This window comes from Sciurus carolinensis, chromosome 5 (assembly GCF_902686445.1).
Source record: "Sciurus carolinensis chromosome 5, mSciCar1.2, whole genome shotgun sequence".
Lineage (NCBI taxonomy): Eukaryota > Metazoa > Chordata > Mammalia > Rodentia > Sciuridae > Sciurus > Sciurus carolinensis.
In genome coordinates, this window is record NC_062217.1 from 34,975,624 (window position 1) to 35,047,712 (window position 72,089).

Here is a 72,089-nt window from a genome sequence, read left to right on the forward strand (position 1 = left end):
TACCCCAGTTTGCTACGGATTTGAAAGCGTGAGGCCCAGGCTGGGTCTGTACTATCAGTGCACAGAGGCCATCTTGTTTCTTTCTAGCCTCTGCTTTGCCACCACGTCATCGTCACTTTGGACAAAGCTCTCATGGCAAATGCAACAGAAAAGCGTCCTGTTTCCATCATTTCTCAGGACTAGGCCGTGCCAATCTTCCCCGGAATGGGAGGCCCCTTTGCCTTTGAATCGCATGCCCCTCCACAGCCGTGCAGCAAAGGCTCTAGTTGAGTTCATTTCTAAATACATTTCCCCTTAATATTGACCAAATATCATTTATGCTGACCCTGCCAGTCACGGAGGCATAAGGTTCAAAACAACAAAAACAATAATTGTTCCCTAGGGGCAGCTGGAAAGAGCCTCAAGGGACCTTGCTACATACATCGCCTTGGAAGATGACTAAGCAACTGTTTTTCTTCTTCCTGCAAAATGTTCCAAATGTCTTGGCCTAGAAAGCAGGAGAGGTTTCAACCAGTAATGAGCATCAACAAGCTGGGTCAGTACAGGGGTCTGGGGAAATAACACCCAAGCCCCTTTTCAAGTTGCCTCCTTCCTGGTCCATAAAATATGCACTATTAAGCTTCAGATGATGAAGTTTTATGGATTTTTCCTCCTTCATCATGGGGGAGTGAGAATGATGGAATTGCTGGAAGGTGTTTCTGATGGAGATTTTTCTGTTCCTACACTCGTCCATTCCTACGCTAGTGAAAGTTCTGAGGTGAGGAGTTTCCCCCACCCCTCCAATGTTTGTAAACACTGTGTAGTTTCTATTGTCCTGGCGGTCATATCTGTTGAACTTTTAATAACACTAAGAATTGCTCATATTTACTGAGCTGTTTTTCTAGTCCATATACTGTTTCAAGTTCTTTAAGTGCCATCTTTCACTGAATCCTTACAACAATCACAGGACAGCAGGTGCTGAGGATTGAACCCAGGACCTCACACATGCTAAGACAAATGTGCCACAACAGAGTGACATCCCCAGCCCTTTCTTATTTTGAGACGGGATCTCATTAAGTTGTTCAGGCTGGCCTCAAATTTGCAATCCTCCTGCCCCAGTCTCCCCAGTGGCTAGAATTACAGGCACACACCACTATGTCTGCAGACTGCTGTTTTTAAGTGCCCAGGTTCTATTCTCTCTTCACACATTAGGACATTGTCCCTAAGTATAGATATTTGCTTTTTCTTAAATGGTCATCTTATGCAAAACCCTTGCTTGCAACAGCCCTTTTATCCCTGAATCTTTCTCCTTTCCTAAACGTCTGGTTTCAGGAATACTCTTTGGTCAGGTGTGATTCACAATGATCTCTTGCTAAAATGCACAGAAATGTTCCAGGACATTTGCTGCTTCCTTAGAAAACTCCCTTTTCTTTAAATGAAGTCCTCTGATTTCATTAACTCGACACATCATCCACTGTATCTTATTCCTTCTCATTTTTTTTTCGAGGTTTTATATATACTTTATATATATATATACACACACACACTTCATACATTATAGTTAATGTATAAATGATACTTGACAGTTATGAGTGGCAAATATGCTCTCCAAGTTCTTATCGTCTCATTTTTTTAATGATACCTGATATGTATCAGGTGAAGTTTCAACAGGTGAATATGTGAAGTTTCAACATATTCAATGTTCCATATACTATGCTTCAAAATCCTCTCCTTCCTAAAGTTTTAATGACCTTAAGATCTAAATATCAGCCAGGCACAGTGGCATACACTCAGAAGGCTGAGGCAGGAGGATCACAAGTTTGAGGCCATCCTGGACAACTTAGCAAGAACTAGCTCAAAAAAGAATCAGAAAGGTTGAGGATGTAGCTCAGTGGTAGAGCACCCGTGGGTTCAGTCTCCAGTACCAAGGGGGGATGGGGGTTCTAGATATCTACAGCAGGTCCCTCCTCCATTCAGTGTCTTCAGACATGTTTTGCTCTTCATCTTTTGGCTGGGGACATAAAATTTAAAATAAGCTTATAAAACTCTGTTGGGATTTGGACTGAAATTGCAATGAAATCCAAGGTTGAGAGATTTGATATCCTTAGTTATTACCAGTAACCATGATCACTATGTATTCTCTACTTAAGAAGGTTTTCTTCAATGACACTCAGTTAAAATTAATTCTCCTTTAAGTTATTATTCATCTCGTGTTGGATTTATTTGTAGGTAACATGTCGCAATTGTCTTTAAAAAATTAGTTTTCTGCTGTTGCTTGTTTGATAATACAAACTGATCTTTGAATATAATGTATCTGTAAATCTCACTAAACTTTATTTTTTGTCACTTCTGCCTATCGTCATCTCTATATTTTATTTTTATACCTACCTAATGAGGATGTCTTGTTCAATGGTGGATTGCACTTTCTTTGATTTCTGATTTTATGCTATTTCCAATGTTTCATAAGTAAGAATAATGTATGCTATAAATACATCATGTAGTTTTCCTTTAACTATCTGATAGTTTCCTTCTTTTCCAAGTTTGCCAAGTTTTTTAAAAAACTACTATGGTGGTTGTAGTTTATTACATGCTTTTTATGCCTATGTTTAAGTATTTTTCTTCAGTTGTTAAAGTGGTAAACTGCACTTTCCTCACGTTGACTCTTGCACTTGTGATACAAATCCAACTTGACAATGATATGTCATTTTAAATTCTTGCCTACATATATACAGGCAAGAATATATATATATATATACACATACATATATATATATATATACATATAAACTATTCTCTTGAGTAAATTTGACTTTCATTACTTCTCATACCATTCTTCTCTGAGTTTTGGTATGCTTAAGAATGTGTTTTCTCTTTCAATGCTCTTAGAAGAGTCTGTATATCCTTGAAAGGTATTTAATTCTCAGTTCAAGATAACCAGCAGAAAAATTCTGATCCTGTTGCTTCCTTTGCACTTAAAGAAAAGTGCAAAGTGATACTTGTGATCACTAGTATATGGGAAGTTCAGCTAACATCTTCCTGTGTGCTTATTTCTTCCACTTATCTGGGCCTTTGTTCTCTGTTGCTTTTTTTTTTTTTTTTTTCCCTTATTTCAATTTTCCTCTACCAACTAGGTATAAACACCATTGATTTTTAGCTATTACAATAAAATTTTATTAGAAGTACTTAAATTTTTAAAAGTCATAATGCACCATCTGAATACAAGGACCTTGGGGACACTTTAATTTTGATTACCCTTATAAATTTACTGGCTAATCTTGTTTAATATTTAATCTCTTAACTAAATTAGACATTGCTTAGCAATATGGTGTCACCTTTAAAAATAAATCTGGAGTACAGTCTTTTCTAAAATTGACACCAATTATATTTTATGAATACATAGACCAAACTTATCTGGCTAACCAAGTATTAAAGATTAAAATTAAGTTTAATTAATTATATGAATTAACTTTTTTAAATTCTTTGTGGACAACAGGACTTTACATTAAAAGAAGGGAAAAACACCTGCTGCTTCCTTTACAGAATGCCAGTCTTACAATTTTCATTTTTGGTTTTATACAATAACCATCCAGTCTATTACCTCTAATCCAATCTCCATGTTGCAGCCTAAGTGAGTTTCCTAAAGGAACTTTTAATAAATTTTCAAAATGCTGAATGTAGTACAAATTCCCAGTTCCTTTGTATGATTTGTAAGGGGTTCTGTGATCACATCTCCCTTGCTTTTTTTTTTTTAAGTTGCAGATGGACACAATACCTTTATTTATTTTTATGTGTTGCTGAGGATTGAACCCAGTGCCTCACACATGCTAGGCAAGCGCTTTACCACTGAGTCTCAATTCCAGCCCTTCTCCCTTGCTTTTAACTGTGAACTGTACACTGTGTTTCCTCACATGCTAGGCTATATACTCCAGTCCCTAGTATTTACTGTGAGTGTCCCAAAATGTTTTCTTCACTTTTGTATAAACCTTTGAGTGCCAAGTATGGACAAGATGTCAGAAATACATCTAAGAGATGAACAGGATACATAGTTGCTCTGCTTAGGGGCTCACAGGTTAACAGAAATACACCTTGCAGTAAGTAGCAGCATACTACAAAGATCACTCGTTCAATGACTAATTTCTGAATGAAAGGTCAACATATATAAGCAATACAATATCTTAGAAAGTTTTATGAATGTAGACTTAAAAAATGTCAACTTCTGGCAACTGGTATCATTAACTATAGGAAAAATTCTGTGTTCAAAGACAATTCAAAGTATTTATCTGTTGGTAATAACTTTTTCATAAGATATTTAAAGGGTTGGGCAATCAGTAGTGTAAGTATGGTTTCAAATAAATTCAGACAAAAACCATTCAATATATTAGCTCAGCACATACTAAAAAAACCCCAAAACTCTTATCCAAGCATTTAATAAAACGCTTATAAAATATTCATCATATCCATAAAGTTTATTTTAAAAAATTGTTAAAAACTAACCATACAGGAATATTTAATATACTTAAAAAGTTTGCTCCCCATGTTGAAGGAAAATACATTTGCAACATCTTCCAGACACCATCTTTATAAAAGTAAAACTTCTAGATGCTGAAATGTACTACAGTAGATTCTATAGTTTACAATTTTAATCACAGGATTGGAATTCATTCTTCTACACCCCCCGCCCGCAATGTGGCAGTTGTTATTCTTAAATTAATGACATTCAATCATGTTATACTACCACAGGTCCTTAAATAGAGTACACACTGCATTACTAACAGAGCAAGTCTTCTCTATTTGCTGTCACATAATTATTTCATGTATAAGCATTTGACTTTAAGTACAAATAGAAATACTACATCCCATGATTGTAAACATTCACCAAGAGCTTCCAGAGTACAATGAGTAATAGAGGTGGCCCAAGAGTCGGTCAAGTGTTCCTCACTCATTTGGATACTGCTGAGAATAGGAAAAATGTTTTGAAGGCAAATATTATCATAAGCCTTCCTTACTTATATTTCCGTAAGAAAGTAGTTCTGGATATATATTTTTAGTCGAAAACCTGAAAGTCATTCTAAAGACTACATTAAGCACCATTTTCACTTACCTGAAATATATTGAGTTAAATTCAGCAGTATGTATGATCATTAATATCAGAAATAAAAAATAACAGTGGGTCTCAAGTTCCCTTTTGTGTATACATATGGAGTATCGAGTTCCAACTGATGCTAATAGGAACCACTCATGCATACCAAGGGTAGTAAGTCCCCCAGGGCCACATGCAACCCATAAGTCTGAGGCACAACTATTACTTCTGTCCATGGATGCTATACAAGCAGATTTAAGGCTGTATTCGGCTATAAGGAGGTCGGTCTCCTGCTTAATATTCTTTCTATGTAGATCACATACATGATTCAAAATTTTGTAGAATGGGAGATGAAAAGTCCCCAAATACTTTTTAAATACTATTCTCCATACAATTTATTGTCAGCATATTTACATAAAGGAGTGGGGAGTATTCATACTTAAAACCATTTTAAAAAATGCAACCAGAATTTTCAAATTCTTGCCATGACTTCCCTTGGATTATCCTCATTTTCATATTCTGACTTTTGGCCAACTTCACATTTGTCAGATTGTTCACTGCAGTTCTTAAGAAAATCTCATGTTGCTCCCAAGAATAATAAAAATTTAAAAATATTCACTGCCACCCACTTTGGGACAGGCTTGGCTGCAAAGAAAATGGAGTTCCTGGTGTTGAAGGATAACTAGGAAACCCATCAGGCTGAGCTGGATAGCTTTCCAGAGCTGAAGCTGAATGGACCTGGAAGAGAGAAGAACACACAGTTTAGCACAGGGCCAAGTTCTGTTAAGCTCGACTTGCTTTCACCTGTGCCACACTTTAGCTTTTCAGAATAGGAACAACAAATTTGGGGCAAGAGAACATTTGCTCAGTTTTTTAAAGAAATATTTAAACTTCTTCAGGTGGAGGAAAGACATAGAAATGTCATTGAAATAAAAAATATCCTTGCAAAGAAAGATGAACAGGTTTTCTACAATTTGTTTTAAAAGCCTATTATAATTTTGACAGAAGATAAATTTAATTTTCAGGAATAAAGAACACATTTTATTAAGTAAAATCTCCACACAGATATTTAAAAAAAAAATCTGTGAGTGGGAACAACAACTCACGCAGATGGACTTTATCCTACCCTTTTGGTACCCTTCTGAAGGAAGACAATAATTTGCAACTCTGGGGATAACTAAACATTAAAACTCCAGGCATTCTGATAAGAGCCACTGGTTGCCAATATTGGAAAGGATATCACAACATTAACACTACAGGTTACTGTTACAGAGGTGACCATTTCATTCATGCCAGACATTGCCTGCCTACCTGCTGTAACAATGCTGACTGTGCCGCTGCTGCGTTATGTTGTAATTCTTGCAAGGATGACTGTGAAGGATTCTGGGAAAACCCAGGGATACCTGGGAGGGACAGGAGGCCTGGAAAGACAGAGCTGCCTGCAGCTTGAAGTCCAGATGATAAACTAAAACAATTGATAGAAAAACAGGTCAAACTGCACAAAAGATAGCAAAACTCTCTTTATATTTGTCAACTAGTATCTTAAGGTATGAAAAACAAAACAAAAACAGAATTTATTCTTCTGTTGGAAGGAACCACAAAAGTCATCCACTCACTAATATAAAACTTATACTGTGTTATTCTGAATTCATCAGTCTGTTTTATACATAATACTTCCTATTTTAAAATCAAGTTAAATTACCAAATATAAATCTTACAATTTTGCTAATAAGTATTAATATTTATATATTTATCTAAACTAACATTTGAAGAGCCTTAAAACATTTTTTGAGCACTGACATCTTGGCTCAGAAAGACATAATTCAGCACCACTGAACGACTGCATTGTGACTTTCATTTGAGTAACATAAGACAATGGATTACATGTTAGGTGAAGAACGATTCAATCCTATTTGCAAACTATTCACATACCCGGCTTGTGCAACAAGAGCAGAGTTGAAATTAGAACTAAATGCTGAAGCGAATCCCGGGAGGACAGGAGCCGGTGATGGGGCCGTAGCCACAACAGGCAGTTGTGTGACAGCTGTGACTGTGGAGGGCGCCTGCAGCCCCGGGAACGAAGGGAGAGCAGGGGTAACACTTGGGGTGTTGGAGACAGAAAAGCCAGGATAGGAGGGATTTGAGGGGGGCAGAGGTCCCTGGGTAACTGAAAAAAGTGAGGGGACAGCAGTGGATAAGTTGAGGGGGAAAGGTGCTGCCGAGACTGGAGCTGAGGCAGAGAGCCCTGAGAGAACAGCTGCTGTGGAGCTAGGAGGAGGCATGGCTGCGGAGGTGGCGGTGGCAGATGAGGAGGCTATTAAGGACCCTGGAAGAGACACTGATGGATTAAGAGACGGGTTGCCAGGTAAAGGAAAACTATTGGTCAGAGAAGTGAAAGGAGGAAGAGCAGTGAACACTGGAGCGATAGGCGTGGAGGAAGCGTGAGGCGGAAGGGAAATGGAAGAGAGGGGATTGGAGCCGTTCAGGGGAGTGCTCAAGCTGGAGAGACCTGATAGTGCAGGGTTAAGGCAAGTAGACAAACTGATGGGCACGGATGTCGAAGTGTACGCACGACCCAATGTCCCTGACAAACCTAAAGTGCCATGAGAGGGAGTCACGGAATGAGAAGGGCCTTTGAAGGCCGAGGGAGTAGGACTTGTGGGCTCGGTTTTGATCATAACGGGAATCGTTGTTACGGCTGGGGTAGGTGAAATATGCAGGTCTGAGGTACCTGGGTGGGGGCCGTGCAAAAGGGAGGCTGAGGAGCCACAGCTAACGGGCACTGATGTCGAAGAGGAAGTAGCAGTAGCCAAAGGGGACTGCACAGGCAGCGTAGGGGGAGTGGAAGTTGTGTTAGGGACAGGAGACGGCAGGCCTGGGAACATGGCCAGCCCAGGAGTGGAAGATCCCTGTGGGGTGGGGATGGCTGCGGGGGCATAGCACTTGCTAGGCGCTGAAGCAGGAGAATCAGAGTTTCGCTTAGTAAGAGAGGACAACGAAGCCAACCCACTCGTGACAGCAGATGACAAAGCAGAGGAGTTGATTAAATTGGTGTCATTTGATGTCAGAAAGCCTTTTAGAGCAGACAGAAGAGGATTATTTACACCGAGTGGACCAGCAGCACTGGGGGCAGAACCACCCGCAATTACAGGAGTTGAGTTGGATACACCTTGGGAGGCTGGTGTTAAGGGCAAAGGGAGACCTGCAAAAACCGATGACAGTGAAGCAGAATTCGGATTGTTGGCAGAAGCAGCAGTAGAGTTGGCAGAAAAGGAGAGGCTAGTGAAAGGAGCAGAAGTAGAAGCAAATGATTCACTGGAAGCGAGAGTAGCCCGAGGTGTGGGTGTGGCCTGAGGGGCTGGGGTTGGAGTAGCAGAAGGACCTGGCAGTGGCACTAGGCCAGAAAAAACAGAAGGAACAGGAGCAGATGTTGTACTGTGGATGGAAGTAATGGGTGCAGCAGGCAATGAAAGGGTCCTGATAACTGTTGGGTTTGGCGTTGATGGCTGAGGAGTATGAATGGCTGAGGAGACCTGCCCTGGGAATACAGGAAGGACAGTATTCGGCAAGTTCATTCCAGAAACGGTGGCAGCTACTGATGCTGATACTGTCTTGACTGGAGATGCAGTAGGAACAGGAGTTGCAGCAGGTGTTGAAGGATTAGAACCATGAGGAGAAAAGAGTTGACTTGCTGGGGTAGAAAATGCTGTGTGAGGAAGAGAAAGGGGCAAGAATTATTTGTTTTGAAATGCCCAATGTGAATTCAAAAGAAAAGCATAACGATTTTTGTCACAAATATATGACAGCTATAATCAGCTCTTGTAATATCTAAATTGCTAGATTCCATTATCCTGATCTTCAATCTGGAGCCTCAGACAGATCCAAGTGTCTTCCAGACGCTGCCCAGAACAGCCATCAAGTCACAGTGAGGAAGACTTGAGAAGCTCGGAAACTTTCATATGTTTCCACTTTTTTAAAATTAAAAAAAAATCATTTAATTGTGATTAGTGTTAGTACATTGACTTTATATCTTTCAAACCTTTTACCTAGAGTAATAATCACAAACCAGTTCTCCAGAGCTTTTGGGATATCACTTCCCTTTCAGGGATATACAAGGTCTTCCAGGATTCATGCCCCTCTCTCTCAGTACTATTGCCACCCACAGAGTTGAAATTAATATACATGTTATTAATATGTACAGTCCACCACTTGCTGCATCTGCTTATGCTGACCAATACTATATTCATTGTACTCATATTGTTTTAACTGTAAACAGGGAATGTTCCCTCTGCAGTGATAATCAGCTGAAAGCATTTTTATGGACTAAAACAGACATTTAAACACCTATGCATATGTAAAACTTTTGATATGAGAAGCTGACGTGGTCAATGAAATAATGCCATATGTTAATCATGGGGATAGGACATCCAAGGAAAAACAGGTAAACAAATATACATGATTATTTGTACTAAGTAATGGTCAAAGAATGCACTGGGCTGAAGAATTATTGCAGTTGTTTCACTAAAGAAATCTGGGAGGAAAAATTCACAAACTATAATACGTAAATGTATAAAACTGCAAACTCAAAAGGCCAAGTCTATACCATAGTCATGGCTGCTTTTTTGAGACAGCTTTGAGATTGAACCCATGGTAAGCACACACTCTACAATTGAACTACATCCCAGTCCCACCATATTCTTGTTGTAAGTAGTAATTTAATTTCAAGAAAGCAAGACTACCATTTTAGAGTACCTACGAAAATGGACTTATTCTTGTTTTATAAGAACTAGACACATAAGAAATATATAAACTTAATTTAGATTTTGCAAATTATGTACCAAAAAGTATTTAAGCCCCCAATGTTGGAAAAATTTGAAGAATCCACTATCCAATTTAATAACATGCTGAAGACTATATATAGTTAATGATAAATCTCAAGAGAAAATGAAGCTACCCTAAAGTGATCTTTATACCACTTCTAAGGTAATTATTTTAAATAATAAAGCATAAGCTATGCACCGTTAATAATTGTGTCTACATTAAAAACAAAACAAAAATAAACCCATAAAATCCCAAGTGCATGCTATGATAAACATTACTTTTCTGTTATCTAATCTAGTTAATCACTAAAACACTATCACAACCCCTGCTAGTAATCTACAGCTATCATTTCATTTGTTCTTACATTAATCTTGAGATAGATAGTAACACTTCCATTTCATAGGCTTGGTGTGGCTAAGCAAGCTGTTAAAAGATCATGCAGCTATTAAGTGGTGGAGCCAAAATCTGAACCTAGTCCTGTGAGATCCTTATTCTTAATTATTATGCTAGTTTGTCTTTATTACTGTTTCCTAATATGGTTTAAAAAGAAAAAACTCTTAAATCACGTTCTCATAACATAGCATAGGAAATCAAAGGAGGCTACTCCTACTTATGGTATTTAATACAGCCTGGTTACATAAGAACTTACTCCAGTTACTGTCCCATATCTGAAAGCATCTTGAGCACTCATATCCTCCAAGAGAGGAAGAAAGCAATGTTACCAGGCTGCTGCCATATGATGGCACTGTCCAGGCCTCACTTCAATTTTACTTTCTGCTTTGACATCACTTATTCTTTTCTACATTCAGTCATGCTTAGTAATACTGAAATAATTAAAAGTAGAAACTGAAATAGCATTTGTCAAAAAGAATTTTTATCATTCTATCTACGTATTTATTATCAAAAAAGAAATGAGGCTTTCAAAAATCAATGTAAATATGGACCCACATGCCACACAGCACTTAAGATTTCACTGCAAGTTTTGCAAACAAGATTAAATTCATAGGGTTAATTTTAAATGCAGTTATTATGTGCATTTCATTAAGCCACCTTTAGCAAGTATTAATTACATCCTTTATCCAGAGGAACTTTTCTTAGAACATTCCAAATATAATCAATTCAAACTGTCCTCAGTGAGTAACAAAGAGCAGACAATCATGACAGACATGTTATCTCTGGAACAAATATGGTACTTACTTTGATTTTGTGTAGGTTTTGACTGATTGGAAAGGTCTTCATTTTCTATGTAAAATAAATAAAAGTTGATTTCAAACTTTAATTATTCATCACCATAACAATCAGAAATTGGTGTCAAAATAAGAAAAACAAAGGATATAAACATACAGAGTTAGAAAACACAATGAATACCTATGGAAAAATAAAGGAAATAAACAAGTCATAATTATATGAACCTGAGAGGATTATAAGTAATTGCTCTTTCCTTTTTCTTAACCTCTTATCCTCCCCTACTGGTCTCCCCTTAACTTGTCAAGGTTTAAACCCATATTGTTATTTTACTTAATACTTTTCTGAAAAGAAGCCAGCCTGAGTGTAAATCCAGGAGAGAGTGTTGTCTGCAGCTAGAGTGCAGAGACCATTTTTATTAGCTGAGCTCCCAGCCAGCCCCTCCACACTATTGCCTACAGGAGTGGAAGACTAGGAAGCAGGAGGTGGCCACTGGGTGACTGAGCACAGAATCCACTGCCATGTAAGTGGGCAAACAGATTAAGAGCTATGTATTTAAAAATCAATATTAATCTGAGAGAATATAAGATATTTTCACACTTTTGGGTTGGGAAAGGGGGTCCTGATCAAGGCACAAAACATAGAGCTAAGTAAATAATAATTAATCCAAATACAAACTAAACTTTTATAAAACACACACACACACACACGTAAACTAAATCAGTCTATTAAAATGGCAAAGTTAGAAAACTGATAATCTAAAAAGGTGTGAAAAAATTGTACATTCATAGGTGTTCATGGGTACCTGCTTCAACTAAATACATTACTGAGTCAACAAGCAGCTCACATTTATTTTAATGAGACTGGTTTGGATGCTCTTCCTGTGAGTTTCCACACCACCTGTACTTTGTCACAGTAACAATCATTCCTTCTATCTCAGAACTTAAGCTATAATTTGCTGTAAAGCACATCCTAATTTCAGAGAAATTAAACTATAAAAAATGTGCAATTTAGAACCAATGAAGTAAAATACACTGAAATTGTATTCTCCTTCCCTGCCTGTATTTCTCACTGATTGCAAACTCTTTGCAAACAGAACCTTGTTCACCTTTCTTTCACTAGCATATATAGCACACTGTAGATCATCTCTCTAATGTGGGTTGACTATTACTGAACAATAGTTTTTAAAGTAATTTTCTGTATTTCAATGGGGAGATGGAAGTCATTAAGATTATGAAAACTGCCCAATTTTACCAAGGATTCACACCCACATCTCTCAGGGTCTTGAGCTTGTGTTCCCATTGATAGGACATGCCATGCCAACAACTGCCCCTGACAAGTATATGTCTGTAAATGACTACTTTATTTACTTTTATCACCCCAAATATCATGACTTTACCTGTTCCTACAGGATTCGGAGTATATGGAGACGGAGGGGGTATGCCTGGAGCTATCACATTGGCTAGTGGTACCAGACCTGCATTGTTGTAAGCACCTAAAATAAACATAATAGAATAAATATAATCTAGTATTACTTTGTGGCTAGGAGTTCAAACTGAATTAATGCAGCTATTCCATTTATTTTTTAAAACTTACATAATGCACTTGCAACTTACGTGGAAGTTTGGGTCTAGAGTTAAATGAAAACTGAGACAATGAGATAAGAGGAGATTCCTATTCCCATTACTTATTCATTGCAGGCATAAGCTCACTGAATAGCATGGCAGATAGAATCTGCCACACTTAAAATCAAGTACCCATATTCGACAATATTTTAAGTTAAACACAGTAATGACACCTCTGGACATCAATTCCTGCTATGGTGTTGCAGACCTGGATATTAGTAGCTAACTGTGAATAAATTCTCACAGAACTTCGTAAGTTCTGCAGGTTTCCTGATTACATAAATTAGAACTTACTCTCAAATTAATAAACAGAAAAAATGGAAAAGGAGTAAAAATAAGAGAACTCCTTACTTGGTGCAATAGTTGCATGTGGCCGGCATGGAGGTATTGGATAAGGAACAGGTTTATGTGGATTGTATGTTGAAGGAGGCTAGACAGGATAAGAACAGCAGTTAGAAGAAAGCCAAGTAAGCTGTCTCCTGGTAAAACAAAATACAACCTGCCTTTTAAAATGTTTAGTCCTAACAGGCTGAAAATGTCCCAGCAGATCAAACGCTACTCTCCTAAGAAATGGCACAAATGAGAAAAATTTCTTTGCTTTAATAAAAGTGGTTCCTAGGTAAAAGTAAATTCTGCCAAAGACAGCAATGCATTTTTTATTTCACTACCCAATCATCTCCAATGAAGGGTGAGAACTTATCCTAAATAGCAAACTTCTCTCTGACCCAGTCTAAGTTAATCCAAGAATTCCTATTTCCTCTTATATTAATTAACTCCAGAAATCCACAAGGTTTTGGAATCTCAGTTACATAAAAACCCCAATGGTAATACCTTTCTCAATTCATTAGGAATTCATCTGATCATTCCTGCCCTCTTCTCTTCTTCTGGAAGATAAATGCACTGTTTGTTTCAGTATTTGGCATTCTGGCAACTCTCATACAAGGTATACTAGAATTAGGAATTGAGTATTTAAATTTTCTTACTTTTAAATTCATAAATCTACAAATACTTCCATAGTTGAAAGTACTACGTAAAAAACAAATATTCAAAGAATTGGTCTATAGAGAACCACAAGTACCTGAAGCTAAGTCAAATGATGTACTTTTATCTAGAGAGAGCGAGCATGCATGCCTTTAGTGCAGAAGGGAACCACTGGGGGAAAGGGACTCAGCTTCTTTCTAGCTGTCAGAAAAAACAGCCACTGGCATTCTTGCCCTATGGATGAGCAGAGATTACAAGGTTGAGTGCAGGCCTCTAAAGCTTCAATTCTAACAATCCTTTACCCACAGGGCTGTCTCTGCCTGTCCAGTTTACATTCTAATCACCATAATCACACCCTTGAAAAGACTCTCAACCTCCTGGTTTCATATTAACACTAGTTTTGTCAAACCAGAATCTCAGTTAAAGCAAACATCACACTGCTAAATATGTCTAGAGAAAAATAAATTTCTATGTCTATAAAAATAATTTGATTCAACTCACTTTAAAATAAAATGCTGAACTTTAAAAGGGCTCTTAACATTGCTAAGTGATTACACTATATTTCTCCAGGCTATTTTCTCTGACTCTTCTAACATTTCTAACATATTTAAACTTTGCAATACAAAAATTTAATAGAAAACTATGTGTAGGAGTTAAGAATTATTTTTCTCAACATACTGGCTTGGATGGTCCAAGAATCCGTGCAGCTATTCCTTTGCCTTCATTAGTACATTCTTCACCATCCTTTTTCAAAGGAGTTCCCTGTGTTATTAAAAAAATAAATAAATAAAAAATTAAAATTAGGCAAAAGAAGAAAGGTAACTGAGATTTCAACCAAATCCAAGCCAGAACAAAAACCACCACACTGTATTATATTAAAAAACAATAACAAAACCCAATAAGGTTGGTAGGAATAAAACTTGGATTCCAGACCCAGTTCTGTCCTGGTTAGCTACAAGACACTGATAAAGTTCTCAAGCTTCCTCTATGCATGCAAATTTTCCCAAAAGAACTTAACTGTGAAACTGAAAAATACTGGTTAGAGAAATTTTCCTTTACTAAATGTAAATCAGATCTTCTAAAATACACAAGAAAACAAAATAAAACAAAATCTCCTTTTTGTTTGGCTTGAAGATTTTACACAAATGTTAATGGAGTTTATACATGAACTTTCAATCAGAGGTGAATTATGAATTATGCTAATGATATGAGGAAATTCCTTTCCTTTGCAAAAGCAAAGCTATTTTCCCTTAAATATCATTAACTTGGGTTATATTTCACACTAAGTCATAAGAAGTTTCATATACAGTCATAAAAGTATGCTTACTGGGAAAATTCCATTTATACGACTAGGTCTTCCTTTGGGATATGGATTTCCTGGGATTGTTCCACAAGAAGATATCATAGCATGAGGAGCTTTGCAGCCCCCCTTAAAAGCCTGTAATATAAAAAAAGAGTGTGGTTAAAAAAAAGGTCAAATCCATAAAATTAAATATTTAATTAAAAATTTTAATTTAATCCAGTTTAATTAAAAAATTAAATATTTTGGATGCTGGGAATCCCAGCTAAAAACCATCAATTAAGAAACAGTATCACATTTAATCTGTTAACACATCAATCAGCACTTACAGTGATGAACATGTCAACGGTAATAAGCAAAATCACTTACGTAAGTGAAATTATTAAAATGGTATCACAATATTCTTAAAGTTGCAACTAACAGACTCAAACAAAGAAATCTTCAGGATGCATTCCATAAATTACGTGCAAAAAAAGTCTATTTAGGAGCAAATCTGTTCCATTTCACCAATCAACAAGAAATAATACAGTTCACCAAGCTCATTAAAAGCAAGGCAAGAAGGACCCAGGGGTGAAAGAGGCTCAGTTCTTGGTCTGAAGAAGTTTACATCTTAGTGGAAAAAATGCAAACACATAACAGGATGCTACTATCCAAAGAGCTGCACTGCCGAATATGCAAGAGTTACTTGAACACATAATGTCCAAAATAATGTTTCAACATTGAGACATAGTGGTGGAAGGGACTTCTGCCTAGGCTTTTCATTACTGGATCTCTACCTTCTAAAATGATGCTTTGCATATGCTAAGTTTGTGCTCAATATTTATTAGGTGAATGATAAATACTGTATAAGGCAAACACATTCCAATGAGAATAATGTATTATAGGACTATTCAATTATATATAGACATGTAGAATATAGTACATATGTGATTATATGGTTTTATGTATGTATAAAACATTTTACAAGTATGCATGATATTACACACATTTTTGTAGTTATATTGGTTTTATAAATTCATCCACAACACATATAATCATATTGGCAATATAATCCAGCCCCTTACTAAACACTTTGGTCCTAAAAATCATCCTGATTTTTGGCTACTATAAATCTTACTGTGTAAAAACATTTAGTTAAGACTGTATATTTCTAGTTGTTCCACTGGAAAAAATTCTTAGATGTGAAACTTTTCTGTCAAAAGGTATAAACATTTCAAAGGCTCTTCAAGTTTACCTTCTAGAGAGGTTGCACTAATTTACATTAACTAGAAGGCCTACTCCACACTCAATCCCAGAATATTTCTGAGAAGAAAAGTGACGTCAACAAACGCTTTATAAGAAATAAAACTAGAGTGGCACAGGCATGATACCATAAAGATTTTAGTCAAGAAAAACAATGAGGAAATTAAAAAGTAAAAGAATTGTGGTCTCAGACCTTCTCTCCACTACAATAACAGAACTAAAGCAAAGTTGCCTGCCCTCCCTAACCCCAGAGGAAGATTATGAGAATTAAACAGGACAAAGTTGCAAAAGTAATCTGCACCTTCCTCAAGGAGGTTCCTATTATTAATTCCATTTACAGATATCATGGTCCCAGGAATTTACTAATTTAGATGACATATCAAGTTTTCTAGGCTTAGACAGGGACTGCTTCTCCCACTTTGTTAGATTTAAATAAACTGGAACTTTGCTTTGGTATTAATCTCTTAGGAATCTGATTAACATAAATTTGAAAACAAAGCAAATTTGAAAAGTCAAGTTCCTGAATACATGAAATTAAAGACAAAAGCTTGGCGCCATGGCAAAGCTATCAAAGGACCAAGACATAATAGCTTCATGGGGCACAAGGTGATGCTTTTTCACTCTCAAGTCATCTCTACCTGCTCCAGCCTCCCCTTCAATCAGATCTATTTCTACTCCACAGATTGCAGGAATGCACACTCTTAACCCACCACATGTTATCGAAGTTAACACAGGAAGAAGACAGGTACATTTTCATCTGCCACCATTCAGTTAAAATGGCACACCATTTTCACAGCAATCTTTAGAAAATTACCTGTTCAAGTACTCTTTTGCACCGTTTCTTCTCAGACATATTTATCCTGAATAAATCTTCAATGGGACGAGAATTCTGTGCATCAACAATGTTTCTACCAAGAAAACACAATTGAGTTCTTAACTTAAGAATCTGGACATACACACAGAGCTCAGCAGCTTTTGATTACCACACGGACATATCTGATTAAAGCTTCCCTGTGACACAGGGAGAAAATGTGATTATTTACTTTTAATAGGTCAATTTATATAACAAAGATAAATATAATAACTGAACTGAGGTTTATCTTTCTAATTACTGGAAAATAACAAAGTAATACCATAACTAAAAATAATTATTTTGAGAATCTTGAAAATACACCCTCTCCAATGTGTTGAGTCTTATAGCAATAGAACCAAACCATGTATTAAATGCATAAAAATTATAGCTGATCTAAAAATGAAGTTTTACCACTTGCTTTAATTTTGTATATTCATGGGCATACATAAAGATACAAAGGACTGTAAAATATATGCTCCATGAATAAACACACTTTTCAACCATGCAAAGAATTAAGTTAAGTCCTTTCCGTTTTCCTTCATGCTCACACTCACCATGATCACCTATCAAAAGCTGCACTAGGTAGAGACATTTTAAAGGCTCTTCAAGTTTACCCTCCAGATAAGTTGTACAAATTTACATTAACCAGAAGGCCTATTCCACAGAATACTTAAAATACTTATATATTGCTCATAGTGTTTAAAGTTCATTACCAGGGCTGGGGATATAGCTCAGTTGGTAGAGTGCTTGCCTTGTAAGTACAAGGCCCTGGGTTCAATCCCCAGCACGGCAAAAAAAAAAAAAAAAAAAAAAAAAAAAAAAAGTTCATTACCCTTCTAAGCAGTTGAGGTGATTATTTTTATAGTTAAGGAAAATAAGTGTCAGAAAGTATAAGTATCCCAAAATATGTTGTTGGTGAGCAGTAGAACCACTGCTAAATTGTTTATTCTACTGCCAACTCTTAAAGTTCTATGTCTTTACTAACTTGCCTGTTAAGTCGTTCAGAATAGGAAGGCAAAGCAAGTTAATGAAATGCAGAAAAATCCAATTAAATAATCTTGATAAGCCCCACTATTTTCTAAGTTACAACCATGTATGTAATAAATACATTGAATGTTTATCCACAGAAATCTGAATTCATCACTATGCTTTCACAGACCATACGTTATAAGAGATTTGTTTACTTATATAATTCAGACACATTAACATACAACGAGTTTAAAAACTTAAAAAGCATCCAAATTTGAAATAATTTACTTACGAAGCTAACAGTTCAAGAGCAACTAGTTTGTCTTTACTGAAGGTGAAACAGTTGAGTATATTGACCACTTCTGCTGGGTGAACAGCCACCATTTTCTATTAATATAAAAAATAATTTCATTTTCAATATGAAATTTTTATGCTGGAAATTGCCCTATTTTTGAAATACAATTAAAACTCTTAGTATAAACATTTTTTAGATGAAACTACTTATGCAAAAGTAAGCCGCAGCAACTCAAATGAAAGTTCTGAAAATCTGTGAATTATTCTTGGGTTCATACAAATGTGATGTTTATACATCCAGGAGGCTCAACTGCTCAAGGAGTTAGAAAAAATTATATTCCTGAGCAGGGCAGTGGGACTAGTTATGCCCCAGATCACTTCCCAAAAAACAGTTCATGGTACTGGTGTTACACAGAAAAGGGCACACTAGTTAAAAAAGCTAGACAAAAACTGAGTTAAACTGAGCTCCCTCTGAACAGCTATCAAAAGAGTGATATGTTAATAATACACAGTATGACAATCCAAGGTTGTGTGAGATGTTATGTAATTATTTGTCTAGAATATCTTTATTTCTGAAGAACATTCAAAAAATTTGGTCGATTGATAGAGTTAAGTTACATTAACAGTTACAGAAATTCAAATGCAAAATCTATGTATGAATTAAGACTGATTAGGATTAATACCCATTAGCTCCTAAAACTCAGAGCAGTGATTTTCAAACACTTTTATTAATGTACTACCAAAGAATTGATTTTTGTACCCTTTTGAGTGTTTTTAAACTGACTCAGAAGTTTAAATACTCATAAAAATGTCAATTTTATTATATCTTTATATATTTGTAAAAAGTGCAGAACTGCTAATTTTGCTCATTTAGTTTCTAGAAATGTTCATTATACAACCTTATTGGCAAAGTTGTCTTCCTTGTGAAAATAACCAGTAAAATCTGATTTGTTTTTATCTTTTCTTTGTCAGAAAATGTGAGATTTAATTTAAGTAAGTGTATTGAGTTGTCCATGCAACATACTTCTCACCTCTGAATCTTAACTGTAAAGTAGGTAGACAAGCAAGCAGGCCTCAGAGCTGTCATGGGTTTGTTGTGCTGATAAAATAAGGTAAAGCCCTCACAGCTATTTCTTGCTGAATAACTCTACTTTGCTTAACTTTTTTGGTTCACAAAGAAAGATTTTCACCCTTTCTTTTGTTAAGCAGAAAGTAAGCAGTTGTTAAAAGAGGCAGATAGTAGCAATAACAGACCTAAATACTTCCTTAGGCAGATCAGTTAAGGAAGTTAAGGTCTTGTAAACTGATTCTACTAAAGTTATTCACACCAATTACTTCTTGGAAAATCTTCCTCTACAGTCAGCTATCACTAGTCAGCTATCACTACGTGATCTACATACTGTTGCTGATCTAGGCTTCAGGCTATGTTATCTCCTGCAGTCACCACAAGGCACACATGCCCATTTAACCTAATTACAATAAAACTAGAACAGTTCCTCAGACTGACTATGTACACTAAGTGTTCAATAGCCACATGTGGCCAGTTGCTCCCAGAATGGACTGTGCAGATATAAAAATCTGATCATCACTGAAAATTCATTTGGACAGTGCTGGGTCTAAAGATTGTAAGTGTAACCTGATGACTCTTCTAACACTAAATACGAGCATGTGAAGATAAATAGTGAACAACAGAAGGAAGTGCACAAAAATACTTAAAAATTCAAAGACTTTATTTTTTTTTGCCAATAAATACATTTCCCCCTCCAATTTGCCACTAAGGACACTATGGAATACAATTTAATAATACAGCATATGCAATTTAAATTTTACACTTTACAAATTTTTCTAACATAGTTTTGAAAAACCAAAGTATAAAATTTAAGGCTAGTTTCTCTGATTCAAACAAACTACCAGTTAAGATGAATTCAAGAAAACAATTAAAAATAAATTCTGTATTCTAAACAAAAATAAGTTACTTACATGCTGTAATGCTTTCATTGCTTTCAATTGAGGCTCAGCCCAGGAAAAATATCTCAGTAAATCAACTACCTGAAAGCAGAGAATTCATTTAGCTTTAATTACAGTGTGGTTTACAAACATTTCCTTATCGTTTATTTCAATATGTGAAATTCTATTCAACATAGCCCAAGTCTAGGGGATGAGCATGGCACCAGAGTCTCTACCTGCTGTCAAACACAGTTGGGTGGCTATTCAAATTTAAATCACTTAAAAATCAAAATTTAAAAATTCAGTTCTTGGCTGAGTGCAGTGGTCAGAACTACAATCCCAGTAACTGAGGAGGCAGATGTAGGAGGATCCCAAGTTCAAGGTCAATCTGAGCAATGCTGTCTCAAAATAAAATTTAAGAAAGGGGCTGGGAGTGTAACTTAGTGATAGAACACTGGTCTAGCACGGGTTTATACCCCAGTTCCCGCCGCCGCCACCACCACAAAATTCACTTCCTTTTTAGTACAAGACACATTTCAAGAGCTCAACAGCCATACAAAACTGATGGCTAACATAATGGACTGTAGCTAGAGAACACTGTGTCATTACAAAAGTTCTACTGGATAGCACTGGTCTAGCAAGAAAGGAAAATATTCAACTGGGGGGCGAGGGTGGGACTGTCCTAATAAGGACAAAAAATCTGAAAAGTACTAGATGGAGATAAAAATGACAGCTTATGAATACAAAAATATATTCCAATGGAAAACTTTAAAACAGTAATGGAGAATGGCATAGTTTTAACATTAACAAGGGTGTAATAGTATGATTCAGTGTAAGTCCACTAACTTCTATCTTTTTATTTGGATCCATAATACTCATAACATAGCTCTACTCCCTAACACATTAAGAACCACCCAGATTTACTCTAGCAGTTTTTAAATGGTACATCATTTTCAGAGTTCAGAAAACCAGGCACCTACCAGTTCCCACCACCACCACCAGAGAACTTCAAATGAATGAGGGGAACATTGTGAGATGGCCAGTAAGAGGTGAGCAGGGCTTCAAGATCACAAGTGTGAAGTCTCAGCATGTCAATGCCACCCTGGTCTACTGCCTCTGGGGACACTCCAATAGGGGGAAGAATTAAATAGGAAGGGTCATAAAATCTGGTTATTTTACCATTCTTGAAAACGTGCTAGGGATTTAATTATTCCATAAGAAACGGTCAATGATGTAAACTAGAGTGATTCGGGAAGAAAGTGAAAATACTTTTTTATTGCTTATAAAGAGATGCATAGATATTATATTAGGCATACCCGCCAATTAATTTGGGAAGACTTTAAGCCTTGTTTTTATGGGAACAGTGTTCTTACTATAGTGAAGGCTGTACTTTACAAACCATAAAACTTAACTATCAATCTTCAATAAAGTAGACTCAGAATGTTTCCTTTAGTGGTTTAATAAAGTTTTAAAGGATGTTAGCAAAGGCACCACTAAGGGAAGAAGTTTCCCACAAAATGTCACATGTACGTGTGTGGGGGAAAAAAAGCTGTTAGCTGTAAAAATCATAAATCTTTCAAAACATTTAGATTTTAAAAAGAGCATAAGATGACTTGTGAAGCAAAGGAAAAGCTAAAAAACTATCCTTAAAAAGGCAGTAACAGATGCAAATCCTAAGAAGCTTTTAAGAATTCAGCAGGGAGAACTTCTTCAAGCGTAAAGTTATTCAAGCAGACAAGTTTTCAAGCTCTGGAGAAATGAAAAGTTGGTACTATCTCAGAGTTTGTAGATTCATCCATGAATGACCCTTTCCCAGAACTGCTATCTAGATGTACATGTCTATGTCTGCCTGATTTTGCTACCAAAAATTTTCTTAGTGTCCTTCAGAAATTATTCTTCTGTTTATATATGTACACATATTTATTTTTCTTAAAATTGATCAAAGTCACCCGGTTAAGTGGCCATACCTCTAATCCCAGTTACTTAGGAGCCTGAGGCAGGGGAATAATGAGCTTGAGCCCAGTCTGAGCAATACAGCGAGATACCATCTCAAAAAATATAAAAAGAAAAAAAGAAAGAAAGAAAATCAAATTCCCCTAATGTGGGGAATAGTTTTCAATAAACTATTATGCTTAAAACATTAGTCTTCTGGCTAAAACAAAAGTACTTATTAGACACTGGTTTTTTTTTTTTTCCCCTTTATTGCTAACATTCAGTGGCTTCACATAAGAACACATTTCACCACTTATTCATGTTTCCTTTTGAATTTTGCCATTATTGTCATTATAGTTTAAATTTACAAATTTTTGATACTGTGTCCAAACAAATACAGACTTTTAACTACTTTTTGGCTGTCAAAACCACAAGCTTCCGAAGTTCCTAAAAGAATACAGGAACAAAGTAAAAGCAATTCAAGTTTGACCAGCAGGTAAATTGGCATTAACCAGAACAGTGGCATAAAAAGGTTTGTTTAAAAAAATAACAAAGAGTACCTGTTCACTAGAGAAGTATCCATGCACATATTCAATTGCTTTTAATTTATATTCTGTCAAAACAGCCTAAAAAATAGAAAAACAGCATTAATATACAGAAGTGCACAGTAATATGCACATATCAAAACTGCCCAAGCAGCTCAATGGTGGCTGGGCTCCTTTAGCTCTGGCAAACAGCAGCAAAGGTGATATGGTGACAGAACAGGATCCACACTGTAACGGAGAGAGCAGGAAGGCCTCCCCACTCATTTCTACAAAGGGAATAAAATTGTAATAGATAGACTTCCACATTAGAGAAATTACATGGAGAATTTCTGAATATGTAATTAGTTTCAAAAACATCCCAAATCCAAATTTTCATTTTTTAAGAGTAAATGTGTCATTTATCTATTATTTGTCAAGTACCTATTATGTGCTAAGTTATAGGGAAACAAGAAGACAAGGTCTAGTGGAGGCTTAGTATTTTTCCAAGGAAATGAGAAAACAAAAAACCCCCAAATCCCTGAATTCAAGGTCTGTGCCTGCCACTAACTGCAGTGTGGCCTCTGAGAGGCTTTTAATTCCTTTAGGCTTCCAAATTCACAAAAGGGAACAGAATTCACTACCTATCTCAAAGAGTTGCTGTGAGGATTATAATAGTCAACATTAGATCTGACATATAATAGATACTTAGTTAATGGTTTCTTTCCTGCATAGAATCTATCAGCGGGAGAGAGAGATGTTAGTGGCCCTGACCTGTACTATCTAGAACCAAAAGAAATCAAATATGCTCCCCTTGCTGATATTTGCAAAGCTTAGAGATGGAAACACCACGCTATCACAGCTTGGTGGCCACTAATCATTAAAAAGAACTAATCCTTTTGCTCTTACTACAAAACAATTATACCTGACACAGTGTGTCATCCAAAAACAGAAATCTGCAGACTATTTTCTCATAAACAGTATTTACACATTAGCTCATGAACAAATTGTGACAAAAATCTAAGTACATTAGCAAATTGGTATTTGTTTCAGATCTTATAGGGCAAACTGGATTTGCAAAAGTAGAAATTTGTATAAAACATAAAAAAATGAAACATGTCAATTAAAATTTTAAAAAAAGGTTTTATAAAAAAACAAGAGCAGTTGCTCCAGAAACAATTTCAGTAAAAACCTTATAAACTGATATAAATAATAAGCATGGAAACACACAGTAACAATTCCTTTGGTGTCAGTTAAGGGACACAAAAATATGGAAATATCAAATAATAATGCTCGGAAGGTTTAAGCAAGGCATTCTGTGTTAAAAGAATAATGGTACCAGAAGTCCTCTCAGTTCTAAATAGGTAACTTATTTTTGAGCTTCAGATAATGCTAGGCTCAAAACTACACTCCCAATTTTATTGCTGTGTTCACTCCTAGAGGCAAGATATCCAACTGCCTAAAAGAGAAGCAAAATCATGGAAAATAAGAAAAAAAAAATTGAAATTCAAGTTATTGATGGCCAATTCCCAAAAACGTGTCTAAACCACACTTATCAGAACACTGTTTGTTCTGGACAAAGCAACAAATATATTCTGCCTATCTTTAGACTTGGGGGAAAAAATATAATTACCATAAAAGAAACTTTCTAAGTGGTACTTCTAGTTTTCAGTCACTTTTGTGTTAGGGAAAATGAAAAAAATAGACGCAGAAATATTAAATTACTCATCCGAAAATACACAGCTATTAAGAAGGATTTGCACAGCTGGCTTCACCACTGAGGACTGAATACAATTTCCACAATACCGCACTGACTCTCAAACTGGGGTAGCATAACCTAATTTCTCTTTGCATCGTGAAATGTATCAAGATGCAAGCTCCTGCACTACACGTGAAAATCCAAATCGATTTGGCAATGCTCCGACTCTTACTTTGTGCAATCTTCACACAGAACCTCAACGAAACTAGAGCGTGATGACTCCTGTTACCCAGGAAAACTGAAGATATCAAGTGTAATTACCTTTCTAATTTCATCCAGCACCGTTTCGAAGGACTTTTTGTCCATCTTGCCTACTATTTCGACGTGGTTTTTAACAGTTACACACTTTCAATCACAAAACGTTCATCCTTGGTCTGCTCCACGGAGAGTAAAAATGTTCACAGCTGAGGAATAAAAGCACTCCAGGAGCAGGAGAAAGGAGGCGAAGAGGTAGAGCGTAATGCAAACTCCGCGAAAATTTCTGAAGACGGAGACTTTAAAAACTTTATTATAAACAAAAAACCCTCCTGTCGGCTTCTCCTGCTGCTTCACACAAAGCTTCGGGGAACCTCGGGGAAGAGCCAGGTCCTCTGTACACCGCAGAGAAACCCGGGGGCTCGGGCCCAGGCTGCGCGCCGTTCCTCGGCAGCTGAGGGCCAGGAGCTGCCCGGAGAGGCCGGGAAGCCACTTTCCCCGGTGGTGCGGCCAGGAGAGTAGAGGCGCCAGCGCCCGGAGCCCCGGCCTCTCGGCCTGCACCAGCGCCTCGGCCGCCGGCCGCGCCCCTCACCGCAGCGATCTTGGACTCATGGCCCCGCTCCTGGTCATCCCCAGCCACTCCGCCTGACTTCTGGGTCCCCCAGCCCCGGCAGCAGGCGGCCCGGCAGGCTCTTTGTTAGCAGTTTCCGTGGCTTCCGGGAGCGGGCCAGCGGCCGGAGAGCACCAGGAGCCGGGCGAAGGGGGACACGGGCTTGCACAGGGGGGCTCGCGAAGAACGCAACACCTACAGCGCCAGGCGCCCTGCCAGATTACCCCTGTAGCCCCCACCAGCTCGTGGGGACCTTCAATACGGCCCGTCGCACCCAAGGAAACAACTCTGCGACGCCAGCATGGGCCGCATTTTCCTGAAAGCCAGTGGAAGGGTCCTGGTGTGGGAATGTAGGCATCCACAGCGGATGCCTGTATACTTTGGAATCGGGTGCAGCTTAAATCTTTCTCAGAGCCTAAGAATCATTTTTTTTAGTGCGACTTCTCCCTTATCTCTCAGGTTTTCGATGTGACGCGTTTATCATTCAACCTGAACTAAAAGGAATCAACGACAAGTGGGTAAGGCATATCTAAGGGAGCCCCGATGTGGGTGGCTAGGAGAAGTCAGCTACACACACCATCCCGGAGGGTGGGGAAGGATGGTCACTGGTTTGGCCCTCTGGGCACCTGACATGGGGGCGGGAACCTGTAAAGTCTCTAGAAACCCGGAACTAATCTTCTCGGACTTACTTTCTTTCAAGTCTCTGTTCTTTTGTGCCTCTTGGAAGGGGATAGGAGATAAGGGTCTTCGCTGTGCAGCGACCAGGCACTCAGGCCTAGGGTTTTTCCTGCCGCCTTCCCCTGTGGACCCTTCTGTCTCCGAGCTCTGGTCATGGCGAGATTTTGGGTCTGCGCGGCCGGTGCCGCCTTTTTTCTTGCAAGTCTGGTTTTGCATTCGCGTTTCTGTGGCTCCCCGGTGAGTTGAGTAGTGAGGAAATGACTGTCGGTTTTGTGAATGGCACGGTTGGGATGAGGTCGTGGGCCCTGGCTCCCGCACCAGCTCGTCCCCAAACCTGCCCTTGAGGCTGAACCACTGACGAGTCACCTCGCCCCTAGGTGTTAAGAAGCTATGTGGATAGTATTTTTGCCTCCTCCCCAGCTCTAGAATAATTAAGTTTTATTGTGTTCGTTTTGGTCTTTAGATGTATAAGCGCATTTGTTTGGAATTTTTTTTTTTTTTTAACCTGGAGGGCACACTGAATCTTCATCTTTAATTTTACTTAAGGTTTTAAGAAATTTTGCTTTTCGAATTTCCTGGAAATCGGAGAAAGTTGCTTCTTACCGGCTGGATTTGAGTTGGCCTAAGTATTCAGACTACTTTACAGGAGCAACATTTTGTGTTGCAGTTGACTCACTCAACGGATTGGTTTATGTAGCCCAAGTAAGTGAGGATTTTTTTTTTTAAATGAAGACAAAGGAAACAGCAGACTTCCTGTTTTCCTGTACTACGTATACATATACATTTATATTATTCTAGTTATGCAACTTTTTTGAGTTGGTTTAAGAAGATAATTTGGTTTAAATGTGATAGATATTATTAATATTGGTAGGTTTCGAAATTGGTTTTTAAACATTACTAAATTTCTCAATTAACTTCATTTTTGTTTCTCTCTGACAAAATAAAGATTACCATTCCTTAAACCGATGCCGTCTAAGCAGTTATTTTTGTATACCTTCAGAGAGGGGATAACATCCCAAAGGTATTAGTGTTCACAGAGGATGGATATTTCCTACGAGCCTGGAATTTTACAGTTGACACACCACATGGTATGTTTGCAGCCAGTACACTACATGAACAATCCGTCTGGATCACAGATGTAGGAAGTGGTATGTGTAGTAATATCTATTAAATTGCCTTGCTGGAAATCACATCTTTATCCATGTTTTTGCTTGTACATTTTAAAATCAGAGTTGCCAAGTCTAATCGTAAATTCTTTAATAATTCATTGAAATCACTGGTTCCTAAAAATCTTTATATTGTACTCCTGCAGAATTGAGAAATTAAACAAGGAGGTTGTAATCATTATGATCTTTTAAACTTGTCAAGGTCTTTTCCTCTTTTAAGTATTTGGTGGTTCTTCTCAGATTAAATGAGAGTACGCCTCTTTAATAAAGCCAAATAAAATAGCGATGTTTTAAAAGGAATGAGTGAAGTTCTTAGTTCTTACTTTCCCATGCTAGGTCTTTTTCAAAAGAGGTTGTTCTAAGAAACCATCATTACTTTGTTGCCCAGAACACAGAGCTTTGCAGAAACTGGTGTTAATGGTTGTGGAATTCTGCTGACTGAAGTATGTCTGAAATCTTCTGTCTCAGATATTTTCAGTAGACAGTGCTGAAAAACAAAGTAAGCATAATTTAATTTGCAGCTATGAGGACACTTTTCAGAAAAAGCAATTCACTTGTGCCGATGGCTAAGACAATACCAGAGATAGCCTGTCATTACCTGAAGAACTCAGGAAGACATGGGATCATAAATAGAATATTTGTAGTGTTCCAGGGTCAAGTTATGTTCTTGACTTGAAGGATGTCCTGTTCCCAGTTCTAGCTAGTTAAGATGTCATTTTTTTGGAATTAAGGGGTTTTGTTTTTATAAATAGTGTCATTATCACACTTGTTCTCAGAACCCAAAAAATTTCTGGACCTCAGATAATGGATAACTTATTTATTTTAAGCTGCATTTTGGATGGCAAAATTCTGGTTAAAACAAAAACTCTAGAATGCCTCTGAATTTTCTGTAAGACTTTAATGAGATTTTACTGTTTTTACTCTTCTTCCCCACATTAATTCACTGTTAAAAGTCTTTACTTTTTATTTATCCCATTCATGCCATCCTTTTTTTTTTTTTAACATGACTTCACTTGTTCTCGGAAATAAAAAGAGTACAGATGAGCTTATATTTCCATGATAATTTATTTTTCCACCCACAAATCTGGAAAACAAGTTTTTATGTTTTTTTTTCTCATTTTCAAAGGAAAATACTTTTCTAATGAAAATGCAACTGCAAATGAGTCATTAAAAATTATTTATTAGTGTTCTATCTTCTTTGTCAATTTTTAAGAAACCTTGAGGTTTGCTTTCTCAAATGATACTGTTCTTATTGATGCAAACTTTGGCTCAAGGATCCAAAGCATGTATAATAATAAATACATTTTTTAAGATAGAATTGTAATGCAAACTGATTCACTTTATTTCTGGTAAGCTTAGGGTAACCAGTTAGTTTTTTTGATTACCTATTAGTTGGGTCTTATATGCCTTTAAGTTGATTTCTGTTAACTGCTTTATGATTTTCCCTTGCTTATTAATGTTCTACATTTTTCTTTTGTTTAGATCATTTTAACTCAAATTTCAATGTATGTGAGAAAATAAGATGCTTTGCTTTGGAAAGTCTTCCTAGGCAAAAAATTAATGGGTTCAAAATTTTTAATTTGTTTCGATTAGGAGAAAATGTACTTTAAGAAGTTTGTGTTATAGAGAACTTTTTTCTTGACTTAATAAAATTTAAAATCTGTACGTTTATGCCTGAAATAACAGTTTCCCATATACATTATTCATTTTAAGTTCCTTCTGATTTCCTTTTATAAGCCATGCTTTTTCAAGGTCATAAGATTAAAAAAGAAAATGATACACAAATAATTTGTTAACATCATGAGCATTCTTTATAATGAGTCAGGTTTTTTTAATTTATTTGAATTTAGAATTCACTTATTTTGGAGTAACTAATTTAATTCATGAACAAATTTGTAACTTACCAAGAAGCATGGCAATTATAAAATTTAAGTATTTGAGCCATTCAGCATTGCATTGCTATTTAATTCTATCAGAGTTTTGCCCTCAGTTTATTTGAAAACTGAATGTTGTGCAGAAATTTAATAGTGAGACATTTATGTCTATCTTTACAGGATCCTATGGTCATACTGTTAAAAAATACAATACCTTTGGTGATCTTGTTCAAGTTTTGGGTACGCCTGGGGAAAAAGGCACAGGTTTGAATCCCCTGCAGTTTGATAACCCTGCAGAACTATACGTAGATGACACAGGAGATATTTACATTGTGGATGGGGATGGAGGATTGAATAACAGATTGATCAAACTGTCCCAAGGTACATGGCTTATGTTTCTATGGCATTAAGATAATAATATTTTTTAAGTTGGATTTAATTTGTTTGATACTTGGTATAATGTTGTAACAGTGATTTGTAGGAAGCTGTTTGTAAAGGGCTAAATGTATTTCTGGGCGAAAACTAGAAAACTGATGAGTGGCATTACCAACAAGAAATAATTCTACTACCAGGTCTACTTTTCTTCACCAAGGGTAGGATTTTCCTCCAAAAGGAACTGGAGGTGCAATGGGAATGTATCATAGGTTCAAGAGATAAGTGCAGCTGAGTGCAGTGTCATATGCCTTTAATCCCAGTGGAAACTGAGGCAGGAGAATCACACATTCAAAGCCAGCCTCAGCAGTTTAGTAAGACCCTGTCTCAAAATAAAAAATAAAAAATCACACTGTGAATGTGGCTCAGTGGTTAAGCACCCCTGCGTTCTTTCCCTGGTACCCCACAGAAATAAAGAGAGAGCTAAGTGCAAATCCTATCCAATTAAGAATGGAGAGTTAGGAGCCTGGAATGCCAGAGTCTATTTTAATATACAATAAAAATTAGGAAATGGAGAAACTAAATTGGTGGCAAAACAAAATTTCATGAAGTAGTTCATGAACTAAACTGGTTTGGGTGGGAGGCAAAAAGAGGGATAGGCAGGGTGTTCTGGGAGACTTTATCTTGCAAGATCTCCAGGTGGTAGATCTTAGCAGGAAAGGAGCTTTGTGTCTCAAATCCCCACCTCCTTTCTCTTGCAAACTGTGAGAATACATTTCTGTTGGCCACCTGTTTGTAGCCATTTTTAAAGGCAGCCTCAGGAAACTAATACACCCATATTCAATCTGTCTCCTGAATTTGGTTGGTTGTTTTTTCATAGGATTTTTTAGATTTACCCCATCTTACCTTCCTTTAACTGTTACAAAATATATAAGTAAGTGATAAGATAATTATATTACCCTCCAAATGATAGAACTCACTAGAAATATATCCTGATATAGTCCTACTCTAAATCCAGAATAATCTTATTTCAGTATCCTAACATAATTGCATCTACAGCAGCCTTAATTCCAAAAAGGGTTACATTCACAGGTAGAAGAAGTAGGACCACGGTTAATCCCTGTAGAGTTGGTAATAAAGGAGTCAGACTATAAAAACATAATGTCAATTTTTAAGCTCAGGGAAATGATAATACCAAATAAAAGATATATTGGGAAGGGGAATCAGTTTGAGAGAGAGAAAGAGAGATGAACCCTGAACAGTGATTTTGAAAACATCATAAAAAATTCAAATGGAAATAATGGTTAAGGTAGAGCCAAGTGTGGTGGCACATGCCTGTAATCCTGGTGACTCAGGAGGCTGAGAGAAGATGGCGCATTCAAAGCTAGTCTCAGCAAAAACCAGGTGTTAAGCAACTCGGTGAGACCCTGTCTCTAAATAAAATACAAAATAGGGCTGAGGATGTGCCTCAGTGGTAGAGCACTCCTGTGTTCAATTCCCTGTACCCAAAAAAGAAAAAAAAAAAGTAGATAATTGCTTGAAGCATTGTAAAAATTAGGCAAATCGATGTATGGATAGAAAGCCAGGATAGCATAGTCAAGTCAATGAGGGTATATAATTTTGCAATTTTTATTACAAAATACAATACACAAATATATAAAGACATTCCATATATTACACTGACCACATATATTTACTGTTTATAGATTTCATGATCCTTTGGCTGCATGGAGAAAAAGGGACAGGGCCTGCTAAGTTCAACATACCTCACAGTGTTACACTTGATTCATCTGGTCGGGTAAAATACCATGTCATTGTGTCTGGGACAATGTGTCTGCATATGTGTGTGTGTGGGCATGTGGATCTGTGTGTTAGTAGGTATGTCTGGGTCAACTTCGGAGCCAGGTACGCACTCATACTCTCTTACAAATGTTAGGGTCCTTTACCAAGGGGGTTCCCCAAGTATTTAGAAATGAACACAGTAGATTAGAAGGAACAAATAATGGATCCTAACATAAAGTTAGATGAAAAGAAATGTTGCCCTAGTGTTTAAAATAGAGGAAAACTTGTCAATTCTTGGGAAAAACATGTTGTTCATAAAGAGGATGGGAGAGGTTAATCTTGAAAACTTGAAAGAGTCACATAGGCAAACTTTTTATTACTAGTTGCACTCTGAGGGACAGAAAGCTTTAACCAAAAAATGTCAGTCTGTTCCTGTCTTTTCTACCCTACCTATGACCACCTCCTTTAGCCTTTACTCACCTTCTGATGTCACTTCTTTGGTGTTACCTTTCTACCATCAAACCTCCATCAAAAATTTTTGTATTTGTCTTCGTGTTTTCCTACAATAAGTAGCCTATACTTCTTCATTGTAGTAACTATCCTGCTATATTATCATTATTTAGTTGTTTCCCCTAACAGATTGTAGGCTGTGAAAGCACAAATTGAATTTCTCTTGCTTCATATTTTACTGCCTAGCACACACTGCTCATATATCCTTGTTAGACAGCTAAACATCTTGATTCATAGTGCATCAGCTTTTTTGCCTTTATGCCATTGGACATTTAGTCCATTTCCATTTCTGATTCTGTGTGCAGTAAACAACCATCTAATTATGATTCCATTTTCCATGTTGATGAAGAATGTTTTGATCATTAAAACTATCTACCACAAAAACTTAACTGACCACATGAACTTTGAATATGAATTGAGAACTATAATGTTAGAATTCTAGTTTTATACATTATCTTCCTGAGCTTGGTTAATTTTTCCCGTTGTGGGCTAAGAAAAAGACCAAATTTCAGAGCATGCAATACCTGGACCCATATAAAGATGGTGAGGAATGTTCTAAGAGACATAATGTTCAATGGGAGTACTCTGTACTGAGTGATAAGAAGTGAGTGTTAATTTCCACACACTTGTATTTTTATAACAGCAGCAGTGCTATTTGAAGCATTTTACATGATAAATTCATCATGACAACTCTACATGAGTTAATTCACATAGAGTTAAAGACTTAGTATTTCTTAAACAGGATTTCCTATCATCAAAATTTGTTGAGTGTGAAGAAGGAAAGAATTTGCTAACAATGTAGATTGTCATTCAATCCCAGAGTGCTAACTTTATTTCCACCTTGGTCATTTGTCTAAAAGAGTGATTCCAAAATCCTTAAGCAGACCTGACCATAGTAAAGAATCAGAAGATCAGGAAAATACCGTGAGAAATTCCTTACTTAGACATCATGTTTCTGCTTGACAATGAAGTCAGTGGCTACCAAAATTCACAGATCAAAGAAGATAAAATCAGTTTCCCTGCAGAAAAAGTTCCTGATTCCATAAACCCAAGAAATCCAACTGACCTGAAATGTGGGGCAGGGGACAAAGGTCAGCAAAGTTAGCTCTCCCCTCCTGTTCATTCTTCCTACCTCTCTACAGCCCCTAGGCACATGTCATCAAAAGCCATTGCACTTTATGCATGCTTTAATTTCACATACACATGAAATGCCATTTAGAATGAATCTAACTTCCTATTCTGCACTAGCAGTTCCTTAATAACTCATTACCTGTAGCAAACCTAAATTAAACCTATTATCATACTTTATGTGTTTCAAGTTTATCCCACTCTCCTTCTTTAAATAGTTTACTTTGGACAACACTTACTTACTTGTCGCCTGCTCTGGGAACAGGCAGGCTGGCAGTGCTCAGTGAAGGTGAATACTTGTTGGAGGACTAAATGAGTATTGTCTTTTTCAGTACCTCTTAATTCTAATCATTGTATTAGAAGTGGTAGACTTGTCCAGATTTTAGTTACTTGCATGTTTAGTTCAGTAGACAGACCTTTACAGGCTTTGGATTAAGACACATGACCATAGAGTTAGACTTTTTTGCTGGTAAGGGTACTCTAGATAAGGATTCTAACCTTTCTCTCCCCATCTGAAAATGGACTTGATACTCCTTAGTAACTGTAAATGCTGAGATAATGTATTTACTGATGAAACTAAGCATTCATTTTCTTTTTTATTGTATCCCAGATCTTTTTCCATTTTGTATGTTTTTGGTTTCTCAGGTGTGGGTTGCTGACCGAGGAAATAAAAGAATCCAAGTGTTTGATAAGGACACTGGAGAGTGGTTAGGAGAATGGAAGAGTTGTTTCACAGAAGAAGGACCTTCTTCAGTTAGGTAATTATTCCTTTTTATTTTAAAATGCTTGTTTTAGTTGATTTATATTATTGACTTCCTCTGAAGCCAGCCAAAAGTTTAGAATATTTCTTGTTAACTTTAATCAGGTGAAAATGGACAAAAAAATATATATACAGAAATTTGATATCCAGGCTTTTTAAATCCCAGACAAAGTGAAAACAGTTATACTTCCAGTGCTCTGTGGAATTTCAGTATCAGAGATAATAAATATGTGCTAAACATCTCCTATAGCCTTTGGCAAATTTCTAAACAAAGAAGAAAAATCAAAATTTGAGTCTACAGCATTGGACCCAGCCTAACTCCAATTCTGTATTAGTTTCTATTTGTTTGCTGCTATCATATTGGTTTGGTTTAATTTAAGCTAATTTTTGGCTACAAGTACCATCATAGATGTCTTACTCCTTCAACAGAATTAAACCAAATTAAAATTTTCCTTAAACAGAATATTTCTCTGAGTAGGTGCCTATTGTTTAATGCTGTAGGGGAATAAAAATGTTTTAAAAGTAAGCATTTATGTTTCTTCTATATGCATTTATGTAAAATGTCTTCCTCCTCAGATTTACTCCGGATGGGAAGTACTTGATTGTGGCCCAGCTGAATCTCAGCAGGCTGTCCCTTCTGGCAGCACCCCCTGTGGGAAGCATTGGTGACTGCTCTGTGATCAGCACAATCCAACTACCAGATCAAGTGTTGCCACATCTCTTAGAAGTCGACAGAAAGACTGGAGCAATCTATGTAGCGGAAATTGGGGCAAAACAAGTTCAAAAATATGTCCCTCTGAATAGCTATGTTCCTGCATTTGGTGCATAGAGTTTTATTCCTGGAGATGCTTGATGGCATGGCAGTTCAGATTCAGAGATTCATTAAGGGTTTACCATTGGTAGCCAAGCACAAGAATTTGTTTTTACTGGATCTATTTGATCAGAAGTATTCATTTTTGATTTTATGCCATTAAGAATCATGTTTTGTTGATATTCTTGGGATTTAATTTTACTTACTAAGTGCTTAAGGACATTTTAGTGAAAGAAATGTAACTTAAAAAAACGGTGTCAGAAAGAGGAACTAAGATTGTAACCTAGTTATTTGTCCTAGCAAATAACTCCTTTGGTTTAGAAAAAAGAAAAGAAAAAGTGGGACTAAAAATGAGTTCATATTATAATTTATCGGATATTGTGAAGAACTGCAAACCTCCAGTCCATTCAACTTACGTAAAATGGACTGCTTGAGAAATTGTGAATAAAATAAACTTTTCAGTAATTTGAGTACCTGCCAGGTCCTGAAGATTCAAAAATGAGGAAGCATTGTTGTGTGCCTTTGTGTAGCTCGAGATCAGTGGGGAGACAAGCAGACAGTCACAGCACAGACAGCAGCGCACAAGTGTAGAGGGACATTAGTAGGAGCACAGTATGTAATTGAATTCGTGGAGTCTGCCCAGGAAGTCAGCTTGAGCTTGAACTTCAAAACCAGGAGGAATTTGCCAGGGCACGCAGAGGGGGAAATATGTTTAAAAGCCCAAGTTGGGTTTTGTTCTTTAGCTATAAGAGGCTTAATGTGATCTATAAATATAGGAGTATCTGACATCCAATAAGCACTTTACTGAGAGGAGTTTTTATAAATAAATAGAATTTTTAAAGGTTCATGTTAAAAATAGGGCCTCTCCTTAATTCTTTCTATACAATTTTCTTTTTCTTTTTTTTTTTTAGCACGAACTCAGTTCTTTTCTAACATTTGTCTACCTCAAAAAAAATTTTCAGGAGAATTATTTATATGGAGGTGTGCCAAACTTTTGGAGCAATTAAGATGAAAATTTTCCTGCCTTCTTATTTCTACTTCTATTTCTATCCTCTTCCCTCACACTGGTCTGAATATTGGCTTAGATTAGGTTTTGGGGGAACCTTACTATATTGTGATCTTTCAAAATTCTTCCCCTTTCCTTCCATCCCCTTTATCCCAGTGTTATACTGTGATTGTAGAGCATATGAGGAGTCTTGAGCTGACTTTGCTCCTCCCCCATTATGTCTGGAGTCATAATGAATTTATGACTGAATCCACTTGTTCAGATACATGGATCATAATGTGGTTAGGAAGGTAAATCTTCCAACAGGAAACCCTAACCTGTATTCTGAGGACTTTGGTCAATGTGTCTGTGCAGCTATTTGATCTTGAACACACTATCTTCATTTTGAGTAATGTGGGAGTATGGTGGCATTTCCTCTTTCACGAGGCTGTGAGGATGAGGTGTTCACCAGGTACAGATGTGCCCTTCAAGTCTTATAAAACTTGCTGAAAATGTTATTTCTGTATATCTGCAAAAAGTGTTTGATTGGTATCCTTGCAATCACAGCATTACACTTTTTTCCTTTAGATTAATTGATTGAATGATAAATGTGTTTTCCATTGAAAATATGCATATTAAAATTTTGAAAGAAAAGTCCATATTATCTGACTTTCCAATTAAAGATTGATTTTATCATCATAAAAAACAGTTTATGACTTCTTACTCCATTACTCAGCAATCGTAATATCACAGATTGGTGCTCAGAGAATGTCCCCATCTTTATAAAATGTAAGGTGCTATGCATAAATATTGATGGAGGTTACTTGGAGGATTTAAACAGCCTGGCTTTGTTTGAGGTGTTGGGTGGTTACAACTAAGGGTAATAACTACCTATTGTCTTATGTTTTTACAGTAGAAGTGAAACCTCTTTATGCCTCTACTTTCTGGGCTCATTCATGGAGTAGGGAGGGGCGGGAAGGGAGGAAGTGTTCCAATCAGAAACCAAAGGCTAAGTTTTTTTTGTTTGTTTGTTTGTTTGTTTGTTTTTTATTACTTCCTCTATAAGAGTGAATCTTTAGATGAAATGTTTGTCATCCTGAGAAAACTTAGGTGCAGTCTAATGTGAAACAAAGAGGAACTGTTAAATTCATGTGTAGGTCACTTAGCAAAAGACTTCTTCAAGCACTGCTGCTATAAGGTTAAAACAACAAAATCCTAACTTATTGGGCTTTTGCTGGTTTTAGACACTTAGTATTTGAAAGCAGGAGTGTATTACCAACATTAAAATTGGGAACTCCTAGGGATTTACTTGTTAGGCATCCTAAAATATATCAATCATTTTTCTAAAATCCTACATTTATATGACTTTAAATTGCTTTATTTTCAGCAATAATCAAAAAATTTTAAGTCAGAACTAATCAGAACATTCAGCAAAAAGTATTAAGACCCAAAAAAAAAAAAAAAAAAAGAAATGGATATTGTTACTCAGGCAAGTAACTCTCTGGCAAGTAAGTCCTCTGCCATTAGTAGTTGACTGCTAGTTGAAAAACAACCTACTTAAACCATTGCCCTACTTCTGGAAGGTACCGTTTTGCACTTGTGTTGCATTATGTTCTTCATACAAAAGAGGGCACTAGAGTTCTGCATATAGTAAGCATTTCTTGAAATAAATGGGCAAATGTCAACCTTCTCTATAGCTTTGACTTTAAAATTGAATCTACAGTGTTAACCATACCTATGCTTTTTCTGCATCTTGCTTACCTTTTGAGGAAAATGGGTTTACAGATGACACATTTTTCAAGGGTTGGAAAAATACTGTTTAATTGAACTTTTCTGCATTGAAAAAAAAGTTTAAATCTTTTCAATAATTCAAACTGACAGATTGAGGTGAATAATTCACTTTAAACAAAGGAAAAAATGATAATCTGATTATGTGAGTGTAGTACAATAGAAGATGCATTTTTATCAACAGAATTCTTTTTCTTAGTACTAGTTTTTTTTTTTTTTTTTAAAAAACAATTTTGCCTTGTGGTTTCTGTTTATTTTACATATAAGAAAAGTGGGTTATTTATAGCAAAGTCAAATCATTTCTGTACCTAGCACTTATCCATAGAATCTATGAGTTGATAGAGCAAACCAATCCTCTAACATGTAGATACTCCTAAAAGGAGTATACAAAAGAACGAAGTAGAATTGGAACAATAAAAATAGCATTTCTTGAAAACTTTACCTCCTGCATTGTAAATAATAATAAATAAAATTTAATTCTTCTATGTAATTCATAAAGAAAAGATACGTGTTTTGTGTCTGAAGTCACTTAGTTGAACGTTTGCATTAAGGTGAAAGCAGGATTCCAAGAAACACAATATTGAATGAAACTGCATTAATTTGGGAAAGAAGATATGTTTATGGTTTTAAGATTCTGTGTCCAGGAATATAAATCATTCTAATGCCTTATTTTATATCCTTTAAGAAGATTTCATCTTTTTTTCTGTTTAGATTCTTTTGTGACAAATTTAAATTCTTGTATCAAATTTTACTATACATTTTCCTATTTCTGATTAGTCACTGATATTAGGAGAGGTCTTAATTTTATCTTCTATTTACCTTAAAAATGTTCCTACTTTTAATTAGTATTATGTATATTTGTATTTTCTTGATATTCCACTTTGAAAATAAAGATAACTGCATAAAGATAGCTTTCGATAGTCATATTTTTGTTATTAAAATTTTTTATTACAGTAGCTACACCATTCAAAACTGTTGAATAATAGTGGTGATAGGGATATCCTTATTTCTGACTTTAATGGACATATCAGTATTTTACCAATAAATATTATGTTTGCAATTTTATTTAAGTATTATTTCATCTCTTGGAGTTTCATTTATACTAATTATTTAATTTCACAAAATGGCTTTTGGTGTTGATGTATACTATATGTTGATGCAATAAGTGTTAGAGATTTTTTTCCTTTCATTTACCACTGGAAAAAACTTGACCATAATGACTTGCTTGAAACTTTTATTCATGAAACAAAGAGGGCAGTAGAGTTCTATTTATATACAACTTACTATGTTCTACCTATCACCAAAAGGAATTTTGTTTCCTTAATATAAAATATTTAGAATACATTGATCGACTGTCAAACATTGTATGGGAGAGGGGATAAAAGTACATTTATTCAAAACCTAGGTTAATAATGGTTACAGAGTTTAAGCATTAAGTTGTTTCTGAGTAGCTGTAGCAAAGAAGGAAATATAGATATATAACTCTTACCTGATTAAAGCAAATGGATTAATTCTTTAGAGAGCAAGGACTTTTTCTTTTTTTTTGCATGCATCCTTACAGGTGAAACAAAACAGCACATCTTCGAATTTTAATAGAACACAAAGAAACTTTTATTTTTTACATGATGCAGAATCCAGGGCAGTGTAAGAAGGGGATAGAGTCTTTAAACCAATAATGGTAAATATCAAGTGTTCATATTTGATGCATACGCCACTAATTGCATGCAGTCTTCATCACTCATAGAAGTGATGGTGAGCAATGTCCTGTATCTCTGCCCTTCAATATGGTAGTCCTTTGCTCATGTGGATACTGAGCACTTCAAATGTAACTCGTGTGTCTGAGGAACTGAATTTTCTATATATTTTAAATTTAGATGTCATGGGTGGCTACTGGCCACAGTATTAGATAGTAAATGAGACAACTCCAGCTTCGTCATCAAAACTACAATTTGTTTTCATTCAATTCCTTTGTTCATTTTGTAATGTACCTTTGCTTTCGAGCCCCCAGCTAAACAGGGGTTGCAGTACCAGAGCAGCTACCAATCCTGCCCTGATGGGCTACAAAGAGGAGCTGGATGTGGGTGTTTCCAGTGCCACACGCAGCATACACTTCAACCTGGTGGATGGCCTAATAGTTCTCAAACCAGAGACTGGGTGTTCTGTCACAGGAGAACCTGTTCAACCATCAGATGCCCTTGTGGCTCTTATCTGACCTATATCCAGCTATGCCTGCCTGACCATCGTTCTTGCATTTGGATCCCAACCCTATGTTCTCCCTGGTGTCCAGGGAAAATCCAGCCTGGCACAATCCCTGGTTCTTCAGGTGGAAGCCACCACCACAATAGGAAACACGTTCGAGGAGATCCCGGCAAAGAGGGCATAATAAATCAGGGAAAACCTCTTTCCTGGATTGCACAGGTCACTTTCAATTTCAACAAAATGTCAGAATGTTCCATTTAACCAAAGCACCAGTCTGCTAGGGAGGAGAGGCCTCTAAATTTTCCTCTCTGGCCACTGACTTGAGCCATTTGGGTGTGGTGTAGAATTGAAAACTGTGTCAAGAGAGACTGAGCCCAGCTTCTGGTATGAGAAAGTTAAATTTGTATCCAAAGTAGATGCTGACGCAAAATAAAATTATAAGAATTCACTACAGCCATCTCACAACCCCTCGAGATCACAGATTATTTAATATGACCCTCCCGCTTAGATACTTGAGTTGCAGCTGTTTGGATTTTAGATTTTCACTGGATATGAGCCCAAGAGAATGCCAACTGACAGAAAGGACCAAGAATCTTCTCAAATGTTATTTTGGAATCTGAACCAAAATGACTCTAAATTACCATGCCGGAGTATAAACAATACAGATCTTTATCTACTAGATTCCTACCACGTCATTTTAACCAAGAAAAATTTAAGAGAAGATGGTGTCAGCACCCCGCTTCACTTGTTCAAGGAACTCTGCTGATTTGAGTCTTTCAAAATGTGTTAGCTACAAAAAACCACATGTAACTGACCAAATGACCTTCAAAAGTGTTCTTCAATATTTTTCCTTTGAACTTTACAAAATACCTGCCCCCTTCCCTCCAGTGATTTTCATCTTGGCATGTTTAATATTGAACCCTTATTGCTGAGAGTAATCACAAAACATTTAGTAGTTGCCAGAGGCTGATTATATCTGATTGTAAAATCATGTTATCAGACTTAAGGAAAAAATTTTTTTATTTGACAATTTCTGGCATATGCCCTGTGCCAAGCCCCAAGGGTTTCTTACTTAAAAAAAAAAAAAGAAAATTTTATTGTTAAAAACCACCCAATGTAAAATCTCCTTCCTAATCATTTTTAACTGTACAGTTCAGTTATGTTAACTATATTCGCAACGTGGTCTAACATCTCGAGAAACTTTTCATCCTGCAGATCCGAAACTCTACTGAACAAACAGCTCCCCCTCCGCCTCCAGTCCTTGGTGACCAGCATTCTGCTTTGTGCTTGCCTGACTGTGAGTACCTCAGATGTCTCACGTAAGTGGAATCAGAGTGCTTATCCTTTTGTAACTGGCCTACTTCACTTAACGTATTGTCCTCAAGCTTCATCCACCTTGTAACGTGTGATGGGATTTCCTTCCGTCTAAAGGCTAATATTCCATCATGTGTCTGTATCACTTTCCTTTGTCCATTCACCTGTCAGTGGTCCACTGGCCTACTTCCTCTTGGCTGTTGTGAATAACACTGCAATGAGCATGAGTGTACACATGTCTCTTTGAGATCCTGCTTTCAGTTCTTTAGGACCTACACCCAGAAAGGGGATCTCTGAGTCTATTTTTAAGTTTTCATGAACCTCCACACCGTTTTGCACAGCAGCTGCACCATTTTATGATCTCACCTGCCATGCACACGGGTTCTCTACTTTCTTACCAACACTTGATATTAACTTTTTTTTTTTTTAAGTAGTGACCTTCCTGATGGGTGTGACTTCTGAGCTAGTAATTATACGTCTACAAAATAGTATACTTTGAGTGATATTCCAAAGTAAATACATAGCTGACATGTATTGAATACTTAGTACTAGAAAGGTACTGCTCTTGCACTTGACATCTATTAACTCGCTGATCCTCACCACGGCCTTGAGGTAAGAAGGCATTATTAGACAAGGAGACTGTTTCACAGCAAGGATGAACAACTTGTCCTAGCTGGTAAACCACAGAGTTGGAATTCAAATCCAGGCAATCTGGCTCCATACCTGTGCTCTAACGACTATGCTACTGTGCTTTTCTCTTAGAAGGACGCACATATACATGTGTCCAAATGTATGAGTATTTTAAGAAATATTTAGGACCGTGATGTTTACTAATTAAATAGCAAAAAATTAGAATTCCCAGTATAGCAAGACAGCAATGGTTTGTTTATCCTACATAGACCATCAGGTGGCCTTTAAAAATAGTGGTGAAGAAGAGCGAATCCACATGGAAGACGATTGAGAAATAACATGAAGCAAGAAAGACTTGGAATACAAGAGTATAAGATTTTTTTATGGTTATGTGGTTACAATTAAATAACATATGTAAAACTTTCTCTGAACCAAGTACTGTTCTAAATGCTCTGTAAACTACTTAATCCTTACAGAAATCCTGTGAGTGGGCATTGTTTCTGTTCTCATTTTATACCTGAGGCAACTGAGCTGCAGATAGAGGTCAAGGTCTCACAACAGGATGCAAAGAGGCAGGATTTCAACATAGGCAATAGCTCCAGGGTCTACATATTGAAAGAACTTCCATGCATTCTATCAACAAATGCCAGGAGAGATTGGAATGATAATAATGGTATTGTTTGTATGGTAGTATTATGGGAAAGATGTATTGTCCCATGTACTCCCCAAAGATTTTGATCTCCTTTATAGTCACACCCAATAAAGTAAAAGGGAAATCACCTTTTTAGATTGTAACCCTCCCAGACCAACGTCTTCGGGCTACTTTTTTGTTTTTCGTTTCTGTCTCCTTCTTGAAAGTCACTACAGTCTACACAATCCCTAATCAGTGCATATTTATGCTAATTTTAAATACAGTATAAAAATTCACGGGACTGGGGTTGTGGTTCAGTGGTAGAGCGCTTGCCTAGCATGTGTGAGGCACTGGGTTCAATCCTCAGCATCACAAAAAAATAAATAAATTTTAAAAAGGTATGTGTCCATCTACAACTAAATTTTTTAAATTCATGAGTAAATATTAAAAGTTGTGTGTCTGATTGTCCAAATTGTGTACCCTTGAAAAATATTTTTCATATGGCTTCCAGGGTTCCACATTCTTCTGGACTCTTATTTATTCTTCACCAGTATCTTTATCTGTGACTGCATATCCCTTCCTGACTCATAAATGCTGGAGTGCCTCAGCACACAGGGCTTGTTCCTGCTCTCTATCTGTCCTCATCCCACCACCTCCAGGCCAGTTAAATTAATTATCATCCAAACCCAATGACTTCCAAATTAGAATCTGCAGTTCCGAGTACTCTTCTCTATTCTGGACTTCAATAGACAAGTCCTTGACATTTCCACTTGGAACTTTAATAGTTATTTCAAATATAACAGGTCTAAAATAGATATTTGATTCCTTTCTCTCCACCTGGAATGGAATAGTACCACCATTTATTTGCCTAGCTGTTCCTCTGTCTCTATCTGGAACATCTTTATTCCAGATCTTTACTTGACTCAATCCATATCATATATTCTTTCTTCTTCTCAAATACAGCCTCTTCAAAGAGACATGTATTGCTGCTGTACTTTTCATCTTAAATGTACCCTAAAGGTTCATATGTTCAAGGCTTGGTTGCCATTCTGTTCCACTATCCGGTTTGGGAACCTTTAGGAGATGGGATTGAGTGGGAGGAAGTTAGGTCACTGGACATGTTCCCCTGAGAGGGATATTGGGACCACAGTCCTATCCTATCTCATTTTTGCTTCCTGGCCACCATGAGGTCATCATGTTTTCCCACCATGATATGCTATATCACCACTGACCCAGATTAATGGGGCCAAGCGACCACGGTCCAAAACCTCTGAAACTATGAATGTTACAAAATACCTAAGATAATCAATGTAAATGGTGGAAGGTTTTATTTTGACTTATAATCTCAGTCTATGGTTCCTTGGTGCCATTGATTTGGGGCCTGTGACACAATAGCCTATCATGGCAGGATGCATGTGGTTGAACAAGCTGCTAAACACATAACTGACAGGAAGCAAAGAGAGGAAGGAGGAGTCCTTGGAGTCCCAAAATCTCCTTTGAAGAGATGGCCTCAGTGACCTAAGTTCTCCCCGTTAGACCCCACTTTTGAAAGTTTTCCCACCTTCTAATAGTTCCACAGTCGTTAACACTTGCCTTTAACACATGCACCTTTAGGGACATTAACTATCCAACCTATTGCAAGGTTTGACCAGAACTTTGTTCTAAATAAGAGTCTACTCCTGCTATTCTCGAATCTCTCACACTGTTTTATTTTCTCCATTGCTCTTATAATCCTCTGACACTACTCACTTATTTCTTACTCTTTGCCACCTGTTGCTCTCACTGGAATATAAGCTTTGTCATGGCTGAGATGATTTTCCTTTGTACAGTACCACAGTTGCACATAGAAAGAGGTCAATAAATACTTGTCAAGTGTTGACTACATGAATGAATCTTAGTACCTTATAATTTGCTTTCTCTGTTAAGTTTCATGTATTTGAATAGTTCAGTATATCATTTACCAGCTTAAGCATTTCAGACCAAATGATCTCTCAATTTATCCACTTGGATCCCATTTGAGGCCAACCTTCACTAGCCCTAGTCTATTTTCTGGAGACCTATATCCTTTCTCTATTCCTTTCTCCTTGCCTTTCTTTGTCACTGTTTCAGTCCTGTCTTTCCCATTTATGGATCGATCTCTCTCTCTCTCTCTCTCTCTCACTTTCTCTGAAGCCTGAACATCCAGTTCACATGGTGACTTTCAGCATTGCCCTCTCTTGTGTGTATTATTTTTATTGTGAAGATATGACTCTCATGCCACCTCCCACATTCTCCTCATCCAAATATATACAAGAATCCTATGTCATTTCCCAAATTCTCTGAATTTCAAAGAAATTTCAAAAATACCCTATGCCCTATACAACATTTTACACAGATATCTTCAGCCTGCTTTCCTAGTGTTTCTCTCCATAAATCCACCTTGGGAAGCTATTTCCTCACAATTGCAGATGTTTTTGTGTCGGAATGACATGCAGTGAAGCTGGGAGAACAGGAATCATTGCACTTGAAATAACGGGGGTTATTGTAGGATGAGTCATGCCCCCCTCCATGTCCAGGTCTCTGGAACCTGCAATTGTTACATGGCTAAAAAGAAAATTATCCTGAATTCTCCTGGTGACTGTAAGGTGACCAAATGTATTCTTGAGAGAGGGAGGCAGGAGACTCAACACACAGAAAGGAGTCAATGTGGCCATGAAGGCAGAGGTCAGAGTGGCAGAGCCACAAGGTAAGGAATGTCAGCCATCACCAGAAGCTGGAAGAGGTAAGGAATGGATTCTCTCCTAGAGCCTCCAGGCTGGACGAATGTGGGCTTGCCTGAAGCTTGATTTTGGCTCTTTGATAGCGATCTCAGTCATTTGGTCTTTAGTATTGTGAAAGAATAAATTTGTGTTGTTTTAAGTCCTAAGCTTGTGAGAATTCCTTAGAGCAGCCACAGTAATCTAATAAAGACTCGGGGCCTAGAAGTGGACTGCTCCTATAACACACCCCAGGGAAGGTGGAAGGAACTTTGGACTGGATGGGAGGTGGAGGATGGACGAATTTTGAAGAGCATAATGGGAAAAGTCTTAGATGTTCGTACACAGTGTTGGTTCAAGCACAGACTTTAAAGGGCTGCAGTGAGGCCCGATAGGGAGTGAGCACAGAGGGAAAGTCCACATCACCTTGGAGAACAACTGCAACACAAATGCATTTCTAATAAAAATGTGAACACCAAAAGTGCCACATGCAGGTGTGTGTTCAAAAGAAAACGGGGAACATATTTTTGGAAAATATGTTTTTTGTATATGATATAGAATAAACATAAATATGAAAACAAAGATTATGCAGGAATAAGTAAGAACAAATATAAATCATAAGATAATGGAGTAATATTTTTAAATTGCTGAAAGAAATAAAAAGTCAATCTAGAATTCTATGCCCAGCGAATATTCCCTTCAAGAGTGAAGACAAAGAGATGGGGGGGTAGCTCAGTAGTAGAGCCCTTGCCTACTTGCCTAGCCTTCACATGGCCCTGGGTTCAATCCCTAGTACCACACCAAAAAGAGAGAGAGAGAGAGAGAGGACAAAGATATTTCAAGCAAACATAGTTGAGAGTATTTACTGCCATCGAATGTATATTTCTTAAAATATTAAAGGAAGATCTTCAGACTGAAAAGAATGGAAATGGTACCAATTGAACAACTGGATGCACACAAAGGAGTAAAAAGGACCCTGAGTAATAAACATCAAAGACATTTTCTTTTTAAAAGTTTTATTTTTATTTATTTTTTTATTTATGACAGTAGAATGCATTTATACATTTTGATATATTATACACAAATGGAGTGTAATCTCTCATTTTTCTGACTATACATTTTGTAGGATCACATCAGTCATGCAGTCATATGTGTACATGAGGTAATATTATCTGTTTCACTCTACTATCATTCCTTCCCCCATCCCCCTTCCCTTCCCTTCTCTCCCCTCTACCTAATATAAAGTAACTCTATTCTTCCCTATCCCACCACCTTATTGTGAATTAGCATCTGCATATTAGAGAAAACATTCAGCCTTTGGTTTTGGGGGCTTGGGTTATTTCACTTAGCATGATATTCTTTAATTTCATCCATTTACCAGCAAATGCCATAATTTCATTCTTCTTTAAAGCTGAGTAATGTGCCATCATATATATATATATAGCACATTTTCTTTATCCATTCATCTGTTGAGGGCATCTAGGTTGGTTCCATAGTTTAGCTATTGTGAATTGAGCTGCTATAAACATTGATGTGGCTGTGTCACTGTAGTATGTTGATTTTAAGTCCTTTGGGTATAAACCGAGGAGTGGGATAGCTGGGTCAAATGGTGGTTCCATTCCAAGTTTTCTGAGTAATGTTCATACTGCTTTCCATAATGATTGCACCAATTTCCATTCCCACCAGCAATGTATGAGTGTACCTTTTCCCCCACACCCCTGAAAGCATTTATTGTTGCTTGTATTTTTGATAATTGCCTTTCAGATTGGAGTGAGATGAAATCTTAGAGTAGTTTTGACTTGCATTTCTCTAATTGCTAGAGATGTTGAACTCTTAAAAGTTTTCTTTTAAAGTTGAATATCTGTTTGAAGCAAAACTAATAACAATGAATCAATACATTTATATAACACATAAAAGTAAAAATAAATGACAAAAATAGCACAAAGGATGAGAAGTGGGAGGTGAAATCATGCTGTTATAAGAATGTAAGAAGTGGTATAGAATTCAAAGGTAGACTGGGAACTTTAAGAGGAGCATTGTGAATCCTGTACAAGCAATCAAAACGAATCAAGAACATATTGGCAATGAGACATAGAAGAAGGTAAAATGCTATACAAATAGCAATTCCAAAAGCTAGAAAAGAGAGAAAAGGAACAAAGAAGAAACAGGACAAAGCAAAAAATTATAACCAGTCATACTAAATATTACATTAAATATAAATGATTTAAACACCCCTCTTAAAAGCAGCGATTGGCAGGACAGATTAAAATAGGAAAAGCAAACTGTGTGGTTTACAAGAGATGGACTTTGTACATACAGACAGTTAAAACATGACTGAATGAGAAAAGATGTATCATTGCAAAAGGTAATTATAGGAAAGCTCAAGTGGCTGTATTTTTACCAGTTAAAGTAGATTTCAAAATAGGAAACGTGGTTGAATTCAAATAAAATTTTATTTATAAAATTATACATCCAACAACATAGATGAATGCTGAGCACAAGAAAATGGAAATCAAAGAGTGCATAGTGTATGATTTTATTTATATAAAATTCTAGAAAAGGCAAAAGCTAATCTATAATGACAGGAAGCATATCATTCTTTGTCTGAAGCCGTGATGGGCATTGTAGATCAATTGAATGATATGAGGTAACTTTTCACACAATGAAAAAAATTATCTTTCTTCATTTTAGTTTCATGGATATATACACATCTGTCAAAATTCATCAGATGGTACTCTTAAAATGGATATGTTTTATTGAATAAAAGTTAAACTTCAACAAATTTTATTAAAAATAAAACAGAAGATTGGAGAATAGGAATAAAAACAGAACAGAGAATAGCAATAAAAATATAACAGAAGAGAATAAAAACAAAAAGGAGAATTTTAGGTGGAGAAATGGTACATGGGAGAACACTTGCCCAATTACCTTGACCTATAAGTCAAGGTTAGAAGGGGGTAAGAGGAAGTAAAGGGGGTTTGGATGGCTGTTGCATAAAGCATGTTAGGAAACACAAAAATCAATGAATTCCTTGCTAACTGGAGTCACAGAGCAAGAATGTTGAATATGACAGGGTCTGGTAGTCCTTTGCTTGTAATCCTGGCCACTTGGTAGGCTGAGGCAAGTTCAAGACCAGCCTTGGCAACAGCATAGGAAGACCCAGTCTCAAATAAATAAATAAATAATTTTAAAAATGCAAATTGTTGAATGTATCAGGTATTCTCATTTTCCTTTCTTTCTCCGGCCATAATTTTCAGCCCAGAGAAAGTGGAATAGGAGTTGCTAAGGATTAGGGACTGCAGAAGAACATATGGTCAGTAAGAAACATCTTGTGTTAACAAAAGCAATACAGATATGACTCAAGAGCTTGAAAAGAGCAGGGCATGGTGGCACATGCCTGCAATCCCAGAGATTCCTGAGGCTGAGGCAAGAGGACCACAAGTTCAAAGCCAGCCTCAGCAACTTAGTAAGGCCCTAAGCAACTTAGCGAGACCCTCCCACAAAATAAAAAATAAAAAGGCCTGGTGATGTGGCTCAAGCATCCCTGGGTTCAATCCCCAGTACCAAGGGGAAAAAAATATGAAAATGTTTGAACAGAAAACTTAACAGGTGGGGAATGGGAGGGAATGGTAAACTTTAAAGTGGCAAAAAGGTTAAGCTCATTTGAAAGATATTAAAAAGTAACAGGTAGTAATTATTTGGACTAGGAAAAAGTACTTCCTAGGATAGGTTGACATATTATGTACTATGAGCTTGCCAAGTTACATAGCAATGACAGGCAGCTACGGCTGAAAATATAAAACACTTCTACTAGGTGCAGACTTATAGAAAATCCCTCCCCTTTCTATGGGGAATATTTGTGGATAGAGAATGTCTTATCAACTTTAGTTCTGGCAGATAAGTAGTTTGCCTCCTCCTTAATTTATGGCTTCTAAACTATTGTTTTCAAGATTGCTTTATCTGATTCCTGGTAGAACTTATGATCTATAATGCAGGTGGTACTCTAGGGTGCAACTCTAAGAGGAAGATAAGTCCACTGCAGAGACAAAATAGACTAGAATGTCCTCGGCCTCTCAGGCCCTTAATAGGGCTGATGATGGATGATTCTACCTGAGGAAAAAGAGGACGAAGAGGCTTTAACTCATCAATAAAATGGCTAACTCCTTGAGAAATGAGTGGAGATCATATTTAAGGTCCATCTTAAATTAATGTGAAACAATGCACATAAAGATTATTACCTATTTCATTTGGTTATGTCAGACTTTTAAGTATCTATGTAGAAACAACAGCTTATAATTAACACAGGAAAAAAAATGAACACTACGTTTCCTGTTCAGAAGAATATCAAAGGCAAGTTTTAATCGAGAGTACCATTGGGGCATTTGATATGACATCAACTATCAAAACCATTACTATTATTTTTAAATATTTTTGAAATCTTTAAGACTCCTCTCTGCCCTTTCTCAGTTCCTACAATCTTATTCTTCATTCCTCAGTTTGCACCTAAATATATGTTTTATTCTTCATTGCTTCTTTATATCTTAACCTCCGTTATGTTTAATAAATAATTGAGAACAGAACCTTGATATCTTCCAGGGGACTCACCCAGTGCCATTCACTATTTCCTGGATTCAAAGATCTTTCAGTGGTGGAGAATAGGAAAGCTATAGGGTGGAATTCCCCATGTCCTCAGAGTCCAGCTGGGAATCATAGTACTGTGTCAAAGGGTTGATTGACTCTCACCAGTTCCATGAGTGCCGAGGACAGGCAGTTCCCCTAAAAACTCAGTAGCTAGTTCTTTAGGCCCAATGGACCCCTCTGTTGCTAAGACAGCAATAGAGTCATAAGCAGGTTTTTCCCTCACTTTAACATGCAAGAAGAGGGAGACTTACCCCTTCTCACCAGAAGAGATGGTAACAGGGCACAGAGGTCTGCAATGGGCATGAGCAACTTGATTCCCTGCAATCTCTTATCTATGGGCCTCCAGAACCAGGGATGCCACCAGCTACTACAATTCCTACATGGGATGCAGAGGAGAAGTGAAGAATTGGACAGAATTCTTCCCAGATGTGATGTCCCATTCATGGTCTTCCATCTTGCACCTTTGTGCATTTAGACCTCAAAACATCAATACATTTTAAATAAATTGCCAGCTAGCACAGGTAGAGAGCAAAAAATGTCCTCAAGGCTCCGCTCCCAGCTGGAGAAGAATTCTATTCAGGGATATCTCCATGTCCAGAGACACCTAGAAGTAAAACTTGTCATTTTAACTATACAAATCCACTGAACAGTTGATTACTTCTGAGTAGGAATCAGTAATTCCTCTCAGGGAGTCCTTTATCTTAAAAGGAAAGAATTTGTAAAAGCAATGGGTGATGGACCAAATTTCACCTCTATTTGAAGGACATCTCAGGAAAATCACTTAACTTCACTGGACACCAGTTTTCTCCTCTGTAGTAGACAATAGCCAGGCATAGTAATGCACACTTGTATCCCAGTTACTCAGGAGGCTAAGGAAGGAGGATCACGAGTTCAAGGCCAGGTTTGGAAACTTAATAAAACCCGTCTCAAAATAAAAATTAAAAAGGGCTGGAATGTAGCTCTGGGGTAGGGCACTTCCCTAGCATATGCAAAGCCCCGGGTTTCCATGCTGAGTCCCCCCAAAAAAAAGAAAAAAAAGAAAAGAAAGAAAGAAAGCAATAATAATGGTGACTTCCTAAGGATTCAATGGAATGCTGCACTTTAAGAACTTCGAACACTATGTGGCACATAAAAACCACTCAATAAATATGAGTGATTATAACTGTTACTGAAAGTTCAGCAGATAAGGCTACCAGGACAGAAGGAAGTTTGCAGAAGTTACGAACTTTGGAATTCCCTTGAATTCAGGTGAGTCTGGGGCCTCTTATTTGGAAGAACCCACCACATGTCATCATAAATGAAATAAAATATAATTTTACTTCTAATGGCTTTTCATTTTGAAAAACAAATGTTTAGGTTTGAAACATTTTAAAGTGATACTTTCTACTAGGCATTGAATACTTCATATCTATGAGACACAGATCAACTCATCTCCTTTCCACAATAACCACAAGACAGGCACCTTTATTAAGCCCCTTTTACAGATGAGGGGAAGGAAAGGCACAGAGCGTTTTTACACAGTTTCCAAAGATGGTGCAGTGGTAAGGTAGAGCTCAAGAAATGCCCCAAACACAGCCTGTTAATGAGCTTCAGTAACTTCCCAAGGTGGCACAACTAGTAAGGGCAAGAGCTTAAGTGGCTCTCTCACAGTGGTACTAGAAGTGGGGTAGATCTCAAATATCTCGCTCAAGACGGCAGAACTAATTCGCTGTGTGGCTAAGGAAACTTGTCCAATATGGTACAACTGGCAAGTGGCAGATCCCAAGTACCTTACCCAGGTGCCATAGGCAGTCAGGAGCAGACCTCAAATAACTCCCCCAAATTCCACCTCTAGCAAGGGGTAGGGCTCAAATAAGTTGCATAGCACAACAAAACCAGGAAAGGGAAGAACTCAAGTAACTTGCCCAACATGACATAACTAGTAAGGAAGAGATTTGCCCAATGGCACAACTAGTAAAGGACAGTGCTTAGGTAACTGCTGTCACTCTGCAGTGAGGGGTGCAGAGGGCAGATTGTCTCGCACCATGCTCTCACCCTCTCCACCCTCAGCCTGCCTGGCTCAGCGGCTCAGTGGCTCTGTGCAGGTGTCTCCTAACAGATGCAGTGGCCTCCTTCAGTTTACATTTGTTTTATCCTTGTTTCTTCAAAGGGGTCTGCCAGTCACGAAGGGCCTGAACTTCAGAGGCTGTCTCCCTCTGTACCTCCAGTCTCCGGTTAAGGAGCCCTGAGACTAGAATATCAGATTCCAAAAGGAACGGAAAGGATCTGGAGACATGGGGCCCGCAGGAAGGAAGAAGCAGGCAGGGATTAGGAGGAGGCAAGAGACCCGCTTGGCTCAGGTATAAAACGTAATGATTACCAAAAAACTCAGTAATTAATATAAGTAATATTTAAACATTTTAAAATGGAAATAATGTGAAAAATCTATGCAAACAACATATCAAACTAGCAAGACAGAATTTGACAGAACCAGTGCTACAGGGAGGCAAGTGAGGCTAAGACAAGCAAGCAGAGGGCTGGATCCTCTCTTCATATGAAATTTTGATATTGTCTTCATCATGGATTTTGATTTTTAAAAATATTGCATTATCATATTATTTATCTTGTTTGACACATTTTTCACCATGTCCTTAAATTTTGTGTTTAAGTGTCTCACTCTCTTCATCAGGCACTGTGAACCCAGGACCTCTCTAAAGCAGGAAAAGGGTGGAATGCTTCTCTAAGAACATTCCATGCCAGGCTCCTTATACATTATTTCATTTATTCTGGACAGCCACCCTCTAAGGCATTATCATTTATAAAAGGAAACAGAGTGCCAATGTTCTAAGGGGTGGAAAGTGACCTAGCTGGGTTTCAGCCAAGGTCTCACTGCCTCTAGAGCCTTGGCTATACCCATTTCTGGCTGGAACATGCCTAAAAACTTAAAAGCAGAATTCTTGACATTTTCTCCATCTTTCAGGTCACAGGCTCTACCACACGAAGACTGGAATCAAGGGAAATTGTTATTTCTCCCTTCTCAAACTGCCTAAAACGCTAAACCACAGCTCTCCTTTACTGAGGTTCTTGAATAGATTCCCATTCTTCCTGAGTCACTCATATGCTAAGACAGTAGGAGTGTTGATGGAAGGCACCCTCTTAAACATACCATTTATTACAATGCTTGATTGGTGTATTATTTGCCACACCACAGCATATTCAAAACACAAAGGATCAGTCAGTGAGGTGGATTCCATAGCACTTTATACTCGTGTTGTAAATCCAGTCAATTGCTTATGGTAATCCAGTCTGGAGTGTCATAGAAAAAGGGTGGGCTTGGAATTCAAAGTGAAATTTCTTGCCAATATGTCACTTTAAATTATTTATTTTAGTTGGTCTGAAGTGCTTTTTTCCCCTTTTTAAAATAACAAAATTATTTTTCATTAAGCTAACATTGTATGAAATTCTGCCTAAAGTCAGCATGGTCCACTGATGAAGAAAATAGATTGTGATTTCTACTTTCACACCAGGAATTCAAGTCCAGCCAATACCTTTCCCCATTACCAACTGTAATTAAGGCTTAGGGCTCTCCTCGCTCTAATAAATGAACCACTACACGTAGATCTGGCTCCACTGATTACTTCATCATTGCAATCTGTTATAGCCCCTATTGGCACGCAGCACGGTTTGGGCTCCTATCCATAAATAGAGGGCAACTGTTAACAAATGCATTATTGTCATCTTGTTTGTACATGTTCTATGAATAATAACCATTTATTATCTAAGATATTACTTTTGGGCTTCCCAAAAGTCAGTGTTCTATGAATTCATGGTCTGAGCATAGTCATTCAGGGGGAATTAAATATCTCTGTGCTGCATAGAGATTTAGGGGCAAAACGCCGACATGTTTATTTCATCTATTTAATGCCAAGTAAAATGTCTTGTATGTAATAGAGTCCTTAGTAGATATAGTAGTTGATCCTTGATGGAAATACTTCAGATAGTTTGTTTTTGTCCCTAAAATATAAATACTGTAAACACTTGGCTATCAGAGCTTCATCACATAAACATAGATATTCTTTAACAAATGGTCCATGAACCAGAGAGCAGCAGATTAAAGAGGAAGGATTTGGGACTAGAAAGACCAATGATTGATGCTAATCAAACTTTTTGAATCATTGAACTCATTTCCATCAAAGACTGCATAATCCTTGTCATTTAACTTCATTTATAATATTTGGGGATTCAATCTTTTGGGGATATATTTGGGAGGAATTCACTCATTCAATGTATCTAATATCATATATGTGTTACATATTGTTTTGGAAATTCAAAAATATCTAAGATATTATCTCTGTCTTTAAGAATATCAAAGGCTAGGACACAGTGGCACACATCTATAATCCCAGTGACTCAAGAGGCTGAGGCAAGATAAGGCATTAATTTCCAGGATATACAAAGAATTCAAAACACTTAAGACTGGAAAAATAAATAACCAAACTGATGAGTGGAAAAAGGAACTGAACAAACACTTCACAGAATAAGAAATACAAATGGTCAAAACACATATGGAAAAATGTTCAACATCTCTAGGAATTAGAGAAATGCAAATTAAAACTACACTGAGATTTCATCTCACTCCAGTTAGAATGGCCATTATAAAAAATATAAGTATTAATAAATGTTGGCAAGGATGTGGGGAGAAAGGTACTCTCATACTTTGTTGGTGGGACTGTAAATTGGTGCAACCACTATGGAAAGTAGTATAGGGATTCCTTAGAAAACTTGGAATGGAACCACCATTTGACCCAGTTATCCCATTCCTCTGTCTATACGCAAAGGACTTAAAAACATCATACAATAGTGACACAACCACATCAATGTTTATAGTAGCTCAACTTACAATAGCCAAGCTATGGAAACAACCTAGGAGTCGTTCAACAGATGAATAGATAAAGAAAAGAAAATGTGGTATATATACACAATGGAATATTACTCAGCTGTGAAGAAGAATGAAATGATGGCATTTGCTGGTAAATGGATGGAACTGGAGAATATCATGCTAAGTGATATAAGCCAATCCCAAAAAACCAAAGGCTAAATGTTCTCTCTGATATGTGGATGCTAGCCCACAACAAGGGAGGGTTGGGAGGGAAAGAACAGAACTCCATTGGATTAGACAAAGGGAAACGAAGGGAAGGGAGCAGGGAGGGGAACAGGAAAGACAGTAGAGTTAATTTGTCATAACTTTCCTATCTTTGTATTTGTACACAGGACCAGGGTAACTCCACATCAGTGTGACTGCAAGAGTAGGAACCTAACAGAATAAGTTATACTCTATGTATGTACATTCTGCCAAAATACATTCTACTGTCATGTATAACTAAAAATGAAAAAATTTTTAAATTTAAATTGAGGCAAAAGGATCATGAATTCAAAGCAGCCTCAGCAACATAGCAAGGCCCTAAAGCAACTTAGCAATACCCTGTCTCTAAATTAAAAAAAAATAAATAAAATAAATTTAAGGACTGGGGGTGTGGCTCAGTGGTTAATCACCCTGGATTCAATCCCCGGTGCCAAAAGAAAAAAATATATATCAAAGCTATCAAAGGCTAATGGAGAATAGAAACACATAAAGAGTTAAAATGCATTGACAGTGCAAAAATAGAAACATGTCCCAGGAAGAATATGGGCATGAGTGACAAATTTTTTGTTCTGATTTTCTAAGCCTAGAAATATTTAGCAAGAAGATGCTTGAAAGTAGTCTGAGGGATGGTTAGGAGTTTTCCAGGTAGAAAAGACATCCAAGATCCAGGAGGAACATCTGCAAAAATACAGAGGTACCAAATACTATCATGAACTTAGGAAGTTATAAATAGCTCCATTAGATTGGGACACAGAATTCTTGGAGAGGGCTGGGAATTAAGAGAGAATTAAGCCAAGAGACAGATTAAAGGGCCCCTCTGTACACGCTAAATTTTGACTAGATCCTACTGATCAGTGGTTCTCAATAGTCCTGAGAAATATAGGATACTACTTGGGTTACAGTCCCACTAGTAGAAATGGCTCTTTGAGAGTGATCAATCCCTTCGGACCAAGTGATTTTGGTTCGGCCCCTTCCCCTGAGCATTTCAAACCTGACAGCGGTTCAACAGAATCACATGATGGGAGCTTTTGACAAATGGAATTGCTTCTCCTTTTCTGTGTCATCCCTTAAATCAGCTACCCAACACAACCCAGCAACAATTATCGAACTCATGTTTGGGTTATTTCTGAAGTGGGAAGGTGTTAACAGGTGTTAAACAAGAACATAACGCAAGGATAAATCTTCTACTAGGACAGGTCACATTGGTCACTTTGGGGAGAAGGGGAAGCGAGATAAATGGCACAGATGATCAATAGCTAGGATTCTCCAAGTCACTAAAGTAGTTAAGTTCATTTAAGAAGAGTAGCTGAACTAAGTAAGGCAGTAGGGTAAAAGGAAGAAAAAGAAATGCATGGAACTGGACCAAGAGAGTGAGTGACAGTAAGGAGTTCAGAACGACTCCAGATTTCCAGCTTGGGGTTTCTGGCAAAGGAAACAGAAGAGTACCAGCAGGTTTGGAGAAAAATCAAAACAAAACAGGAAAAAAAAAAAAAAAAAAAACCAACCCAATAAACTCCATTTGGAACATGGTTTGAACTTGAGATGCTTGTGATGTATTCAAGATGAAATGCTCGCAGGCAATTGGGTATTCTAGGTTGGAGCTCAGGAGAAAGGTCCTGGCTAAGAATGGGGATTTGGGAAATGGCATTGCTTAAGTGAGAGTTGGAAGATAAGCCCAGTGGGTAAGATCACTCAGAGCAGAAAATGAGACGCAAAACAAAAACAGAAGAAGACTAGAAACCAAAGTCTAAGAGCATTAAGTTTTGAGGGAATGGGAACAAGAAAGAAGTAGCAAAGGAGAATGGGATGGAGCAGCCAGAAGGATGGTGGGAAATTCAGGAGAGAATAACAGGACAGCAGTTACAGAGGCTAGGAGAATAATTTCAGGAAGCAGATGTGACCAGCCCTGACACTTGTTAAAGGCAGTTCAGAATAATGAAATGACCATAGGGTTGAATCAAGAGGAGGTTCTTGGTAACTTTGGTAAGAATGATTTCTGTGAAACGATTAGGAAAAATTGGAGCCTATTTGCTGTGGGTTGAGAAATCAATTGGAGGTGAAGAAGGAGAGATAAGGAGTATAATTTTTCAAGAAGCTTGACTGAGAAACTACAAAGAAATAGGCTGGTACCTAGCTGGAAAAGGCTACAGGGTTGAATGCACTTAATGTGTCTCATTTTAAGATTGAATAGAACTGGAAATACTTGCTGTGAGGAAGACAGAGATTTAACACTGGGGCAAAAATGAAAGTTGAAACAGGAAGAACTGGGAGACTACAGAATAAGGAGTGGGGCTTGCTCCAGTTTTCTTTATGCAAAGAGTAAATGATAAAGGAAGGGGATCTTCATTTACTCCTGTATCATCACATCTTATTCTCTGCCATTATCCCGACCCCTTTGTACTATCTCAAAACAAGTAACATTTATTCTCAGGAATTCTGTGGCATAAGAATATCATAAAAATATAGCATTGATTAGTACAAATATGTGGCTCAAACCACACAAAGCTTTAACACCTCGACTTCGCTAATGGTACAATAGAAGTGAATGTTAATTTTCTTAACCTGCAACTTTAGTCTTTTGTTGTATTGCAGAAAATTGGCAGTTGCCAGCCCCAGACATGATAGCTTCTCCTGTGAACCCTGTGAGTTTTAGTTTAGATACATCAGAGGGGAATTTCTATCCCTGAACTATGCACTCCATTAGGCAAGTAGAGCTGAAAGTGTTAATATTTGGTCCAGTTCTCCATCTTTTATTTTTGAAGTGAGGAGACAGATAATCATGGAGAAAATATGGTCCTACTCTGAAGTTTATTTTCAGGGTCTGCAGAGCTTAATGAGAGCACTATGCATGTAGGTTTTAAAAAGGAAAAAAAAATAGTTTTTTTAAAGCACTTTTTTTTTTTTTTTTTAATATCAGGGATTGAACCCAGGGTTGCTTAATCACTGAGCCACAACTCCAGTCCTAAAGTTGCAGGTTAAGAAAATTAACATTCGCTTCTATTGTACCATTAGCGAAGTCAAGGTGTTAAAGCTTTGTGTGGTTTGAGCCAGTCCTTTTTATTTTTTATCTTGAGACTGGATCTCACTAAATTGCTTAGGGCCTTGCAAAGTTGCTGAGGCTGGCTTTGAACTAGTGATCCTCCTGCCTCAGTCTCCAGAGCCACTTGTATTGCAGGCATGCACCACCCCATGAGAACAGCACCCTTCTTTAGCATACATTATTCAGAGACACTTCTGTTGGTGTCATTTTGGAAAGGCAGTCACACAAAGCATGTAGACATAAATAGCACATAATGATAGAAGTGATGTATCACAAGAAATCAAGATTTTACCTCAACAGAAGTCAAATAAGAAAAGAGACAGCATTTTGACTCAGACAGACCTAGATTAAGATTGCAAGAGTGACAGCTACCAAATGTTCTGGGCAAATTCTTTGCCTCTGCAAACCTCCCCTGTGATGTGGGGTTGGCCCTTGGGGTGAACCGAACGACTGCAGAAGCTACGTTAAGACCAACCACTTCACAACCGCAGATCCTGAGCCCTCACAGGACACAACGAGAAAGAACATCTATTTTCCCCAGGTCTCCGGAGCTGCATAAATAAAATAATATTTTTTCTGTTCTAGAGATTACTACAGAGACAAATCTGGGGAAAAGTAACCTTGAGCTGGCTTTAGGGACAATGGGGACTGGGATTAGAAGGGGTTAACAAGGGAACCCTGTTTGGAGGTGAGAGTTGTGCCTCGTGTCTTGTTTGAGCTTCTGGGACTGAGCCCTTCAGTCTGTTTCTACAACCCTGTTGACTAGAGAGATGCACAGATTTCATACGTACAGACCCTATAGCCTAGAAGAGGAGTTTATACAGAGAAATGGAAAGATCAACTTCAGGGACTAAAATATCAGACAGAATGAGTCAAAAAAGAAGCAGTCATTGAGGAAAGGCTGAGGCTCCGAATCTGAAATGGGCACTTCCTAATACCTCAAGCAGTCACATGCAATGGCATCCGTCCCTTCACTATGTGCCACACTATATTCGTATCCTCTTTTTTATTCCCAATATTGCTTATTTGAGCTTATATTCTTTAAAAAATATATTGCTAGAATTTATCCATTTGTCTTTTCAAAGAACCAGACGATGACTTTGTTGATTCGTTCTACACATTGCCTTCTGTTTTATTAATTTGGGCCCTTGTTCTTTCTTTTTACTTTCTTTGGGTTTATTCTGTTCTTTCTCTGACTTCTTAAATTAGATGCTTGGGTCATTATTTTTAAATCTATTTCCTTTTATCTCATACATCTATAAATGCCCCTCTAAGTAGCACATTAGTTAGAACTTCTAGATTTTGATAGGCAGCATCTTAATTATAACTAGGCTCCAAATGCTTTCTTGTTTCTGTAATGATTCTCCTTTGAAGTCTGTTAAATTTACAATTTATGAGAAATTTTTAAGTCTTTGTATTACTGATTTCTAACTTAATTGTAGAGAAAGTAGCATGTTTGATATAGATTATCTGCTATATTAAGACTTGCTTTATAATTAAGTGTATCATCAATTTGAAATGCTCCACTTACCCATGAAAAAAATGAATATTGTCTAAATATATTACTATCTAAAATTAGCTAATTGCATTGTTTTATTTTTATTTTTTGGTTTTCATTGAGTTTTCAGTTAATGGGAAAATGTGAATTAGTTAATTTTCTTTGGAATGCTATCAATTTCTGTTTCATGTATTTGGAGGCTACGTTACTATAAGCATAGAGTTTAGAATTGTTACATGGTTAGTGAATGTTTCTTTCTCTATCCTCATAGTAAACTGAATTTTTTATTCTTGATAAAGTTGCTACCTTAAAGTTTATGTTGTGCCTGAGGTAGCATTCCATCGCTATGACAAAATGCATGAAATAAATCAACCTCAAGGAGAAGAGGTTTATTTTGGCTCATGGTTTCAGAGGTTTCAGTCCATGGTTGTTTAGCCTTGTCACTTTGGGTCTTGGCAGCACAGTACCTCATGGTGGGAGTGTGTGGCCAAGAAGGCCTCTGCACTTCATGACTTCTGAGAAGAAAAACAAGATACAGGAAGGGGTTAGGTTTCAGTATCCCCTTCAGAGGAGTATCCCCAGTGACTAACTTCCTTTCACTGGTTCCCACAGCCTCCAATAATGTTACATGCTGGTGACTAAGCCTTTAATACATGGGCCTTTGGGGGACACCCCAGATCTGAATTATAGCATGGTGTCTAGAATAAAGTTCGATACATTGCCTTTAATTTTTGTAAGTATTTTCTGAAGTATTTGGTTCTTTTTTATTTTCAACCTTTTGTGTTAGTTCGCTATCTCTCTCCCTTGCTCTCTCCTTTACCAGCATACTTCATTAACATTCTATTTCATACCTTTTGAATGGTAGGATTTTAAAAATTTACTTATTTAAATTTTTATTTGTATATTATAATCATCCATAATAGTGGGATTTGTTATGCCATATTCATAAAAACACTTAATATAACTTGCTCAATCTCTTTCCCCAGTATCTTCTCTTTCCATTCTCTCCTCCTTCCCTATTTTTGTTAACATATGAAGTCTACATATCCAGTTAGAAAACCTTGTTTCAAAGTACCTTTATTGCTCTCCTAAAAAGTCCATGGCAACTTACATAAATCACATAAAATCAGGGGAAAAATTCACATCAATTAAATCATGAACATCAACATTCTTCTATTGTTAGCATGGTAGAACAAAAGACCGTGTAAGGAAGTTGCACGTCTTCATGCCAAAATCCTATTTCCTTTTATCGTGAGTGTATTTTGTTTTTGGTCACTCAGATCATCTCATGTGTCTTCTTCAAAGTTTACTTCAAACTCTTCAAAAAAGAAAACAGATGAGTTTTTCTTTGGGGAGGGAGTGAAATGACTTGTCTCTTGGTCATATGAGAATTGACAAAGTAAAGGCAATTCCTGCACTTCTACTTCACTTTACATCTTAAAGGCTGTTTTCAGATTTGATGTCAAATATTATTCACATTTTGCCCCCTGTATCTTTGCCTTTAATTAGGTCAGCAGGCGACAAGAAATTTAGGCTGCACCATCGTATTGCCTCAGACAAGACCACTCATCTTTCCTGGCCTCATTTTCCTCGTATCAAAAGTGAAAAGACTGGAGCAGTTCATCTCTGAAGACCCTTTTAGCTCCAATGGCATGTTCTATGATTTCTCCCCCATTTTTAAACTTGTTCACTCCTTGTATCTGCATCCACCCTGTTAAATACTATTGTCGGAAATTGTGAGGAGCTCATTTACATTTGCAGTCAGAGGTCAAAATGTTCCTATATTCTACCCTAATTCCCATTTCACCCACATATTGCAAGGAGAGTAGCAGCACTTTCTAGAGCAATCAAACAATGTTATTCACCACTTTTATATTTTAAAATATAAGAGAAAAAAACTTCAATGGTATTAAAAAACCTAGAGTAATTGATTTATAAAATTGAATATATCATTAGTTGGATTTGATTCATTTGAGTCTTATAAACTCCTCCCATTTTTTTCAGTCTCTGAAGTCCATGGTTTATTCAATGGCTTGTTGTTTTTATGGTTCCCATTAAATTCACAGTTCCTACCTACAGTTGAGTTAAAGGAAGAAGGAACCACTCCCAGGAAATTTCAGGCCACCTGCAACTTTGATAATAACTGCTTTTCTGACAACTTCCTCTGGTGTTTACAGTACCATTAGCAGTGACTTGTCACTAACTGGTAACTTTAGCAGCTGGGAAGGAGTGAACGGGCACTGTGCCCACACACCCTCTTACATAAAGGTGGCAAAGAAGGAGAAAAAGAGGCCCCACCCACACATTAGAGTCGAATGTAATAAAAAGGTTCAATCACCTTCCCCCCCATTTCTTCTTCCTCTCGTTCCATTTGTTTTTTCTTTTGAACTCTTTTATAACTACAATGAGGTTTCTGGTACCCATTTTTCTGTTGGTTTCTCTTTTTTCAATAGTTAATTTTTTGGAGATGACTTTTGATTTAAAGAATTGCAATAACAGCATAGAGATCCATAGTTCATTCCTTTGGTAACCTCTTCTGTGACTACATAAAGATTTGCTTTATTAACATAAAGCATCTTAATCACAATACATGTATCAAAAAAGCTAACCTCATGTTATGGTTTGGCTATGGAGTGTTCTCCAAAAGCTCATGTGTTGAAGGCTTGGCCCCCAGTGTGGTAATATTCAAAGGAGGGGTTTTAGGGAAGTGATTGGATTATGACCTGAGGGGATTAATCCATTGGCAAATTAACACTTTGATGACTTTAGTGGGAGATGGTAGGAACTGTTAGAGGTATAACTTGCTTGGAGGGAGTGGAGGTATGCCCCTAGGGACTATATCTTGTCCCTGGGCCCTTCCTTTCTCTCTACTTGCTGACTGCCATGAAGTAAGTAACTTTCCTCCAACATACTAACATATCTTTCCGCCATGTTGCTCTGCCTTGTCTCAGGCTCAAAGTAATAGAGCCAGCTGACCATGGACTGAAACCTCTGAAACCAAAACCTCTCAAACTCTCAGCCAAAAGCAAATCTTCCCTCCTTTAAATTGTTTATGTCAGGTATTTTGGTCACAGTGATGAATATCTGACTTGAACACACTCCTTTACAATATTGATACCGCCATTTACCTGTGAGGAGTTCTGCTCCCTCTAATGTTGAAGTCTGAACACTAGAGAAGCACACCAAGGCAAGCATATTAAGCAGGTTTTATTTAAAGGTTATAATACAGACTTCTCCCGAGGGGGAGAAGGGGCCATGGCTGATGTTCTAGAATCCCCAGAAGTGAGCGCACCCTACATCTTTTATAGGTTAAGATCTCTTTTGTTCTCCAGTTCTCTCCCCACTTATCTCTCCTTCCTGCCTAGGTTACAAGGCCTGGTTTTGCAGATGAGATGCATAAAGTGAGAAGCAAATGGAAGCAGGGCAAAGTGATTCAGTCAGGCTAAGGCTAGGATCATTAATTAGCAGCTCCTGGCCTACAGTCCTTGATAAGGGCAGGTAATTTTGGTAATCAATGGGCTCTGGAGAGCCTTGACATTCCATTCTCCCAGGGGCAGTCTCCAACTTCCAGAGGCAGATGACTTTCATGGCCTCCATTTCCTCGATTTGACCCAAACCCCTATTTCTACACTAACTGCCTGTCCACAATTCTGGCTTCAATATTATTAACTAAAGTTAATAAAAGGAAAAAGATTTTTTTCCCCTGCAATCTACAATCTCACATTTAGTTGTCATGACTTCTTTGTCTCCTCCAGTCTGGGACAGTACCTCATTTTTTCCTGTCTTCTCTGACTTTGACATCTTCTAAGAGTACTGTTTAATTATTTTGTAGAATGTCCAGCAGGACATTGATTTTGTTTGATGTTTTCATTATCATACCAAAGTTATGCATCACTGGCAAGACCTCTAGAGAAGTGTGCCTCTCAATACATCCTATTGGAGATAAATATATATATATGTAATTTTGGCCCTTGGTATCTGAGTATCTGAGCTGAATTGTTTCCAGGACCTCCTACAGATTCCACAATGCACAGATGTTCAAGTTCCTTATATAAAATGGCATAGTTTTTGCATATAACCTACATACATCCTCTTGTATCCTTTAAATCATCTCTATGTTAATCACAATACCTCATACAATGCAAATGCTATGATAATAGTTGTTATCTCTATTGTTTAAGGAATAATGACAAGAAAAAAGTCTGTATGTGTTCAGTACAGGTGTACTTTTTTCCCAAGTGTTTTTGCTCTGTGATTGGTTAAATCTATGGATGGGGAAATTGAAGATACAGGGACCAATGGTATTAAATGTGATCTCTGGGCTAACATGATATCTGCCAGGATGCTCCACTGGAAATTTACCATTTTTCCTTTTGTAATGACTACACTTTGGGGGGGTAGGTACTTTGAGACCACGCAAATATCCTATTTGGACTTGAACTTTTATGTCCAACTACCCAAGGTCTAGTCTTCTTTGACATGAATCTGAAGGCCTTAGATTACTTAAACTAACAAGTACCCTCATTGCCTCTCTAAAGCAAACGCCTCCCATAGGGTCAGTTTATAAGATCATTTCACATGCTTTCAGTTTCTTTTCCAGGTTGGTCCCATAGGAATGCTTTTAACTATCTTATAAGCTTAGTTAATACACTTAATAGAGTTCTCTTTGTATTTTATCAGCATTTCTCTGTGTTTTATAGTGTCAGATTTTTGGTTTTTTTTCAGATGAACTACGCCAACATCTTGCCAAAATTGACCTTTGCTTCCACCTACTCATACTTTGAAACCAACATATAGCTACAGCCTTGAGGTTACCGTAATGATGGTTCTTCCTCTCAATCCAAAATAAGGATTCCATTTCTGAAAAGCAAGAACTTTTCCTGATTTGTGAACATTTTTTTATGTGGAAGGACTTATGTAAAAATTAAATTATGTCATTTTAGCTTTAGTCAATCATTCTTTTTGAAAGAAAAAAATTACATAAAATTGAGATAATCACAGAAAATCCTGGGCATATGTTCTCTATACCAATGGCTCATGAATCATGCCGCTCAGCTTCTCCGTTTTGTTCATGGCACATGATCTCCAGCAACACAGCTGTGTCTATCTGGCACTGAGCTTCATTGCTTCCCTTTGACAGAGATGAAGATGAAGATGATATGAGCTACCATTTCCAAACAACGGATTGATATACAGCCGCAGTTAACAAAGCCATTCTTCTTAACATTTCTTACAGTTGTAATGTTGTTCTACCATCCCGTATCACTGTTTCATTACATTGCCTGTGTTTGACTTATCCACTGATACCCTTCCAGCACACTTCTTACTATGGATTTTTTTTTTTTTTTTTGACTGGTGCCATCTGTCATTATAACTCATCTTCTATACTGAATGTCTTTGCCTGCAATGATTACTGGTTTTCTAGTCACTTGGACCTCACAGTTCTCCATGAAAGAAGACGATCTCACTTTGACTCTATTTTGATACCTGACTCATCTGAATTTCCTGCTGAGATTAAAGCTTGAAATGGAAAGTCCATCAAGTGCTTGCTGTTTAGGCTGGAGTGGGGGTTGGGCCTGCACTCTGTGTGTGTGTGTGTGTGTGTGTGTGTGTGTACATGCATTTGTGCTCATTTGGAGAGGGCAGGCTACATCCCATTGCTCAATAAGCAAGGAACAGATGGCGCTGTCAGTTCTAGGCACAGCACAATCACACACCATATGAGCATTCCCAAACAGTGCTGCATATGCAAACTCAAGCTGCCAGCAATCCCTCTGATATTTAAATCCCCAGAGCTCCAAGAGAGCATATTGCACTGCATTCCTTTGAACAATAAAAATTGCTTGACCTTCTGCCTCTCTTCCACATTTTCTCCCACACCCTGCTCCCTGGGGCATGTTGGAAATGAGTTTCAAACTTAAATTTTATAAGATCAAGGTTTTAGTCATTTGTTCTCTAAAATCAAGGAGAACAAATGACCAGACATCAGTTCCACTCATTTATTTCCATTTATGGTGCTGGAAATAAATGAGTGGGACTCATCACAATAAATATCAAAATAATTTATTCACTGAACAAGTATTCAAAACTCTCCCTAGGGGCAAGGGTACAAAAACTAGGTGAAAGTGATAAGTCTACCTATCTGCAGTCCCTGTCCTCGAATCAGTACTGAATCAGAGGAGATAAGTTATACAATGTGGCCAAAATACAAGTTGGGACATGAACAGCATAAAGTGAAGAAGAGTTTAAATGAATAGTATCACTACTAATTGAGAGGATAAATGAAAACTTTATCAGTAGTAGCATTTGAGTTAGACCTTGAGAAAGCCATTTTTATGTTGCAAGACAAGAGGGCTATAGTTTACTAGTGATTTAGTAATGTTATATATGTAGTACTTAAAGTAATTTCTGTTTCAATTGCTAGTCTTTTAGCTCATAGGAAATTAAGATGCAAAAAGAAAAAACCAAAATTATATTAACCAACTTGGGATCTGGGCATTTTCTTCTCATTGAAGAAAATTGCTGCCATTTTCTTGCTGTTTGAAAAATTTCAATCCAACTGGAACTCACAGCGCTGCCAGAGTATAAACTGGTATTGCCATTTGGAAAAACTAGAGCTAAACATGTGCTTATGATCCAGCTCTTACATGTATTGACCAAAAGGAGCATTCTAGCATATTTATAGCAGCACTTTTTAGTATACAGGAAATGTGTGTCTTAATTGTTTTTATGTCCTCTGCATACTCCTAGTACTACTCAAAAATCATGGTAAGTAAAGAAAAGCACAAATGCATTGGAAAAGCATTTATAAGTATGCATTTTGTTTTGTATACTAAGGACTGAATTGTGCCCTCCAAAATTCATGTAAAATCCTCAACTCCAGTACGATGGTATTCAGGGATGGGGCTTTGGGGAGATCATTAGGTTTTGATGATGTCATGAGGGGGAATTAGCTCATGAATCTCAACTGAATTAGTTTCTTCTGGCTGGGAGACTTCCTAAAAATATGCATATTTTTTTCTCTACAAATTATTGCTTTGTCTTGACTATACGTTTCTACTGTTTGGCAGTTGGCATAAATAAGGCCAAGATTAATCAGCCTGTCATAATACACAGTCACAAATGACATCCTGAGTCATAGTCAATCATCTCAGGAAAGAGGAACTGAATAACCTCATCATTGGAAAATCAACCCAAAGCTCACTTCCTCCTAAGCAGGGTCTCTAAGTGCCATGTTTATAAATTAAGAGCACAATATTGTTATAATACACTTGCAATTCCCTGTCATTGACTATTGACATTTTTTTTTCCCTCTTTATTTAACTCCTAGGATAATGAATGGCTCTTCATTTATTTATTTGTTTATTTATTTATTTGTTTATTTATTTATTTATTTTGGTGCTGGTTATTGAACCCAGGACCTTTGTTCATGCCGAATTTCTTTCCTGTTGAACTTTGTTCATGTACTACACCACTGAGCTGCACTTCTAGCCTCCATGTATACTTCACTTTTGTAATAAATTAGATTTTCAAGAATCCAACCTATTTATTTTGCATGTTTTTAGAAAAAAAACAGAATTCCTGTAAGAATATTGCCTTCACTTTTCAATTTCTCTTTAGATTGGTTGATTTTGGTGGAAAAACAACAGGTGCCATGCCTATTTTATTTAGAGCTTTTGCTTTAATATCTCTAAGTCCAGCATATGTCCGAGGCAGAAAACACCGAGGCAGCTGCATTTGCAGCACTCTCTTGGATTGCTGCCAGTGTGGGCCAAGGGTGCAGGCTTCCAAGTTTAAGAAACCTGAACCCCATCTCCCTCCAGGGTTAGTTTAGTAGAGACATTGGCTAATGGTTTTTATCCTCTGCTTTTTTTTCCACAAACGACTCAAACATTTAGATTTAAAAAAAAAAAAATCTTAAAATTATTGTTGATCCAGAAGTCCCACTTCTATGTTGCAGAAAATTATTAGTTTGAAATCAGAAAACCCTGAGTTCAGTTGTCACCTTCTGATTGTTTTTTTGTTTTGTTTTGTTTTGTTTTAACTAGGAGAGTCAACTTAAGATTCAGAAAGGAGAACACTCAGAGGACTAATTTAAAACATAACCACTTCCCATTCAGTTGCTTGCACCCCACTTCTGTCTGGCTTGCTTTCTTAGTTTCCGTAATGGTTTAGTCCTAAATAAAGAATAAGAAAGAAGACAGAAGGTCAGTGGTCATGTCCCATGCTGTCAAACATAGCTTTGGTGTTTATAGAATGGTGAGCATGCTCCTTAAAAACAACAGTAACAGACAACCTCAACAAACCCAGGTGTCCAAGGACATCAGAATGGTACAATCTGACACTCTTATGATGAATTGCATCAAAACTCACATCAGGGGTATATGTTCACAAAACAATGCTCCACTCCAAGCGTTCATTCTTTCCTCTTTCCCCTCTGTGCTTCCTCTGTGCCTTCCCATACAATTGTGGCAATTCTCTTTAGAAGCTCTGTTTTACTTTTTAATTTGGAAGGGGAGAATTATCACCAACTACACTAAGCTATCCCATTCCTAAAGTGATGAAGATTTACTGAGTTGAATGAAAATATCACAAGTTTTCTCCAAGCAAACTTTCTTCAACCTCTTTGGTAAGAAAGAAAAACACAAATTCCAACATGCTGTCCCAGCAGCAATACTTGAATGTGACCCATTGACACAGTGCCTGGGGCATTTCTTCCAGCTCTTCTGTAAAGGAAACAGTCTTGGAGCTGGAAGGTTCTGAAGGGAACTGAGGGTTCATCCTGACTGGCAAATAGTACTAGGATGCCAAGCGTTTGGAGAAGAGAGAGCCAATAGAACTCTTAACTCTGGGTTAAATTTGCAGCACAACCCAGGCAGATCATGATTCCCCTACACTGTATTTACTGTCACACCCTGCTGATGCTCCTCTCAGACAAAATATCTCAGCAGCTTCACTCTTACGGCACTCTAGGGACCAACCAAGCAAGGAGGTGAGGCTGGCTGCCTCCATGGAAGCTATTTTTCCCTTGAGGACTGATAGGGAAATCTGCAGCTGAGACTCAGCTCTTAGTAGATCTAGAATTTGCAACAGCATTATTTTTCCCCTTTGCATTGCACTTGATCTTAAAGACATTAATTAACCCCAAAACCCATTACTAGAAACTACACCCAGTCTTCATGATCTTCAATTAAGATCATCATATTTTAACCTCAAGATAGCCTTTAGTAATGGTTATGATTTGTTCTTGAATTTCATGATATGCTGCATTTTTTCCAGTTAAATTTACTGCTGATCAAAATATCGTGCTCATTTAAGAGGGAGATGAATGTGCATAAGACCCAAATGCAAACAAAACTCTATTACAAGAGAAAATGACCAGTATAGGTCCCCAGTGCTGGCTGGTGGTCGTGACAATTGTTAGAAAGAGTCCTATAACCAGAAGGCCCCCGTACCACTTTCCATTTCCATCTTCCTGGCCCATGTGTCCAATTTTCTTCAAAAAGAGGTCTTCTGAATACACTGAAACTCATACACCCAAGTGAAATGTATAGAAGCAGGCTGAGTATCCAGGCCTGTACCAGGACTCTCTGTACTGAGAGAGCTGATTAGTTATCAGGAGACACAACGAGAACCCCAAGGAATGTCAGGTTCGAGTTGCCCTTATGTAATTACTGATGCATATAATTAAATCATGTACAAAGACATTAAATATTTGAGGAAAGTCTGGTTTAGGTTGCTTTACTTTTTGAAAGACACTAATACGAAATGATTTTCTCAGGTAAATGAGATTTAGCTGTGTTGGTGGGAAGCACAGACAGAGCAGCTGCAGGTTTAATTAAACGTTTGCCTAACCATATAAAAAGACAGTGATATATCTTCATAGCATCTGGCAGCTTCACCATCCTCCAGTCATTCTTTAATTAGCGTGCTGGTGAATTTAATAGAAAGTGGCTTTAACTCAGGAGCAGATGGTTCTTCTGAGTGACAAGGGGAATGACAATTTCTGTCATGTTTGCTTCTTATGCAGCCGTCCAGTCCAAAAGATTCCTTCAGAGCCCAGGCCTGATGAAATCCGGGGTCAGCTCTCCCGTTTTCAGGAAATAACCAATTCCAAATCTTCTTCAGTTACCTGTGAGTTTCTACTGGTTTTCCCTTTCTCTCCACATTCATTGCCTATATTTTATGATGGATTAGAATTTCAGTTAGACTAAAAGTTATATAAACAGTCATATAGTATCCCCAAGGTAGCTCAAACTGAGTACTGGACCCAATACAGTCTCTGAAATGCTATTCATCATCAGAGTTATAAAGTTGAGGAGACTCAAAGCCTATTTTCTTTCTAGATTGGTTTGGTGGAAACTTTGGAAAACAATATGTATGCTGCAGTTTGTCCAAAGGAGTCAAACACTGACATTGTTTAAAATCTTAAATCTCTTTTTATCCATAGAGTCCCCTTGTAGGAGTTTATGATGAGGCCGCATCTCCATTATGCAAAGTATTTGCATTCATCACATGCATGTATTACAGTGTGTTTGAAGGAAAATACTGGAGGAAACTAGGACTTCTTCAAAGAGAACTGGCTCAGTCAGTAGGTTTGAGTTTTTAAAATATATGCAACTTTTTCAAACTTAAAATAGAACATGTTTACAATGTGCATCTATCTCACAACTTACTAATTTTGCCACTGCCTGGTGATAGGGAATGGCTAACTTCCTCCTTGCTGGTCCTTTCATATGAAACAAGTTTCCTGCTGTCAGGCTTGGGAAAATGGAGTATATCATTTGGGGTTGAAGAATCTAGTCTGAAAATTAATGTTCGTGTTCCAGTCAGTTTTTGGGGGAGGGGTTAGCACCGTAGAGGCAGGTTTAACTTGGAATGCATTCACTTTGCACCTTTTGAGCTGTTATTTACTCTTGCTAGTGTTAATAAAAGAAAGTATTTGGCTACAGAAGGGAAAAGGCACAGACTTGTCTTTATTCAATTAGCACAAAGAAAACTTCAGGGAACCTGAGGGATGGGGAGGAAGTAAGAGAAGGGAAAGGAAGACAGGAAAGATGATCTTAGCTAATAGAAAGGGACCAAGTGCCCTAAGAAAGCATCTTCTCTAGGACTTCACAAGTCGTTGTAAAATCTCAAATCCCATCAGGACATATTTTATCAAATAGAATTTCCTAGTACATATTTTTTTGCTAACTGTGTGATGATTAATAAGAAATAAAACATCAAAACAATGAAATAAAGGATATGTGTATCCCAAATTTCACCAAAGAGTGCATAATCTTATTGAGAAAAAAACAACTATATTAACCCTGAATATATAGTTATTAATCATACATCGTTAAGGTATCTTTCTAGTAAGAATTTAACTTGGTCCATGGCTAGAGTTTTTTGTTTTTTTTTCGTTTGTTTTGTTTTTGTACATTATAAAAATCTTTTCAAAGCATTTTACTGGAAAAGACACACAAATGTTCTTTAAACATATGAAAAGATCTTCTCATTTCACTCGCAATAGGAAAAATGCAAATTAAAACTACACAAAGATACCACTTCTTACATATCAGTCTAAAAAAATTCAGTTGCTTAAAAACACCTTGTCTACAGGGCTTTGGGAAAACAGGTACTCTCATACATAAATGATGGGAATGAGTAATAATATAACCATTGTATTAGTCAGGGTTCTGCAGAGAAACAGAACAAAGGGATTTATTTTCAGGAATTGGTTCATGTTATTATGGAGGCTAACAAGTTCAAAATCTGCAGGATGGTCCAGCAGCTGCAGAACCAGAAAGAGCTGAGTTGAAGTTCAAATCCAAAGTCTGCCGGACTGGAGAATTGCCTCTTGCTTGGAGAAGACCTGCTTTCAGTCTGTTCTGGCTTCACCTGACTGGATGAGGTTCAATCACATTAGGGAGGGTCAAATGCTTTATTCAAAATCTATTGGTGTAGTTATTAATGTCATTTTAATGACATTAGTATTTATACCAAGATACATGTGTGTGTGTGTGTGTGTGTGTATATATATATATATATATATATATATATATATATATATATATAAACACTCTCAAAGAAACATCCAGAAGGATGTTTGACAAAATATCTAGGACCATGCCCCAGCCAAGTTGACACAAAAAATTACCATTACAACTACAATGTCAGAGAATTTAGTAATATTAATTGTCATTACATATGCATTTATCCTTTGACACAACAAACCCCCTTCTGATGTGAAGAAACACATCTGCAACATGAAACAATGTTTGCACCAGGTCACACGTTGTGGTGTTACTTGAAATATCAACTATTGGAGAAAAACCAATTCGAAGAGATGATTGAATAAACTATGATGCATCTGTATATGTAGATTACTAGTTATTAATAAAAATGCTAAGGTAAACCTCTATGAATTGGTAAAGCTATTTCCAAACACTTTCATAAATTTAAAAGCAAGATACAAGTCAATACATAGTGTGCTACTATGTATGAGAACTAAGATTATACCTAACACCTATGTACGTGTGTGTGTATGTGTGCACGTGCTCACACAGGTATATACACATACACAAAGGATTTTGCAAAATAAAATGTGGGAAATTAATAAAAAATAAACAAATATGATTTGTGATAGTGATTAGTTTCAAAATATTCCTGGGATCCAAATTCAAATGCTTTTCTCTCCTCGTTTCCACCTGGGGTCACCTAATTCATAGTTGTGAATCCATGACCACTTAGTGTCCCCTTAAGATTCAGATTGCCAGTAACTATTTGCCTTCCCTTGGAAGAACCAAAAGCATTCAAGCTTTCCATGAGCCAGAGATTTATGAGACCATATCACGTTTCAAGTGCTCAATGAAGAGCTGGAGCTTCTTGAGTTCGGCAGCCATTTTACCCTCATTTTGAAAGGTTGAGGGACTCTTTTCCCACTGTGAGATCCAAAAGTAAAGTTCCAAAACAGATTCTATGTGAATTTGGGCTTTTTTTTTTTTTTTTTCCTCCAAAGCACATAAGGTATCAGTGGAAAAATGCAAAATGCAAAGTTAATCAGCTAAGCTTTCATAATTGGAACATGTCTCAAAATGAAAAGTATCTTACCTCTTACCAATTGCAAGCTATAGGAAGATTTCCTAGA

The 72,089-nt window shown here is 37.2% G+C and overlaps 2 protein-coding genes across 2 annotated transcripts; one reads left to right on the forward strand and one right to left on the reverse strand.

Annotated features, from left to right (window-relative positions):
* Window positions 1-4,426: 4,426 nt before the first annotated feature.
* Window positions 4,427-25,604, reverse strand: Proser1 (proline and serine rich 1). The gene is made up of 13 exons (XM_047554445.1): window positions 24,750-25,604; window positions 22,769-22,834; window positions 20,310-20,378; window positions 18,328-18,422; window positions 17,028-17,121; window positions 14,999-15,109; window positions 14,350-14,433; window positions 13,042-13,120; window positions 12,465-12,560; window positions 11,078-11,122; window positions 6,992-8,765; window positions 6,371-6,524; window positions 4,427-5,797 (listed from the first exon to the last, which is right to left on the reverse strand). Exons 1-13 carry the CDS (start codon window positions 24,792-24,794, stop codon window positions 5,675-5,677), a joined length of 2,835 nt encoding a protein of 944 aa, XP_047410401.1. The 5' UTR covers window positions 24,795-25,604; the 3' UTR covers window positions 4,427-5,674.
* A 277-nt stretch (window positions 25,605-25,881) lies between these two features.
* Window positions 25,882-38,200, forward strand: Nhlrc3 (NHL repeat containing 3). Its single transcript, XM_047554501.1, has 7 exons — window positions 25,882-26,208; window positions 26,518-26,673; window positions 26,972-27,119; window positions 29,192-29,392; window positions 31,090-31,181; window positions 33,449-33,561; window positions 34,140-38,200. Exons 1-7 carry the CDS (start codon window positions 26,125-26,127, stop codon window positions 34,390-34,392), a joined length of 1,047 nt encoding a protein of 348 aa, XP_047410457.1. The 5' UTR covers window positions 25,882-26,124; the 3' UTR covers window positions 34,393-38,200.
* The last annotated feature ends 33,889 nt before the right edge of the window (window positions 38,201-72,089 follow it).

Coding starts and splice junctions, on each gene's coding strand:
- Nhlrc3 (XM_047554501.1), top strand. CDS start 26,125: ATGGCGAGATTTTGGGTCTGCGCGGCCGGTGCCGCCTTTTTTCTTGCA. Junction 26,209..26,517: donor CGCGTTTCTGTGGCTCCCCG/GTGAGTTGAGTA, acceptor ATTTTACTTAAG/GTTTTAAGAAATTTTGCTTT. Junction 27,120..29,191: donor GATCACAGATGTAGGAAGTG/GTATGTGTAGTA, acceptor CTATCTTTACAG/GATCCTATGGTCATACTGTT.
- Proser1 (XM_047554445.1), bottom strand. CDS start 24,794: ATGGACAAAAAGTCCTTCGAAACGGTGCTGGATGAAATTAGAAAG. Junction 15,110..17,027: donor GCAAAAGAGTACTTGAACAG/GTAATTTTCTAA, acceptor TTTATATTACAG/GCTTTTAAGGGGGGCTGCAA. Junction 8,766..11,077: donor AAAACCTACACAAAATCAAA/GTAAGTACCATA, acceptor TTCCTCACACAG/CATTTTCTACCCCAGCAAGT.